Source organism: Haliotis rufescens, unplaced genomic scaffold (assembly GCF_023055435.1).
Source record: "Haliotis rufescens isolate VD_foot unplaced genomic scaffold, xgHalRufe1.0.p SCAF_13, whole genome shotgun sequence".
NCBI classification, from domain to species: Eukaryota; Metazoa; Mollusca; class Gastropoda; order Lepetellida; family Haliotidae; genus Haliotis; species Haliotis rufescens.
Genome location: NW_025963813.1, coordinates 32,300,614 through 32,372,702, shown reverse-complemented (window position 1 = coordinate 32,372,702; position 72,089 = coordinate 32,300,614). Strand labels below are relative to the sequence as shown.

The 72,089-nt window shown below is 38.3% G+C and overlaps 2 protein-coding genes across 6 annotated transcripts; both read left to right on the top strand.

The window, feature by feature from the left end:
* Nucleotides 1-8,970: 8,970 nt before the first annotated feature.
* Nucleotides 8,971-13,904, top strand: LOC125378727. Its single transcript, XM_048394676.1, has 4 exons — nt 8,971-9,036; nt 9,598-9,676; nt 11,930-12,018; nt 13,282-13,904. Exons 1-4 carry the CDS (start codon nt 8,971-8,973, stop codon nt 13,363-13,365), a joined length of 318 nt encoding a protein of 105 aa, XP_048250633.1. The 3' UTR covers nt 13,366-13,904.
* Nucleotides 13,905-21,387: 7,483 nt separating this feature from the next.
* On the top strand, nt 21,388-31,813 carry LOC124128891. Of its 5 annotated transcripts, XM_048394403.1 has the most exons (9): nt 21,388-21,502; nt 21,747-21,849; nt 24,503-24,531; nt 26,316-26,339; nt 26,800-26,823; nt 27,526-27,549; nt 28,330-28,353; nt 28,851-28,877; nt 31,179-31,813. In XM_048394403.1, exons 1-9 carry the CDS (start codon nt 21,403-21,405, stop codon nt 31,247-31,249), a joined length of 426 nt encoding a protein of 141 aa, XP_048250360.1. In that variant the 5' UTR covers nt 21,388-21,402; the 3' UTR covers nt 31,250-31,813. The 5 variants fall into 5 exon arrangements, with proteins under 5 accessions (XP_048250360.1, XP_048250361.1, XP_048250362.1 ...); XM_048394404.1 differs by lacking the exon at nt 26,800-26,823; XM_048394405.1 differs by lacking the exon at nt 27,526-27,549.
* Nucleotides 31,814-72,089: the final 40,276 nt, after the last annotated feature.

The window sequence follows — 72,089 nt, the reverse complement described above, 5'->3', positions numbered from 1 at the left end:
TTTGCTTCTTGTTTCATATTCCAGCGGCCTCTAAATAAGTCTTGACAAAACAAACCAGTGATTGATATTATGAGCAACGATCCACGACGTCGTGGTAGGATGACACGTGATCGCCCAGGTCACCGAGACGGACCATCCAATCCACTAAGTCGCCTCTTTCGACATGAATAGGTCATTGCGAGGCAATAGTGTTAGAGGGGAATTCATGTTCATTAATGTTTCTATAGTGAGTGAGTGAGTGAGTTGGGTTTAACGCCGCTTTTAACATCATTCCAGTTATATCGCGGCGTGTCAGCTTAATGTGGGAGGAAAGCCCGAAGTGATGCAGGTCTCAGACGTTTACCACTTTGGTGAAACCCACGAGCACGGGTGCGGTGCTGACAAACCTAGAAACATAATCGGGGCAAAACGGGATTCGAACCCACAATCATAGGTTTCTGGCGTGCCCAAGGGCCGCAACTCTGCACAGCGAATCACGGCGCCTTGAACGACTGGGCCACCCGTCCCCCTAATGTTGCTATAGGCAGGTCATTAGTGTATATTCGCTGTCACAGTCATAGGCCTGCAAAGAAACATTGATAGTTCATTTATTTTTTGTAAAACGTGGCGACGTAAAATTAACATGCCCAAACCGAAATTTTGGCATTCAGAAGATGTGGCACTTTAAGGGTTAATGAACGAGGGTTTTTAAGCGACAAGTGTATTAATATAAGTAATTATGGTTATCTTGGTGTTCTGTTTTCAAATAGTGAGTGAGTGAGTTTGATTTTACGCCGCTTTTAGCAATATTCCAGCAATATCACGGCGGGGGACACCAGAAATGGGCTTCACACATTGTACCCATGTCGGGAATCGAACCTGGGTCTTCGGCGTGACGAGCGAACGCTTTAACCACCAGGCTATCCGACCGCCCCTGTTTTCAAACAGATTGTGTTTGTCTAAATACACTGGTACCCACTAGATTATAGCCAGTGCGACTTTGTCATGACAAAGCTGCAGTTTAACTTTGTAAATATTCCAGTTAACATTTTACATAAATTGTTGGATATTAAGATAAAACTCCTTCTTCAGTATGGTGCGCGCGGAGAGGTTGGGTTGCAAAGCTCGTCAAACTGGTGAAACTTTTCATACTAATTTTGTCGTTGTAAATTTGGAGCCTCAGTAAACATGTATCTAGCACAGCAATATTGGCTGATTGTGGATAATATGGTTTACATGAGGAATATCATATGCGGCGTTTTAAATACTGGTGAAACGTATTAGAATGAATAGTGACAGATATCCCCGACAGTGTTATGTGTTAATGAAGAAGCTGTATAGATGTGTTGAATTACTTGGGCAACTCATGTTAAATATGTACTCGACATTTATGGATTTGGTTATGACCCGGGGCAAGCGCCCTTCCCTCAGTCTCTCCTACCCCCGTTCCCACACTCCTCCCCACCACACACACACACACACACACACACACACACACACACACACACACACACAAACACCCACCCACACAAACACACACACACACACACACACACACACACACACACACACACACACACACACACACACACACACACACACACACACACACACACACACACACACCCTGCGCGCACGCAGATGAAAACACAGGAGTCTCGTAAATTAAGGTACTGTCCATAGATGTTAAAGTATTATTGGAATTGGAATATTATGTTCCAGCTTTCAGAAATAGAGATTACAGGCGGTTATAAGTGAATAGCCTATACAGAATAATCGAGGCAGAAGAGCGGACGTTGTTTATTCACAACGTCTTTGTCAGCTATGTCACAAATTTTCTATTTACCTGCCCGTTTAAGGCATCATTAAGACAAAAGAATATTCCTGCTAAATTTCATATCAAGTGTTAATACCTAAATGATTCTCTTAAACAATAAAGATGACTGTATACTCAGAAATATAGCTAAATATGTGAAGGAAGCTCTATTGCTACACACACAAACTTAACATTATAACTAAGTATTGGTTTAATGTAATTTCTTCGAGAATGTGTTACTGTATTGATACATCTGAAATGCACATGGACCTATGGCCTGTCCTAAATTAATAAAACATAATTACTCTATGAATATCCACGTTGTAGGCAGGAGGTCTCAGTTATTTCAGACATTAACTGGGTGTTTTTTACATGGATCTAGTTTTTTCCCTGCTGATTTCCGCGTAGACATAAATCAATAAAGCATATCAGAGGGATTGAATCAATCTAATATCCCCTACATCAAATGTACAAACACGCTCAAGTCCTTATCAATAAATTAAACGCAAATGCCTTTTCAACACGTTTCATTATACAACCATTGTCCCGTGCGAGGTCAAATCTCCAGAGGACATGTTAGATTTTCAGCACTTATTTGAACTTATATAATGATTCTATTGTTTGTCGTACTTTTCAAACATTTGATTAAGATTTTGCTTTATCAATGTTTCGAGTGTTCCTTGTTTGCACAAACTGGGCAATTATAAATCCAACTTATCGCATTGTAAGTAAAAAGTGTACTGAACACGACAGCAACAATCCTTGGCGGTTGGATTGTGTTAAATACAGCATGTGAATACATGTTATGTTGAAATTCTTTTGGCCAGGCAACATTGGCTGATTACACGTTAAATTATGTACCCAAACATATTAAAAGAGACATTCCTTTGTTGGGTGTCACGGAACTGATAGTGACAAAGTATTTAGCACTTCGCGGATCACGGGAATTCGATTCTCTACAATATTTCAATATTATGTCTCCACGACCCGATGCATGAACATTTAAAACACACCTGTAAGTCATTCTAAAGTCTTCGAACGGACAGTTTGTTGTACACTTGTTCTTATTTTGACTATCCAGTCAATGATTTCAGGATTTATGGGGGTGGGAGTGGGAACGGGTGGATTCACACCACAAACTTGATATTTGAGAACATTTAATAGTCGACCTCGGCTTTCGAGGACACATGTCAACTGTGTGTCGGGTGTCTATCTTTGTGTCGGGTGTCCATCTGTGTGACGGAGGGCCTTCTGTGTGTCAGGTGTCTATCTGTGTGTCAGGTGTCTATCTGTGTGTCGGGTGTCTATCTGTGTGTCAGGTGTCTATCTGTGTGTCGGATGTCTATCTGTGTGTCAGGTGTCTATCTGTGTGTCGGATGTCTATCTGTGTGTCTGAGGGCCTTCTGTGTGTCAGGTGTCTATCTGTGTGTCAGGTGTCTATCTGTGTGTCGGATGTCTATCTGTGTGTCAGGTGTCTATCTGTGTGTCGGATGTCTATCTGTGTGTCTGAGGGCCTTCTGTGTGTCGGGTGTCTATCTGTGTGTCAGGTGTCTATCTGTTTGTCGGATGTCTATCTGTGTGTCAGGTGTCTATCTGTGTGTCGGATGTCTATCTGTGTGTCTGAGGGCCTTCTGTGTGTCGGGTGTCTATCTGTGTGTCGGGTGTCCATCTGTGTGTCGGGTGTCTATCTGTGTGCCGGAGGTCCATCTGTGTGTCAGGTGTCTATCTGTGTGTCGGGTGTCTATCTGTGTGTCGGGTGTCCATCTGTGTGTCAGATGTCTATCTGTGTGACGGGTGTCCATCTGTGTGTCGGGTGTCTATCTGTGTGTCAGATGTCTATCTGTGTGTCGGATGTCTATCTGTGTGTCAGGTGTCTATCTGTGTGTCGGATGTCTATCTGTGTGTCTGAGGGCCTTCTGTGTGTCGGGTGTCTATCTGTGTGTCAGGTGTCTATCTGTTTGTCGGATGTCTATCTGTGTGTCAGGTGTCTATCTGTGTGTCGGATGTCTATCTGTGTGTCTGAGGGCCTTCTGTGTGTCGGGTGTCTATCTGTGTGTCGGGTGTCCATCTGTGTGTCGGGTGTCTATCTGTGTGCCGGAGGTCCATCTGTGTGTCAGGTGTCTATCTGTGTGTCGGGTGTCTATCTGTGTGTCGGGTGTCCATCTGTGTGTCAGATGTCTATCTGTGTGACGGGTGTCCATCTGTGTGTCGGGTGTCTATCTGTGTGTCAGATGTCTATATGTGTGTCGGGTGTCTATCTGTGTGTCAGATGTCTATCTGTGTGTCGGGTGTCTAACTGTGTGTCGGAGGTCCATCTGTGTGTCAGATGTCTATCTGTGTGACGGGTGTCCATCTGTGTGTCGGGTGTCTATCTGTGTGTCAGATGTCTATATGTGTGTCGGGTGTCTATCTGTGTGTCAGATGTCTATATGTGTGTCGGGTGTCTATCTGTGTGTCGGAAGTCCATCTGTGTGTCAGGTGTCTATCTGTGTGTCAGGTGTCTATCTGTGTGTCGGGTGTCTATCTGTGTGTCAGATGTATATCAGTGTGTCAGGTGTCTATCTGTGTGTCGGGTGTCTATCTGTGTGTCAGATGTCTATCAGTGTGTCAGGTGTCTATCTGTGTGTCGGGTGTCTATCTGTGTGTCAGATGTCTATCAGTGTGTCAGGTGTCTATCAGTGTGTCAGATGTCTATCAGTGTGTCGGAGGTTCATCTGTGTGTCGGGTGTCCATCTGTGTGTCGGAGGTCCATCTGTGTGTCAGGCGTCTATCAGTGTGTCGGAGGTTCATCTGTGTGTTGGGTGTCTCTCTGTGTGTCGGGTGTCTATCTGTGTGTCGGGTGTCTATCTGTGTGTCGGAGGTCCATCTGTGTGTCGGGTCTCTATCTGTGGGTCAGGTGTCTGTGTGTCTGGTTTCTATCTGTGTGTCGGAGGTTCATCTGTGTGTCAAATGTCTATCTGTGTGTCGGGTGTCTATCTTTGTGTCGGGTGTCCAACTGTGTGTAGGATGTCTCTCCGTGTGTTAGGTGTCTATCTGTGTGTCGAGTCTCTATCTGTTGGTCAGGTGTCTATCTGTGTGTCAGGTGTCTGTGTGTCGGGTTTCTATCTGTGTGTCGGAGGTTCATCTGTGTGTCAGATGTCTATCTGTGTGTCGGGTGTCTATCTTTGTGTCGGGTGTCCAACTGTGTGTAGGATGTCTCTCCGTGTGTTAGGTGTCTATCTGTGTGTCCGGTGTCTATCTGTGGGTAGGAGGTTCATCTGTGTGCCAGGTGTCTATCTGTTTGTGTAGTGTCAATCTGTGTATCAGGTGTCTATCTGTGTGTCGGAGGTCTTTCCGTGTGACAGGTGTCTATCTGTGTGTCAGGTGTCTATCTGTGTGTCCGATGTTTGTGTGTCGGATGTCAATCTGTGTGTTGGGTGTCTATCTGTGTGTCGGGTGTCTATCTGTGTGTCGGGTGTCTATCTGTATGTCGGGTGTCTATCTGTGTGTCGGGTGTATATCTGTGTGTCGGGTGTCTATCTGTGTGTCAGGTGTCTATCTGTGTGTCGGGTGTCTATCTGTGTCTCAGGTGTCTATCTGTGTGTCAGGTGTCTATATGTGTGTCGGGTGTTTGTGTGTCAGAGGTCCATCTGTGTGTCGGGTGTCTATCTGTGTGTCGGGTGTCTATCTGTGTGTCAGGTGTCTATCTGTGTGTCGGGTGTCTATCTGTGTGTCGGAGGTCCGTCTGTGTGTCAGGTGTCTATCTGTGTGTCGGGTGTCTATCTGTGTGTCGAGTGTCAATCTGTGTATCAGGTGTCTATCTGTGTTGGGTGTCTATCCGTGTGTCGGGTGTTTGTATGTCGGGTGTCTATCTGTGCGTCAAGTGTCTATCTGTGTGTCGGGTGTCTATCTGTGTGTAGGATGTCTCTCTGTGTGTCAGGTGTCCATCTGTGTGTCGGGTGTCTATCTGTGTGTCGGGTGTCTATCTGTGTGTCGGGTGTCTATCTCTGTGTCAGGTGTCCATCTGTGTGTCGGAGGTCCATCTGTGTGTCGGGTGTCTATCTGTGTTTCGGGTGTTTGTTAGTCGGGTGTCTATCTGTGCGTCAAGTGTCTATATGTGTGTCGGGTGTCTATCTGTGTGTCGGGTGTCAATCTGTGTGTTGGAGGTCTTTCTGTGTGTCGGAGGTCCATCTGTGTGTCGGGTGTCTATCTGTGTTTCGGGTGTTTGTTAGTCGGGTGTCTATCTGTGCGTCAAGTGTCTATATGTGTGTCGGGTGTCTATCTGTGTGTCGGGTGTCAATCTGTGTGTTTGAGGTCTTTCTGTGTGTCGGAGGTCCATCTGTGTGTCAGGTTCCAATCTGTATGCCAGGTGTCTATCTGTGTGTCAGGCGTCTATCAGTGTGTCAGGTGTCTATCTGTCTCAGGTGTCTATATGTGTACCATGTGTCTATCTGTGTGTCAGGTGTCTATCTGTGTCAGGTGTCTATCTGTGTGTCGGGTGTTTGTATGTCGGGTGTCCAACTGTGTGAAGGATGTCTCTCCGTGTGTTAGGTGTCTATCTGTGTGTCCGGTGTCTATCTGTGGGTAGGAGGTTAATCTGTACGTAGGGTGTTTATCTGTGTGTCGGAGGTTCATCTGTGTGCCAGGTGTCTATCTGTTTGTGTAGTGTCAATCTGTGTATCAGGTGTCTATCTGTGTGTCGGAGGTCTTTCCGTGTGTCAGGTGTCTATCTGTGTGTCAGGTGTCTATCTGTGTGTCCGATGTTTGTGTGTCGGATGTCAATCTGTGTGTCAAGTGTCTATCTGTGTGTCGGGTGTCTATCTGTGTGTCGGGTGTCTATCTGTATGTCGGGTGTCTATCTGTGTGTCGGGTGTATATCTGTGTGTCGGGTGTCTATCTGTGTGTCAGGTGTCTATCTGTGTGTCGGGTGTCTATCTGTGTTTCAGGTGTCTATCTGTGTGTCAGGTGTCTATATGTGTGTCGGGTGTTTGTGTGTCAGAGGTCCATCTGTGTGTCGGGTGTCTATCTGTGTGTCGGGTGTCTATCTGTGTGTCAGGTGTCTATCTGTGTGTCGGAGGTCCATCTGTGTGTCAGATGTCTATCTGTGTGTCGGGTGTCTATCTGTGTGTCGGGTGTCTATCTGTGTGTCGAGTGTCAATCTGTGTATCAAGTGTCTATCTGTGTTGGGTGTCTATCTGTGTGTCGGGTGTTTGTATGTCGGGTGTCTATCTGTGCGGCAAGTGTCTATCTGTGTGTCGGGTGTCTATCTGTGTGTAGGATGTCTCTCTGTGTGTCAGGTGTCCATCTGTGTGTCGGGTGTCTATCTGTGTGTCGGGTGTCTATCTCTGTGTCAGGTGTCCATCTGTGTGTCGGAGGTCCATCTGTGTGTCGGGTGTCTATCTGTGTTTCGGGTGTTTGTTAGTCGGGTGTCTATCTGTGCGTCAAGTGTCTATATGTGTGTCGGGTGTCTATCTGTGTGTCGGGTGTCAATCTGTGTGTTGGAGGTCTTTCTGTGTGTCGGAGGTCCATCTGTGTGTCGGGTGTCTATCTGTGTTTCGGGTGTTTGTTAGTCGGGTGTCTATCTGTGCGTCAAGTGTCTATATGTGTGTCGGGTGTCAATCTGTGTGTTGGAGGTCTTTCTGTGTGTCGGAGGTCCATCTGTGTGTCGGGTGTCTATCTGTGTTTCGGGTGTTTGTTAGTCGGATGTCTATCTGTGCGTCAAGTGTCTATATGTGTGTCGGGTGTCAATCTGTGTGTTGGAGGTCTTTCTGTGTGTCGGAGGTCCATCTGTGTGTCGGGTGTCTATCTGTGTTTCGGGTGTTTGTTAGTCGGGTGTCTATCTGTGCGTCAAGTGTCTATATGTGTGTCGGGTGTCAATCTGTGTGTTGGAGGTCTTTCTGTGTGTCGGAGGTCCATCTGTGTGTCGGGTGTCTATCTGTGTTTCGGATGTTTGTTAGTCGGGTGTCTATCTGTGCGTCAAGTGTCTATATGTGTGTCGGGTGTCAATCTGTGTGTTGGAGGTCTTTCTGTGTGTCGGAGGTCCATCTGTGTGTCAGGTTCCAATCTGTGTGCCAGGTGTCTATCTTTGTGTCAGGCGTCTATCAGTGTGTCAGGTGTCTATCTGTGTCAGGTGTCTATATGTGTACGAGGTGTCCCTCTGTGTGTAAGATATCTATTTATGTGCCAGGTGTCTATCTGTGTGTCAGGTGTCCATCTGTATGTCAGGTGTCCGTATGTGTGCCAGGTGTCTATATGTGTACCATGTGTCTATCTGTGTGTCAGGTGTCTATCTGTGTCAGGTGTCTATCTGTGTGTCGGGTGTCTATCTGTGTCAGGTGTCTATATGTGTACGAGGTGTCCCTCTGTGTGTAAGATATCTATTTATGTGCCAGGTGTCTATCTGTGTGTCAGGTGTCCATCTGTATGTCAGGTGTCCGTATGTGTGCCAGGTGTCTGTCTGTGTCAGGTGTCCGTCTGTGTGCCAGGTATCCTTCTCTGTGTCAGGTGTCTATCTTTTTAGTCGGCTGTCGATCTGTGGGTACCATGTCTGTCTTTATGGTTATAGTGTCTTCCTGCATTGAATATCTGTTTGGCTCTAGTGTCTTTATTTATGGGTCTAATGTATATCTGTATGGGTCTAATGTCTGTATGTATGGGTCTAGCGTCTATCTGTATGTGTCTAGTGTCTAAAGCGATGGATCCAGTGTCTTTGAACGTTGGTCTCATGTCTAATTGCATGGTTCTAGTGCCTTTCTGTGTACATTCAAGCTTCGTGTGTCTCTGAAAGGGTCTTGTTTTTATATATATGGATCCAGTAAATGTCTCTTTTGGTTTTACATATCTGATTTAGTCGTAAATGTCCGTTTTAAGGAAGGGAAATACAGGGAGATACACGAGGCACGAGTAAGCGGCAACATTTTTTTAACATCAGCTCCAGTTAAAACTTGAAACAGTCTTTGTTTAGAAAAGAATATCCCACTCCAAAGGAAAAGGGGGGTTTGGTGGCTTTTCTACACTGTCATGGGCAACGAATCGTATGAATGTTATCATTGCCTTTAGAACCTTCAGCTATGTAGATCTCAAGTAGATCTCCAGCGAATGAAATTATTAATACTTAATAATTATATGTTTCTTAATTGATGTGATAGGTACGTACATCTCACCCCCTTCTGTAAAATGGAACGAACCAAGGCGTAATGTATAAATTAAGGCCCGAAGGCCTGTTTTCCACAGAGTTGAAGAGGACTAGTGACAAGACTAAGGTAATTCGACATTTTAATATTTTGACCGAGTATTGCAAATTGTTTTGTATTAACAAACTGGTCTGAAAAAAATGTAAGCCTTTAACTAGGTGAATATTAAACAAGCTTCTGGACTTGTCTAGGGACCTGACATTTGAAATTAATGAAAAACAGTCAAACAAGAATGTTATCTTATATATTATACACATTGAATATACGAATAACTTGAAGAAAGAATTATGAATATACGACCTTTGATGAAGATGTTCAACAATGTATTTTATTTCTCATATGTTTCTTTGAACAATGAATAATTATTCAATAAAACTTCTTCTAAGAAGATCACTGCAAAGTCTACCAGTGACACATGTACCATTATCACTCATTAATATTTGTATTCCAAACCGTCATGCCAAATGGTTCTCATCGTAACAAACTTTCATTAGACAAAGGATTATGCTGTGACGCGCACGCACAGATACACAGACACACAGACACACGCACAGGTACGCAGACACACAGACACACACACACTCATTCGTTCTCACCCACACCCACAATTGTAGTTTACATTCGTTACAGGTTGCCAACTCCTATCACAAAATGAGAACTATAATTCCCCTCTTGGTGCTGCTGGTCGCAGTGTTCCAGACATTCGGTGGTAAGTCCACTGACCTTGTAGAGAGAGAGAGAGAGAGAGAGAGAGAGAGAGAGGGAGGGAGAGAGAGAGGAGAGAGGGATAGAAAGAGAGGAGAGAGAGAGGAGAGAGAGGGGAGAGAGAGGAGAGAGAGAGAGGAGAGAGAGAGCGGAGAGAGAGAGAGAGGAGAGAGAAAGAGAGGAGAGAGAGAAAGAGAGGAGAGAGAGAGAGATAGAGAGAGGAGAGATAGATAGAAAAAGAGGAGTGAGAGAGAGAGAGGAGAGAGAGAGGAGAGAGGGATAGAAAGAGAGGAGAGAGAGAGGAGAGAGAGGGGAGAGAGAGAGGAGAAAGAGAGGAGAGAGAGAGAGGAGAGAGAGAGCGGAGAGAGAGAGAGAGAGAGGAGAGAGAAAGAGAGGAGAGAGAGAAAGAGAGGAGAGAGAGAGAGAGAGAGAGAGAGGCGTGACAAACACCTATGATCGCTCTCATCAGATGTCACAATGGTTGTGCGTTGGCGCTGCCCAGGTATATACTGAAAGAGGAAACATCTCTGTTTTTGACATGCACAATAACCATCTTTCGGTCTAAATGTTTGTTTATTTAATTGTTTGTTGAACGCCGCCCACAACAATATTCAAGCTATATGACGGCGGTCTGTAAATAACAGAGTCTGGACCAGACAATCCAGTGATTGATATCATGTGCATCGATCCACGCAATGCCTAATCGAAAGTTCGAGGTGGGCCCACATTCGAAACTAAACGCACTTGTTGTAGAGCATATGTACTACGTCAAAAAACTGTATTACAAACTACTATATTTTCTATTTAAAATGAGTGTTGTGACTTTTAATTGGATTAGAATATACAGATGCGTAGAAACTACAGCAAAACTCACTTGTACGAAGATCGCAAAACTAGGGCGTTGGGTCTTTAATATTAGAGTTATTCCTTTTATGGAACAAGTTCCCGGATTTCGATTCAAGTATAGACATACTTTTCAGGGTTATATCGCCACCGACATTTATGATTAGATTGATGTTTTATACTGGAAAACGTGGATTGAATCGTATTATCTTAAAGTACGTTTCTTGCGTTGTTGCTATTTTTGCAAAACTTTGTTTTGGAACGCGATTGATCAGTTAATGACTTCATAGACTTTGTGTTCCTATCGTGGAGGCAACCTTAACCTAAACAATTTATAAAGACATTTCTCATCAAGATAACAAAATGAGTACAATATATATTGCTACATATCCATACAAAACAATTACAAATGTGAGCTCACTAAATGACTTAGTCAACCCAATGAAGCCTAGCGATTTACAAATGTGGGCTCACCTTTGTCGATCACTATATATATCATGGGAGTGGACCCACATCTTAGAAAATGATTATCAATTAATGGAACTTCGCGATTTATAAATGTGGTCCTTTCTGTTGCAATCTCTATGATGGAAAAATGCCTGCCTACATTTAGAAATTGATTATCAGGACTATGCCAACCTAATGAAGCTTTTCTGTAGTCCTATACAAATGCCTGCCCACATTTTAGAAAATTGCTACCAGCACTAAACCAACCAAAGAAGATGTACATATTACACTCAACACATGACAACTATCGACTTTCTAAAATGTGGGCCCACCTGCAGTCATCTTTAGTAAGAAAACCAAGTGGGCCCATATTTTTTGAAAACTAATATTTATTAGTTATTAATTACGTTGGCAAGTACCGTTTTTAATTTTCTAAATAGTGTCTTCAAATATTAAATAAGAATACGGTTTACCTTTGGGATCAGATGGCCAAATAATAGTTGGACCAACGACAACGTTCAGCGTGACTAAGGCCAACAACGTAGATAGCTCCCGACTGAAATTAGAGTGACATCCCTTTCCCAATATGAACCACTGATAATGCGGTTTGGCCATAACATGAACCAAGTCAGCGAGGATGATCACCTGATCCAAATATTCGCCTCTTATGCACTGCACAGTTGCCTCTCACGGTAAGCATGGGTTGCTGAACGCCTATTCTACCCCGGACCTTCACGGGTCCCACTTGACGTAAAAGGATAGCCCAAAGTCAGCGAGCCTGACCACCCGATCCCGTCAGTCGCCTCTTACAACACGTATGATTTTCTGAAGACCTTTTCTAACCTGGATCTTCAGAGGTCCCGTCTGAATAATTCATAATTTGGGCCTATCGTGACCCGGAACTCTCATAGACGCGGGGCATTTAAGGTACCTGTATTTCTGACCTGTCATTACCTATTATACCTAGGAACAACGCCTGGTGGTCCGACAACCCCTCCACCGGATAGTAATCCAACAAGCCCACCGTCAGGAGGTGGTTTGACAAGCGCTCCAAAGGTAAGTATTGACGTATTTACTGACAGGATAATGGCATTAACCATAATCCTTGATACAAACAAGGAAGGACATTTTTTATATCCACAAAAAATATTTGAGACAAGTGGAATTAGTACCATGTGGATTCTCCATGTTCAAAGGATGTGCTTGAATTTTCTATCTCAGAAAAGAACCAAGTTCAATTATGTTAAAACATTTGATTTTGCAACTTTGTACACCACTAACCAACACGTTACTGTACCACTGGACAATGGTGGTTATGTCTCTGTTTATGAGGCTGACTGTACTCCGCTTGATGATGGTGGTCAGTTTTCTGTACTTGAGACTGGCCGTACGTAACTAGATTTTGGTGGTCAGTTTTCTGTACTTGAGACTGGCCGTACGAAACTAGATTGTGGTGGTCAGTTATCTGTACTTGAGACTGGCCGTACGTAACTAGATTGTGGTGGTCAGTTTTCTGTACTTGAGACTGGCCGTACGTAACTAGATTGTGGTGGTCAGTTTTCTGTACTTGAGACTGGCCGTACGTAACTAGATTGTGGTGGTCAGTTTTCTGTACTTGAGACTGGCCGTACGTAACTAGATTGTGGTGGTCAGTTTTCTGTACTTGAGACTGGCCGTACGTAACTAGATTGTGGTGGTCAGTTTTCTGTACTTGAGACTGGCCGTACGTAACTAGATTGTGGTGGTCAGTTTTCTGTACTTGAGACTGGCCGTACGTAACTAGATTGTGGTGGTCAGTTTTCTGTACTTGAGACTGGCCGTACGTAACTAGATTGTGGTGGTCAGTTTTCTGTTCATGAAACTGACCGTATACCACTAGATGAGGGTGGTCAGCTTTCTGTACTTAACTAGTTGATTATGGTTATGTCTCTGTTCATGAGACAGACCGTATACCTCTAGATTATGGTCATCGGTTTTCTGTACATGAAACTGACCCTACGTCATAGATGGTGGTGGTCAGTTCTCTGTTCATGAGACTGACCGTATACCACTAGATGGGAGTGGTCAGCTGTCTGTACATGATACTGACCGTACATCACTACGCTGCAGTGGTCAGATCTATGTACGTTGGGTTGGATGAATCCACAATAGGGTGGTGGTCAGCTGACACGTACATGAAGCTGACCTACAGGTTAACACTTAATATCACTACAAGCTAGAACTTAAAAATAATTAAAAGCTAGCGATGAAATATCACTTAGGCCAGCACTTAAACATCACTGTAAGCTAACACTTAAATACCATCATCATATGTTTCAGGGCACTGCCAGCGCTGTGACGTCATCGACCTTCGGGATAGTTTTCTCCGTTGTGGGCGTGGCCACCGTTAGACAAGTGCTCTAGACCGTCCTGCTGACCAACGTCAACTGTCCAAGGAGAATACTTATCACAGAATAATAAAGTATCGGACAAGAATGCATTTCATATCCACACTGAAAGTTCTAAATGACTTCACCAGCTTGTGTTTCTTCTTTACTCTGTCTGATCCCAACTCTTAGAAATTTAACTGTTCGAAAGTTTTTATTTCGTTGAAATATTGAATTTAGTTTTGGTAATATAGGTATTTTCCTTGTGACATAAACCCTGGCAAATTGACGTCAAACTGTCTCCTTTTTCTACCTATTGCCATACCTTCCTATTCTAAATTGTACATGATTAAGAATTCCAACGAAGCCATTGCTACTTGTCTCCCCACTAAGACAAACTACCACGTGTTTTGTACAGTGAGTTTATGAGTAGCCGTTCTGTGGCAATGACCTGGGTTCGCGTGATCACATGTTGTAATGTAGGGACTGACAGATTGTAGTTTATGATTCAACCGTTGTATCCGAAATGATTTTGCAATAAAACAGTTTCCGATCTGTAATATATTAAAAAAATGTGTTTGTTTGGTAATACCTGTGAGTCAGTTGGTTTTACACATTGTACCCATGTGGGGAATCGAATCCTGGTCTTAGAGCGAACGCTTTAACCACTAGGGTACCCCACCGCTTCTTCTACACAGTGATAGACGAAGAAGACCCACACCACACTGGGCTTTCCTTCCACGCCGAACCGAGACGCCATGATACAACTGAAATTCTGTCATATTTAACAGCGGCGTGAAACCAAAGTTACGCACTAATATAATATAGGAGGAGAAGACGATCTTTGACCAGCCTTGTGAAATACACGGCCATGAGAATGGTGCTTACAAACCACGGATCGAAGTTAGAGTGGATCCTGTCATGGTCAAGGGACACAACTCTGTGTAGCGAAGACCTCATATTTTGACATTCACTTAACCTAACTACAGTATAGAGTGTATGCGTGGTGTGAGAGTAGAATATATTTAGAAGCTGATCAGTAGCGAGTTTGTAGTCTTCAGAAAGTGAGTGAACTATGTTGTTTGGCGCTTTGGACAATATTATAGTTATATCACGGCGGGTCAGCATAATGTAGGAAGAAAGCTCAAAGCAATGCAGGTCTCGGGCGTGTACAACTTCAGTGAAACCCATGCTCATGGGTATGATGCTGGCAGTTTTTTTATTAACTAAAAGAAACAAAGACAATCGTTGATATAATTTCTTGATAGATGACACCTTAAAGGTTATCCCATAGCTACCCATAATATTCATGACTAAAAGTGACCCGTGAAGACCCGGGGTAGAATAGGTCTTCAGCAACCCATGCTTACCGTAAAAGGCGACTATGCTTGTCGTAAGAGGCGAATAACATGATCGGCTGGTCGACTTAGTTGATGCATGCCATCGTTTCCCAATTGCGTGGATCGATGCTCATGTTGTCGATCACTGGATTGTCTGCTCCAGACTCGATTATTTTTCAGACCGCCGTCATATAGCAGGAATATTGCTGAGTGTGGCGTTAAACAACAAACAAACAAACATGACTAAAAGTAATTATGAGTTGAATTAGATGTACAGCCAGTAGCGAGTGTGTTCACCTTGTGCATTGGTGGAGACCCGACGCCTTCACCTAGGTGAGCTCTGGTTCGATTCCCAATATGGGTACAATGTGTGAAGCCCATTTCTGGTGTCCCTCACCGTGTTATTGGGCCGCAGTGAGCAAGCGGTAAAAAACGCCAGGCTAGCAAGCGCCAGGTGCTGAGATCGTATCCCGCTGGTGACCGGGTTGTTATTCAGCCTTGGAACCATCAATGTTTACAGGTCTTTACAACGTTGTCCCTATTGTGCAATACATACGTGCACTCAAAAGAACCCACTCGTCCGGTGGTAGATGATCATATGTCGGAAACACGAATACGTACTTACACCCGTAACACAAGTGTCAAAACGTGTGGTGTCACCCTGAGCAAGTACCTAGTTTACATGTGCCTCTGCTCACACACCAGGGAATGGGTACCCGATATGTGAGGTGGATGGGAGTTGAGAGTGATAACTGGAATTCAAACGGATCCACTAGTCGTGGAACAAATAAAACCGCATTTGAGCAGATAATAGTACCTGGGTACCTGCTGTGTATAATAATGATAATAATAATAATAATAATAATAATAATAATAATAATAATAATAATAATAACAACAACAACAACAACAACAATAATAATAATAATAACAACAACAATAATAACAATAACAATAACAACAACAACAATAATAATAACAAAAACAATAATAACAATAACAATAACAATAACAATAATAATAACAACAACAACAATAACAACAATAACAATAACAACAACAACAACAATAATAATAATAATGATAATAATAATATTAATGGATATTGTCAAATGCGGCGTAAAACCATACTCACTCACTATAGAGGCCACTAAACGATAAAGAAAGGCCTGCGGAATGACCTATCACATCTGAGGAAGAGAAGTTGAAGTTCCTGCAACGTTGTTGGAGGAAGTAGAAGACGTCGCACACGTCGTCCCACTTCATCCCACTCTTACGGAAATAGTTTTAAAACATTTACTGCGTTAGTGACTGTTACTGTCCACTCTAAAGTACAGGTTAGTAGACTTTACTAATAGTTTTTTTTATAGGCAGCCTAGAGTCATGAACTAAAACATGTTAAGTAGTAATCAGATATACATTGCCAGCTTCCTGTATGAGAGAAATACCATTAGCTGCATATCAACAACACATGGATGAACACAAAAGAGTTTCAAACCTCGGTGGTATTCGAACCTGCAACCTCACGACTTGTCCTAGCTGTATGTGTGATGAAAGTGCCTCTGAATCTGATGCGCATATACATACATACAACCTATCTTTATTTGACATATAACCTGATGATATGCTTTTATTGAACATGTTTGAATTCTACAAATGTTTAAAGGTGTTTGAATTCTACAAATGTTTAAAGGTGTTTGAATTCTACAAATGTTTAAAGGTGTTTGAATTCTAAAAATGTTTAAAGGTGTTTGAATTCTAAAAAAGGTTTAAAGGTGTATATATTCTAGAATTGTTTAAAAGTGTATATATTCTAGAAATGCTTAAAGGTGTATATATTCTAGAAATGTTTAAAGGTGTATATATTCTAGAAATGTTTAAAAGTGTATACATTCTAGAAATGCTTAAATGTGTATATATTCTAGAAATGTTAAAAGGTGTATATATTCTAGAAATGGTTAAAGGTGTATATATTCTAGAAATGTGTAAAGGTATTTAAATTCGAAACATGTTTGGATTATGAGTTCAGACTATGAGGCGACAGCTCATTTCATGTGTTAAGGCCCTAAACGTGTTTAGATAGAACACACCAAACATGTCTTGAATGTGTTTACATTCTTAACACATTTTTACCCTGTAGTTTAAGTAGTGAATTATACTAATTTAGTAAGTGATATTTACTAATCTTCAGCATCTTCGTGCAATCTGCCAGGCAGGATAGTACATTCGCTGTTGTCTGCACCGGTGGAGACGTTGATGCCGTCCCCACTGGCCGTCTGTATAACACTAGTCATATGGGTACGGTACAGGAGACAATACGTCAGTTGTATGGGTACAGAATATATATATATATTACGTGGAGGATAAACAATATTATTAACAACAAATAATTGTTTAATTTGAAGTTTACACGATGTACGGCTTTTCCATTGGACGAGAGGTCGGTCACATGACCGTGAAATTGACGTTCATAAGTGTATGAACGACACAATTTGACGTTCATACGTTTTTCACGAGACCGTGTTCTTTAAATGACGTAAACACTGACGGACTACTTCCACATTCCTGGGGAAACCCCTGGGAATTCCCTAGCACGAAAACACACATAAGCGTTCTTTCTGATCATTTAGAACCTTTATTCTTGGTCTCAGCGTTTCAGTATACATTGAGAAATGTCAGAGAGCGTGACTGCATGATTGTTCACGAATATCCTCGCTGCGGCCTATCCTAATGAACAAACGATGAAATGCACATCTGAACTATCGTAGTATCGACTCGATCCGTACCATGGCTGACATTGACCGTCTCCAGCAATCTATGAAGTTACCTTAGTGTCTGTTTGACGCATCTTTATTCACCTTTCAATGATCGGCCAGTTGATCAATGATGACGTACACATGTAACCGCCACACGTTCATTAACAACTTCGGAAATCTCTCCCGTCACGTTTATCGTGTCGGCCATTTTGACGTCTTGTACTTGATGTTAATGTATTACGACGCGCTGTCAATGTGACTGACTTACTGAGGTAGTTCTTTACAGACCTTTCTCATCTAATGAGAATATGATGTGAACACATGTGCTGCTTAAGATGTTGCTGAAGAGCAAGTTGTGCATCCATACGCCCATGTCACCTCTCTTTTTGAGGAGCTATTTTACTCCGCGATATAGCTGGTTGTTGTATGGCTGTCAGTGTAAACATGAAGTCACGCGTATGTAAATGTGTTTAGATCTTGGCCTACATCCTTTGAGGTAAGAAATTGTGATGAAAAATGTATAAGAATTGACTTTCACTTTGTGTGAGTTCACTGGAGTATGAACCTTCATAGAGTGAGGGCAAAACTGTATGAACGTCGGAGCTTGCGACAAGAATTGCATACAAGAGAGAGATTATGAGTTGAATAAATAATACCAACAGAAGGATGATACTGTAACAACATGATGGACAGAGGTTGCAGAACACATGATGAGGAATCCCAAAAAAAAGGATTAGAAAAACATATATAGATGGGTTATTGCTCAATGAGTTTCTAATAGGTGAATGTGGACTGCTTTCTTTTAGTGAAGTCATGGAGGTTGTTGGAGAGGATTTGACGTTGTCCCAGTTGATGTTGTGATTGGGGCAGTTGCTGATATGGTCCGAGATGGCTGATTCACTCTCTGATTTGATGGTTGAAGTTTTGTGCTCTTTGATTCTGGTGAGGTTTAACGTCGCGTCCAAGATTATTGCACTTATATAGCACGTGCATGCATGTATGTGGCTGCTTGTACTAGTCCGGACTGATGCCGATTTATCGTGCTAGCTCACTGAGATACCATGCCGCAGTTTAACACGAATACCCCACTCAGACACAGTATACTGACTGCGAACGACCAGTCCTTGTTTTAGTCCCTTAATGCCGAGCGCCAGACAGGTCAACAAAAAGTACCATATTCTAACGTCTGGGTATGACGCGGCCGGAGATCGAACCCCGGACCTTCCGCTCTCCGGGCGGACGCTCTACAACTAGGCCACGGGAGCGGTCTCTTTGATTCTGGTGTTTGATGGGGCGGGATGTTTCACCTTCGTGTTCTGTTGGTAGAACACTAATGTTAAATGCGAAACCTGTAGTCAACTGCAAATGTATTTTTCGATCGTTTTGATGATCTTATAAAATTTCGTATTTGCAAGAACTTAATTTCGTACAGATGCAAATTTCATTCTTAGAAAAAAATTTCCACATAAACAAGAATACAAATGTTAGTTTACAATGAATCACCATTTCGACAGAAATGAAAGCTGCTTTGGTGCCAGTTACGGGACAGGGTCATATAAAAACTCAACGTTTACGCCATGAGATTCATCGGGGTTGACATCATATCATCGTCACAATAGTAATAAATTAGCTTACAGTAACTACTTTTACTCTTCTACACCACATAGTGTGTCGAGATCAGTTATATTTGTTCATTTATGTTTCTGCATTAAAAAAAACAATAATATGTATTGAGGCGAGCCCTACTAAAAAACAGCTGAAAATAGCGGTCCCTTATGCAACGTCTGAAAGGTCATTCTCATGTCTTTGGAGACGGAAAACACGCCTTAGAAGTACCATGACCCAGCAGCGTCTCAACATCATCATGCTCTTGCATATTCACAAAGGGATACGGACAATTCCAAGCCATCTAAACATGCAAACCAGGGACGCTGTACCTTCTTTGGTGGCTTTGTACAGAAACTGTCGGAACTAACCCATACTGCGACGAGTGATTGAGTGAGTGAGTATGGTTTTACGCCGCTTTTAGCAATATTCCAGCAATATTACGGCGGGGGACACCAGAAATGGGCTTCACACATTGTACCCATGTCGGGAATCGAACCCGGGTCTTCGGCGTGACGAGCGAACGCTTTAACCACTAGGCTACCCGACCGCCCCGTGATCATATGAACTTGGTTGGACTCTTCTTGAACACACAATTGAAACATGTTTCCTCACCACCATATAGTTTACTGGAAAGTTTTTGTATTTTGATGTCATCACCAAACTTCACATGCTGCCTAAGGTATGACAATTTACAGGTGCTGAACGCAGCTCACTATTCACAACTGTTTCACCTTTATAACTAGCTAGGGAGACATAAATCTTCTCAAACACACGTTGTCGTTTGTGTTTAACTTTGAATCTCTAAACTATTGTTGCAAAATGGCTGTCCATTCGTATTTAAAATCTACCTAAATTAGACGATTTGGACCATAAGACAATACAATAGCTGTTGTGTACCCCCCCCCAACACCCCCCCCCCCCCCCCCCCCCCCCCCCCCCCCCCACACACACCCTGGTAACAGTAAGCAAGAGATGTGCCCCCATCCGCGGTCACAAATATTTTTATTTTGCCTCCCACCCTCCCCCAGTCCTCGACACTTGTTGACAATTTTATTCATTTGACTTATTTGCTTGGGAATTTCCCGAAAAATCGTTTATCTGTATGGTTGACATGTAACCAAGAGACAAAAGAATGTCGGGGTAAAAGATCGATTGACCTAGATTTGTTGTCTTGTGGTAGTGACCCCTTGGAAAATGGACATACCGGGTTACAATTCATATATGTTGGTTGTAAGAGGTGTCTTGAATCATGTGCAATAGGTACAAGCTCGGCGACCTGGTTGGTAGCATTTCATCGTACCACGATTGATAGTTGCTCATGATATCAACCATTGGACTATTTACAAGCCACCCGAATAAACTAGAAATAAACACAAAAACATGACATGTTTTGAGATGGTGGATGTTCTGCAAATTGTACTTGGCCATTTTGTTTCCAGTTTAGACCACCTTCAAAACACAAGACCAATTTACCAAATATTGTACAAAAATATTACCATAATTGCTCTTCGGAAATTACATTGAACAAACCTGTGTGAGCTTTGCTCCTGCTACGTGGTAGCATCAAAACACACACAACCAACTCCTTCAAACGATGTTGTCTGGTACTTAAAGAAGAATTTAACTTCATGACAAATAACAATTTAAGACGAGCTTCCTCATTTCCACATATTTTGCAGAGTACGGTAGTCATGGAAAGTGCATACCTTGTACACAGACCTATTGAAACACGAAATCATCTACGTAATATAAGCAGACACAAAACGGAAACATTCTTCTTGATCAATCAAACATAATGCCGTGCATTGTTGGCCAGGCGGTCTAAAACCTGCGTCCAAGAATCGTGGGTTCGAATCCAAGATGCGCCTTGCCTACGAATTTCATGGGTTTCATCTATAACTGGAATAGTGTTCAAAGCGGCATGACACACAGTTCACTCTATATAAAAGTACCGGTGCCGTCACTTGCTTATACTCTTTGGGTTACACATCGTAAAGGAAGGTTCAAATTGATATTTTGATATAGGCTGAATGTATATTTAAATATTGATTTGTGAATCGATCATCAATCAAGTTTCATCTGTGGATAGATACTCATTGTTTTGTTATCATGTTTCCATGGGAGCGGTAAACATACCCGCTATCAAGCGTTACTGTGGACAATGACAGTCGGACGAACCGCACTCACGAAAAGGGGTGTTGAATACAAATATTCAGATTTGGAAGGAAGTTTGACGACTTGAAGAAGCGATATAATACTAACAATATCAAATACCAAAATAGACCGACAGGATGTGTTGGTACGTAGATGGCCTACACACTGACTCATACAAACTTTATACTTATTGACGAAAGTCCCCCATTTTAATAAATGAAACAGCCCAAGCACCATTTAAAGGACGGACCTCCCCCTCCAAGTGTTGAAAAGGGGAAGATCGGAGGACGATCACAGAGGAAATTTAGTTACACAGGTAGGTTGTTATTGAACATTAACATTAACATTATTGTTGGTTAAAACGAATTACTGTCAGCGTTAGGGAGAAACATTTAGTTTGCAAAGATAAATGGTTAAGGTATTGTAAATGGATTTATTTGCTTTAAAACATCAGACATAACCTTGAAGGTCTTTATGACAAATTGTGCGTTATATGATCTGGAAAATGTATTTACCATTAATGACGAGTTGAATCTAAATTCCGTGTTTCGTTTTTACAGGATTCTTCTTTCAATTAAGAACTGACAATGCGAGCCATGATTCCGCTGTTGGTGGTGTTAGTCGGTGTCTTGGTGTTGAGGACAGGTGCAGATTCATCTTCAGGTGAGGGCGCATTCGTGACCAACTCGTGTTATTCCGGGACAAGCCGAATAGCGACTCGTGCCTCTCTCGGGGCCATTTATGCGACCGGGTTCCGTCTTAGCGCAAACGGGCATACCTAAAACAATTGTCAATTCGTTGCGTAATGGTTCACATATATTTCCCCATATATTATATGTATTTCAGATGTAATTTAAAGCACATCGGGACGAGCGGAATTATACAGTATGATTGAACACATTTAACTGTGTCTTTGGTATATTTTTAGATGCAAGACATATATGTAAAAACAAAACTTATTTCTGAGGGATTCTTTGACGAAGAACTTGAAATCATACGCGCATTCTGATTAGTTTGTCGTATTTTCGCACATAACATTCATCGATAGGGGGATGAGTCTTCTTGCAGGTTACGGAAAGGGGCGAGTGGTAACGAATGTCGTGCCTCTCTCGGGGCCATTTATTTTTGCGACTGGGTTCCGTCTAAGCGCAAACGGGCATAGCTAAACAATTGTCAACTCGATGCGTAATGATTCACGTACATTTCCTCCATATATCACATATATTCCTGATGCTACTGAAAACACTTTGGGTATTACATTTAACTGTATGTAGGGTATATTTTTAAATGCATACATATGTTAAATCTAAAATTATTCATGGGGGATTATTTGACCGAAGTACTTGAAGTCATACGCGCATTCTGATTGGTTTATCGTATTTTCGCACATAACATTCATCGATGAGGGACGAGTCCTCTTGTAGGTTACGGAAAGGGGCGAGTGGTGACGAATGGTAAGGGCGGTGTGAAGTTCACCATTATCAGTATTCTGTCAACTGGTTGCCATTGTCCACCAAAATGAACTCCCTGCCTAGTTTACCAAATTAACATCACGACAATCATCTATGTAAGAGAAACTTTATTTTGAAGAATGGAATAGTATCTCGTGAGTGTTTAACCCCACTTTGAACATTATTTTAATTATGTCATGTCATAGTACCTTAACCACGTGATGTGTTCATGTTATCAACCACTGGTTTCCTGGGCCGAGACTCGATTATGTACTGACCGCTGTGGTGTAACAGGAATATTGTTAATTGTGGAGTAAACAACATAAGTAATTAAGCATAATTTTACATTAAAAATATAGAAATTTAGAAATCTAGCTCGCTATACAAAATGCGTACCTAAAGCGAGAGGGGGCACGGGTGGCCCAGTCGTCTAAGGCGCCGCGATTCGCTGTGCAGAGTTGCGTCCCTTGGACACGCCTGAAACCTATGATTGTGGGTTCGAATCACGGTTCGCCCCGATTATGTTTCTAGGTTTGTCAGCACCATACCCGTGCTCGTGAGTTTCACCGAAGTGGTAAACATCTGAGATCTGCATCACTTCGGGATTTCCTCCCACATTAAGCTGACAAGCCGTGATATAACTGGAATACTGTTAAAAACGGCGTTAAATCCAACTCACTCACCTAAAGCGAGATCGTGCTTTGCACCCTTGACTTCAAATGTCAAAACCCAGGTTGATGTAGGACAATTTCTACGATATTATAACATAGGTAGATGTTGGTGTTATTCATCAAATACTGTTTGGTTTAAGTGTGTGAGAATGGTTTAACGCCGCTTTTAGCAATATTCCATCAATATCACCAGAAATGGGCTTCACACAATTAACCCATGCGGGGATTTGAACCGGGTCTTCGGCGTAGCGCGCTTAAACCCTCACCACTTGACTACCCCACCGCTCCTCGGTTTAAGTCTTCACGAAGGCATCCATTGATAATCTAAACGAAGCTTGTTCCGTGAGACTCGTAAGTTTGACTGAAGAGTGAGTGAACAAAGTTTTACGTCGCTTGTAGAAATACCCAAGCAATACCACGGCGGGGGACACCAGAAATAAGTTTCACATTTTGTACCCATATCGGCCCTTTCGGCATTCGTGACCAACTCGTGTTATTCCGGGACAAGCTACGGAAAGGGGCGAGTGGTGACGAATAGCCCTTTCGGTTGACGAGTTGACGCTTTTACCATAAGGCTAAGCCACCGCACCTCTTTGACAATAGGGGAGGCAACTCACAGTTGTAACTGCATTCTAGCTGTGTTAACTTGTACTCATAGATATATACAAGAGAGGTGTTTAAACAGATCGTGACCGGACGTCGCACAAATTATGACGCCATTAAAATGATCGCAAAGTTATTATGACCTACGGACTTGCGACATCTCTCTGGGGTGAGTGAGTGAGTTGGGTTTAACACCGTTTTTAACAGTATTCCAGTCAAAGCATGGCGTGTCAGCTTAATGTCGGAAGAAAGCCCGAAGTGATGCAGGTCTCAGACGTTTACCACTTCGGTGAAACCCACGAGCACGGGTATGGTGCTGACAAACCTAGAAACATAGGTTTCTGGTGAGCCCAAGGGACGCAACTCTTCACAGCGAATCGCGGCGCCTTAGACGCCTGGGCCACCCGTGCCTCCACAACCCTCTGGAACTAAATGGGCGTTGGGCAGGCTTGCGCTACATCTCAACTGACTGATTGGGCAGAATTAATTGCCCTATTTCGTGGTTCACACTATTGACCATCTGTTTATTTGTTTGAGGATTGCAGTTTCCAGGAAAGCAGATTTTCATGATATGAATTTCTTCTGTTGCAGCGCCATCAGCAGCAGCAGCAGCAGCATCAGTAAGTATATAACAAGAGCATGTACAAACGGAAACATGCTGATATTGATATTCAGTGGGAGCTGTATCGCACATCTTAACAGGGTTCCAATAAAATAATAATATAATATAATTGAGCGGATATGTTTATTGATGTTTTTTTTCTTTTCGACAATGGCTTTAATTAAGAACAAACGTTTATAAGCACATCACAAAAAATATATGAAACTTTTCGTTATACTTTGTAAACATTCATTTAAGATGAGGCTCTAATTCGTACTTAGCCTTGAGAAAAACGCGCATTTGACGTTTGCCATAGATACATGGATGGGTTGGTTGGTTGGCTGGTAAGCCGCACTCAGCAATATTCCAGCTATATGACGGCGGTCTTTAAATAATCGAGTCTGGACCAGACAATCCAGCGATTGACATCATGAGCATCGATCCACGCAATTGGGTTCAATGACATGCATCAACCAAGTCAGCGAGCCTGACCACACGATCCCCTTAGTCGCCTTTTACGACAAGCATAGTCACCTTTTACGGCAAGCATGGGTTGCTGCCGACCTATTCTACCCTGGATCTTCACGGGTCACATGGATGGGAGTGTCCCTGGGAACACTAGAGCCATGCCGCCGTTGGTGCCGGCTGAAGAGTGTGGTCAAACTTTGTGTCTTATGCCGATAGTTTCACCGTGTCCGATCATTATAATTGCCCATGGAATGAACACAGATAATACATAAAACCTTGACCCCGTTTGGTGTCGAATGCGTCATCCCTTGTCGAAACAAGTGGAAAATGTCACAGCCAAAACAGTTTATAAATAGACAATCTCACCCGTTTTTCTTTTGATATGCAAATATCAGCGAGTGTTGAGGGTTTTTATTCATCATCCAATATCATTCTTAAATCGAAATACACCAAAAAAATATACAGTGATGTATAATAGCGATATCTACAATGTAGATATCGCGTGGGTGAGATCAAGCGATATCTACAATATCGCGTGGGTGAGATCAAGCGATATCTACAATATCGCGTGGATGAGATCAAGCGATATCTACAATATCGCGTGGATGAGATCAAGCGATATCGACGACTGTGGGAACCAGTTTTGGATGATAACATAACTATAGTGGACAAGGAAATGATTGCTTTGTCTAACCAGCACGTTATAGGAAATTATAGGGTAAACTGGAACACAACTTAGCATGAGCTATACATATAACCAAAGGCATAAACCATGTCCTACCCGTTTCCGCGATATAGGTACATGCCTCAGTACGTTCGTCATGGATGAATGGATGTTAGGGTTGCGGGAAAGACTATATCCCAAGTATCCTTTGTAAAAGTGAGTGAGTGAGTATGGGTTTACGCCGCTTTTAGCAATATTCCAGCAATATCACGGCGGGGGACACCACAAATGGGCTTTGTCGGGAATCGAACGCGGATCTTCGGCGTGACGAACGAACGCTTTAACCACTTGGCTACCCGACCGCCCCTCCTTTGTAAAAGACAACTGAAGAGAACGGTCATGATCTGTGACTTTGCTAATCACGTGTCTGCGCATCCTGATGGTGTGGACCGTTGCTCATGATATCAGTCACTTGTTTTGTCAAATGCAGACACGTTTATGTAGAAGCTGCCGTGATGTAGCTGGACCATTGCTGACTGCGGCGATAAATAACATGAATACCATCGGCTTCACACGTACTGGGTGTGTGAACTGTGACTTAAAATGTAGTTTTGCAGAAATATGTGTCATTTGTGAAAGCTAACCCTTATTGAAGCTTTTCTTTCCTTCAGGGACCTGCAAAACCGGGACCGACTGTGAGTGTATACATGTACCTATGTTTGCTTCCAGTTGGTTTGTTCAGATGCTGCTAAAAACGAAAACTATTTGTTAAAAAAATTCCTTGACTGGTCATGACATGAATGCAATATTTCGTTTAGGGAATGTTATACATAGAGGTAGAGGTTATCTACAATAACAACATCCCTGTGTAACTGATTGTCCTCTATGCTCGTCCTTCTATCTTCCCCTTTTCGACGCTTGGACGGGACGTACGTCCTTTATATATGGTGTTTGGCCTGTTTATTTAAAACAAATTGCAATAAGTTTTAAAGTTTGCATGAGTCACGGTCCAGAGCATCTACGTACCATCAGATCTTGCCGGTCTTTTCAGAAAGCTTGTATGCTTAGTATTATAGTGAAGCATAGTAAGTGGTGTTACACATATATGTGTCAGTTTTGAAAGCTGTCCTTGACTCAATCTTTTATTTCCTTCAGGGAGCTGCAGGACCGGGACCGTCTGTGAGTGTATACCGATGTTTGCTTCCAGTTGCTTTGTTTAGATGCTGCCTAAAACGAAAACTATATGTTAAATATAAACCTTGACTGGGCATGACATGAATGTAATTTTTCGTTTAGGGAAAGTTATACATAGAGGTTAACCATGACACATGAGTGAGTGAGTGAGTGAGTGAGTGAGTGAGTGAGTGAGTGAGTGAGTGAGTGAGTGATAAGAGATCTACAATAACAACAACTGATTGTCCTCTATGATTGTCATTTTATCTTCCCCTTTTTGACGCTTGAACGGGACGTATGCCATTTATACGTGGTACTTGGCCTGTTGAAAATGGCAATAAGTATTAAAGTTTGCATGAGTCACTTAGTCTGTCTTACAGACCCTGATACAAATAAATCAACTACAGCCCATGCAAGTCTATAGTATTTGGCAAGTCTAGATTACTGCACGAAAATGAAGAGAATCACTGGGCTCCCTTTTTATTATATTTTTATTAAGATAACTGAACAACTGGTTTTTTTGTACGATATGTTCATTTCAGAGACTATATGTTAGTCTATGAGTCACTGTCCAGAGCATTTACGTACCATCAGATCTTTTCAGAAAGCTTGTTTGCTTAGTATTATACTGAAGCATAGTAAGTGGTGTTGCAGATATATGTGTCAGTTTTGAAAGCTATCCCTAACGCAATCTTTTCTTTCCTTCAGGGACCTGCAGCACTGGGACCGTCTGTGAGTGTATACCGATGTTTGCTTCCAGTTGCTTTGTTTAGATGCTGCCTAAAACGAAAACTATTTGTTAAATATAAACCTTGACTGGGCATGACATGAATGTAATTTTTCGTTTAGAGAAAGTTATACAAAATAGTTAACCATGACACATTAGTGAGTGAGTGAGTGAGTGAGTGAGTGAGTGAGTGGGTGGGTGGGTGAGTGAGTGAGTGAGTGAGTGAGTGAGTGAGTGAGTGAGTGAGTGAGTGAGTGAGTGGGATTGAGTGGGATTGAGTGAGTGAGTGAGTATGGTTTTACTCCGTTTTAGCAATATCCCGGCAATATCACGGCGGGGGACACCAGAAATGGGCTTCACACATTGTACTCATGTCGGGAATCGAACCCGGGTCTTCGGCGGGACGAGAGAACACTTTACCCACTAAGCTACCCGACCGCCCCGACATATTAGTTGATGAATGAATGATAAGAGATCTTCAATAACAACATCCCTGTGTAACTGATTGTCCTCTATGCTCGTCCTTCCACCTTCCCCTTTTCGACGCTTGGACGGGACGTCCGTCCTTTATATATGTTTGGCCTGTTTTTGTTTTAAAAATAAATTGCAATAAGTATTAAAGTTTGCATGAGTCACGGTCCAGAGCATCTACGTACCATCAGATCTTGCCGGTCTTTTCAGAAAGCTTGTTTGCTTAGTATTATACTGAAGCATAGTAAGTGGTGTTGCAGATATATGTGTCAGTTTTGAAAGCTATCCCTTATTGAACCTTTTCTTTCCTTCAGGGACCTGCAGGACCGGGACCGTCTGTGAGTGTATACCGATGTTTGCTTCCAGTTGCTTTGTTTAGATGCTGCCTAAAAAGAAAACTATTTGTTAAATATAAACCTTGACTGGTCATGACATGAATGCAATATTTCGTTTAGGGAAAGTTATACATAATAGTTAATCATGACACATTAGTGAGTGAGTGAGTGAGTGAGTGAGTGATAAGAGATCTTCAATAACAACATCCCTGTGTAACTGATTGTCCTCTATGCTCGTCCTTCTATCTTCCCCTTTTCGACGCTTGGACGGGACGTACGTCCTTTATATATGGTGTTTGGCCTGTTTATTTAAAACAAATTGCAATAAGTTTTAAAGTTTGCATGAGTCACGGTCCAGAGCATCTACGTACCATCAGATCTTGCCGGTCTTTTCAGAAAGCTTGTATGCTTAGTATTATAGTGAAGCATAGTACGTGGTGTTACACATGTATGTGTCAATTTTGAAAGCTGTCCTTGACTCAATCTTTTATTTCCTTCAGGGAGCTCCAAAAGCAGCACCATACAACGTAAGTACATATTCAGAATGTTCCAAAGTCGCCCTCCATTTTGTGGAGATGGTGTAACATTTCATACTCTACTGACAAAACTTTCATGAACAGTATTTTGTACTATGATGAGTGAGTGAGTGAGTGAGTATGGTTTTACGCCGCCTTTAGCAATATTCCAGCAATATCACGGCGGGGGACACCAGAAATGGGCTTCACACATTGTACTGTACTATGATGAATGTGAGGATGGATTAATAGTGAGCAGGTGGATAGGTAGATGATGGATTGGTGGGGATGGGCAGATGGATGGCTAAAGGGTTGGAAGGATGGATGATGGATGGATTGCGTATTAATGGATGGGCGGGTAGAGGGATGAATAGATAGGGGGGATGGATGGATGGGAAGATGGATGGCTACGGGGTTGGAAGGATGGATGATGGTTGGATTGCGTATTAATGGATGGGCGGGTAGAGGGATGAATAGATAGGGGGGATGGATGGATGGGAAGATGGATGGCTACGGGGTTGGAAGGATGGATGATGGATGATTTTGTATTAATGGATGGGCGGGTAGAGGGATAAATGGATAGGGGTGGAGGGATGGATGGGCAGATGGATGTAAAGAAGCTGGATGAGAGGAAGGATGAGTGGATGGACGGATGGGTGATTGATTGACTGCTGGATGAATAGATGGATAGTGTAATAATGGATGGGCGGGTGGAGGGATGGATGAGATGATGGGGGTATGGATGACGGATGAGATTAATGGTGTATTGATGATTGACAGCATATAAATGGATGGGCGGGTGGGGGATGGATGGAATGATGGTGTATGGATGATGGATGGGATAAAGGATGAATGGATGGGTGATGAATGGACTGATGGATGAATAGATGGATAGTGTATTAATGCGTGAGCGGGTGAAAGTATGGCTAGGAGGATGGGTGTATGGATGATGGATTGATACCGTGGATCACCGGATAGAGGGATAGATGGGATGATTGATGTATAGATGATGGATGGGATGAAGGCTGAATGGATGGACGGATGGGTGTTGGATGGACTGATGGATGAACAGATTGATAGTGTATTATAATGGATCACCGGGTAGAGGGATAGATGGGAGGATGCGTGTATGGATGATGGATGGACGGATGGGTGATGGATGGATGTATAGATGATGGATGGACGGATGGGTGATGGATGGACTGATGGATGTATAGATGATGGATGGACGGATGGATGTATAGATGATGGATGGACGGATGGGTGATGGATGGACTGATGGATGTATAGATGATGGATGGACGGATTGGTGATGGATGTATAGATGATGGATGGACGGATGGATGTATATATGATGGATGGACGGATGGGTGATGGATGGACTGATGGATGTATAGATGATGGATGGACTGATGGATGAACAGTTGGATAGTGTATTAATGGATGGGCGGGTGGAGGGATGGGTGGGATGATGAGTGTATGGATGATGGATGAATGGATGGGCGGATGGAGGGATAAGTGGATGGGTGATGGATGGACTGATGGATGTATAGATGATGGATGACTGATGGGTGAATAGATGGATAGTGGATTAATGGATGGGCGGGTGGAGGGATGAGTGGATGGGTGTATGGATGGACTGATGGATGAATAGATGGATAGTGTATTAATGGATGGGCGGGTTTGAGGGGTGAGTGGATGGGTGTATGGACGGATGGGTGATGGATGGACTGATGGATGAACAGTTGGATAGTGTATTAATGGATGGGCGGGTGGAGGGATGAGTGGATGAGTGGATGGGTGTATGGATGATGGATGGGATTATGGGAGTATGGATGACGGATGGACCGATGGATGAATGGATGGGCGGAAGGAGGGATGAGTGGATTGGTGATGGATGGACTGATGGGTGAATAGATGGATAGTGGATTAATGGATGGGCGGGTGGAGGGATGGATAGGAGGATGGCTGATGGGTTGGATTATGGGAATATGGATGACGGATGGACTGATGGGTGAATGGATGGGCGGATGGAGGAATGAGTGGATGGGTGATGGATGGGAGGATGGGTGTATGGATGATGGATGGGAGGATGGGTTTACGGATGATCGATGGACTGATGGATGAATGGAAGTGCGGATGGACGGATGTGTGGATGAGTTCACAGGGGTAATAATGTCACCTGCTTTTGACATAGGTAGCGTGGTGTCTTCTTATAAATTAACACAAAATATAGACAATTAGAATTTGAAATAAAAACAAAGTGAAATTACTAGGAAAACAATAATGTATTAAATATATTAAACGTTTCAGGGCACTGCCAGCGCTGTGACGTCATCGACCTTCGGGATAGTGCTATCCGTTGTGGGCGTGGCCACCGTTAGACAAGTGCTGTAGACTGTCCTCCTGACCAACGTCATCTGTCCAAGGAGAATACTTATCACACAAAAGGGAACGTCAGAATTGTATAAATGTATTATTAAGTGACATTTCACCACCTAGAAGTTCTTATTTACACAGTTACTCTCAGGACGATAACGTGTCTTTGTTCATATCTTTAAAATATTCATGTTCTTTGAGGATTTAATTTTGGTAGTACTTCCCTAGTGACATAAACCCTGGCAAATTGACGTCACACTGTCTCCATTTTCTACCTATTTCCATACCTTCCTGTTCTAAATTGTACATGATTAAGAATTCCAACGAAGCCATTGCTACTTGTCTCCCCACTAAGACAAACTACCATGTGTTTTGATCAGTGAGTTTATAAGTAGCCGTTCTGTGGCAATGACTTGGGTTCGCGTGATCACATGTTGTAATGTAGGGATTGACAGATTGTAGTTTATGATGTTAGCGTAGCATCTGAAATGACTTTGCTAAAAAACACTGTTTCTGTTCTGAAATACACAAAAATAATTTTGCAATAAAACACTGTTTCCGATCTTTAATATATGTTGTTTGGTAATACGAGTGAGTGAGTGAGTGAGTGAGTGAGTGAGTGAGTGAGTGAGTGAGGCAATATCTCGGCGGGGGACACCAAAAATCGGTTTCACACATTGAACCCATGTGGGGAATCGAACCCGGGTCTTCGGCGGTGACGAGCGAACGCTTTAACAACTAGGCTACCCGACCGCTCCGAGTGAGTTAGTGAGTGTTTATCACAATACCGTGCTCGTGTGTTTCACCAAAGTGATACGACCTACATCACTTCGGGCTTTCCTCACACATCAAGCTGATACCCCGTGATATAACTGATAAATTATTCGAAGCCACATCAAACCAAACTCACTTATTTAATATAGTACGAAAGCAGGAGAGGGCGGGGGTCGTAGACCTTTGTGAAATACACGAGCGTGAGTACACGTATGGTGCTTCCAAACCACGGATGTAGTTAGGGCGGATCCTGTCATACTCAAGAAACACAACTCTGCATGGCGAAGACCTCACATTTCAATCGACATTCACTGACTACAGAGAGTATACGCGGTGCGATTAAGCATGAGATACGTGTGAATATGTTCATATAACCAGTCTGTGGTGTGTGGGAAGCACAACGCCATACAACCTCAGAGTGAGTGAGTTAGGTTTAACGCCGCTTTTAACAATATTCCATTTACATCACGGCGTGTCAGCTTAATGTGGGAGGAAATCCCGAAGTGATGCAGGCCCGGCCCCAGACGTTTACCACTTCTGTGAAACCCACAAGCACGAGTATGGTGCTGACAAACCTAGACCCATGATCGGAGCGAACCGGGATTCGAACCCACAATTATAGGTTTCTGGCGTGCCCAAGGGACGCAACTCTGCACAGCGAATCGCGGCGCCTTAGACGACTTGGTCACCCGTGCCCCTGACAACCTCAAACGTGTACACCAAGATCATGGATATAGTGATGACAATGTATAAACTAAAAGGAACAAACAAACAACATAGTTAGAATATGTCTTGATAGATGAGACTGTAGGAATTACATATAAATATGATTTGAACGAAATATACCATTGGGAGCGTACACGTTGACTCATTAGTAACGGTAAACTGTTTTGAAAGTCTACCCGCGGGATGCCGGGTAGGAATTTGTCCCAAGCAACACATACTGGTCATACGAGTCGAATGAACGTAGGGGGTGGTCTGGCTGGGTGACTTGGTGGATTGCGTGTCATCGTACCCTGACGGCGGGGGACTTTGTTCATGATATCAATCACTAGAGTGTCTGTTCCAGACACGATTACTTACAGGCTGCTGTCCTATTGCTGGAATGTCTGTTATTTTTAATGGCCTATCAGCACTTTAGTTACCTAATTTTGCATTACATTCCTCCATCATCCTCTAGACTCTAAGTTCCTTTCAGTATTCGACAGAACAGTCTTCATATCTATGGATACCGGTGATTTAGTGCTGTAAGACGCTGTAATTAGCTTAGCAGAGTTGCATCCTTTCCCAATGCCAGGAACTGCTGAAAACGGGGTTAGCCTTTTGAATTCGTCCCTTTATGAAGCGTTGTATTTTTAAAGTTCTGCTTCAGTGTCAAAGATATCGGTATGGATGGGGTGGGAACGGACGACTCAGTGGCCTTCTTTTCGACAGAGCTGTAACTACATTGGAACATACAAATAACCCTGTTACTTCTTTATTAATGATAAACTTTTTTAATAAACATTTAAGATAGGGTCTCCTTCAGTTTGATATAATTTAAATAACAAGGACATACATAGATATCAGTTTATGTATTTATTATCTGAACATTATAACAAATTGGTCCATTGTTGTATGTCATAGTTGTCAATTCGACAAATGTTAAATTTAGATGTAGTACATGTGTAGTGAAAATATTTTATAAATACCTGTACTAACTGAGTTTAATAAAACACACTAGAAACAAAGGTTATTATTTAAAAGATGTTTTTTTTAAGAGTGCCTCAAAATGAACGTGGCACGATAAAGTGGTCCGTTTCATTCGAAGGTTCTTGTGACATTAAAAAACAAACAGAAGCAGTCAAAAGATTGAACTGTCGTGGTTGGTCTCCATCAAATGGAGACAACAATGTCTGAAGGTGACGCGCAACAATCCATGAAGAGCGCTCCTGTCATATACACGTGCGTTGTGTCATGCGATGGGATCCACAGACAAGTTCACAGTCAGTTGCGAGTGTGTCCACTTAGTGACACTAAACGTTGAATAGAGGCATGGGGAGTGCCATTCTATATCTGAAGAAGGATCAACGGACGTTCCTGCAACGTTGTAGGAGGAACTGGAAGACGTCGCAAACGTCGTTCCGTTTCATCCCAGACGTGTCTGATTGGTGACACATCTGATGCAGGCCAGGGTAACATTAACATTGCTCTGAGACTGATACTGATGCACAACCCTTGCAACATTCTGTTGTGGAATCTCAGCATTCCAATTCCACATAGTAGCAATCTTTTGAGTCACCACCTCTGGCACGAAAGCCTTCAAGAACAGTGACATAACGCTCACCTCGACGCATGTAGACACGTGATATTAGTGAAGAGGACCCTTTTCCCCAGATGTGCTGTCACCGCAAGCGTTTTCTGCCGTCTGACGTCGACGTTGACCTTTCTGTCGTCAGGGTTGGACGTCTGGCTGGGTGCCTGGCATGGAAGTCGTACATTTGTAGATGGCGTAGGCGTCGTCGATCTGATCTCAGAGACACGCCCCTGTTACCAAGGACGTTGTGGGCTGCTTTGTGGAGCCTGTGGTTTAAATCTGTATGTCATGGCGGGGTTGTTCTGATACGGGTGTTCGCGGTCAGTGCCATATGTTGTTCATGTGTGAGATACTTATAGAATACTAAACGAGCTGCCGTGTAGTACCAATTTTATGAAACGAGTGAATAGTTCTGGTATCAGATACCAGAACTATTTTACGAGTTTCATAAAATTGGTACTACACGGGAGCGAGTTTAGTATTTTATTTATTACTCGTCATTTGTACCTACGTAAAAATCAGCTGATTGACTCCGTACGTCGCATCCCGAGTTCAAATCAGGTCATGCGTATGAATACAAAGTCATGTAAATAGTCATCGTCAAGTGCATCTATAATATCACAATTTTAGCAATTCCAATGGAGAAAACACCCGAACGCTCTTTTTTTCCACAATAAATCTACTTTAATGAACTTCCTGCGAAACTTCGAAACTGCGGTAATGTTTCGAAAACAATAACAAAACAAGTTTATTCGTTGACAAGGCCAAGGTCACAACGTCACATGACCGCAGGCAGAGGGATTCCCCCGATGACAGTCTGTTTTCAAACTTTCTATCACTGGCGATTCATGTCTGATTACATGTCACTGCTATGGTTTAGAAAATTTACATTTATCACAGAATTGGTGATTGCACGGCAAAGATAGAGCTGAGTGTGCGAGACTGGCTATCTGTCACATTGAAAGTTTGGGATGGAGCAGAGACGGTCGACGGTTGGCAAGTCGGAACACAGAGCAGTGATTGTGAAGTGCAAGAATCACTAGGCCTGTCAATCAATGTACTGATGTGTTTGTGCTGCTCTTCAGAAATTTGTGAATAGTTATTGACACTCTGCACATTTCTATGGCCACTGATTTGCATTATCTGAGTAGGTGGAACATTTTTCTCAGAAAGAGTTTGGACCAGATACTTTCGGGCGGAATGATTCGTCAACCGTTTGGTAGATTCAAGTTTTGCATTCGCTGCCATGCGTTTCATTATGGACCCAAGCTTGTTGATGCCAACAGGTTGTCGCTTAAACCAAGGATGTGTCGGAGCGGGAGCAGTTTTAGAATTTGTTGCCAAGTAGAAAGGCGCGTCATGGCCACTGAAACCAGTTGGTCTAAGGTTAGCATAGCGCTTATACGCAAGGACGGGGCAGCGATTGTCACCTGTCGCCCAAGCTTTCGGCGTGACAGTCCGAACATCCCGGATATTTACACCAGTGCGTGTTTTGGTTTGCCGCTCAGCAAACTGCAGGTATTCCATTCCATTTCCATCTTGATTCAACATCACGTCTCCCCAGTGCATATTTCTATGGGGAGTAACGCTACGCAGTCCAAAATGTGTCGTGTTGTGCCACCAAAGTGTATTCAAAATGGACTCGGGAGTTTCGAGACCTAATTCCCCGGATTTCCATAATGTGTCAATGTCGTTCTGACTTAATGACTGCGCACGCATAGGTAAGTTTCCGAGACCTTCTTGTTTTAGAATTTTTTGTTTGGTTTTCAGTACCTCCCTGACGTGTGTAAACTCTAAATCGTGCATAATTGATTTCCCGTAAAATTTTGTTTTGAGGTGCCTGTCTATACTGGCAATCATCCCCGTCAAACTTGTGGGCTCATAATCGGACCCGTCTCCCTTTTTGACGTTCATAAAGAATTTGCATAAAAGTTTACAAAGTTCATGGGCAGGAATGGCTTCTAGTTGTCTGAAGTCATTCTGCTCGTGCATGAATCTAGTGATGATTTTCATGTCATACGCGGTCTTCCTGGAAGCGTTGACATTCTGATTTGTTGCAATGAAATTCGCAATTTCGGAATCGTCACAGTAGGTTGGCGGAACAGGTATTTCATCCCCCTTTAGAGGCACGGGCACAATATCAAAAAAGTCATCTTTGAATAGATCATTAAGATCGAACAAACTGTTGTCATTATCAACAATGGTGGGTGGGGGTAACATGGCCGAAACTGTCTCCGGAATTCGTTGCGTTCGATAGCGAGGTACCTGTTTCATGGAACCATCATCCAGTTTAACGTTGAACATGCTGTATGTCCCTAATGGTTGAACAACCGATAGCACCTCTCTCTTCAGCTGACCATCAATTTTGACACAATCGTTTACTTTTATAGCTTCGGTTGCCATTGTGATAGGATTATTCACTTGACGATAGATTCATCGTCTGCTATATGTTCTTTAATTTTCATGTCGTTTATTATTTCTAAGTAATGAATATTTTCTCATCCATATATTTAGAACATATTATTTTTTCGATTTCATGATAATTCATCTGAAGAAAAAGTATTTGTAGTCACGCCCTGGTGAGAATCGGTACATTTTGACAGTAGCCATTTTGTTTGGTCATGTGATGTATCATGTGGCCGGCCAAAAATAGTTCCGTGTGCACGTGATGTTATTAAACAATGTGTAATACCGCTGTATGTTTATTAAACGGGTGATCTCTTCACGGATGAGTAATAACGGATTTAAGCATATAGGTACTTGGCTTTTTATAGAGTGAGCGAGTGAGTAAGTGTGTGAGTGAGTGAGTGAGTGAGTGAGTGAGTGAGTGATGAGTGAGTGAGTGAGTGAGTTGGGTTTAGCGCCGCTGTTAACAGTATTCCAGTTATGTCGCGGCGTCCTTTTACAGAAAACATTGAATCAATTTCTCCGGAATATTTGTTAGTCTTGGAAAGAACACACAATAGTAGCAAAAACCAACCAGTGTAGTTGGCTGTATTACGTGGAGCTTTACTATAATAATAATAATAATAATAAGATTTACAAATGAAGAATCACAATAACATTTGTATATTTTTATTGCTACTGTACATTGGCAGTAGCAATGCAATAGAGTTCAAAATCGAATTTTACAGTGAGCAAAAAAAGCAGACAGACAAAACTTCAATCCTTTACATTTCAATGTATTTTCCTGACCTATTATGTTTATGGGAAGAATGAGACCTAAAAAATGAAACACTGCTCACTATGTGTTTCATGTGTTCCAGAGTCCACTATATATGCATTAACTGTTTGGACGCTGTACAGAAACAGGGGCGGTCGGGTAGCCTACTGGTTAAAGCGTTCGCTCGTCACACCGAAGACCTGGGTTCGATTCCCGACATGGGTACAATACGAGAAGCCAGTGCCTGGTGTCCCCCGCCGTGATATTGCTGGAATATTGCTAAAAGCGGCGTAAAACCATACTCACTCACTCACTGTATGGAAACCATTCATAGTATTTCGGTACAGTACTTATCCGTAGCTGCACGAAATTATGATTTACAGCCCCGGAACACTTTCTACAAGACTGTATGACAAGAGGGATGACTTCAACTTTCCAACAGTCAACTTTCCCTTTATGTCCAGCAATATTAATATTTCTGCAGCTCCAGAGTTTGGTGCCTACATTTGAGGTACAATCGAGCATGCTCTTTCTACCAAGATTTCAAAGAGCGTCATGCGAGTCTTGCTCAGAAGTTGTTGAATCAAGGTTACAACATTCAAGGCCTCGGTAAAGCTTCCAAAAAGTTTTAGGGTATATGCATGTAGAGGACATTTCCAACTGTGATGCATCAGTGAAAAACATGATGCATGATACACTTCCCTATTTTGACTTGTACCATATGTTCCCGTACTTTTTCGGATGAACAACTGACTTGCCTTTACATGTGTTTGTGATGGGTGATACCGGTTGGGAAGGATACGCTCCCCTTTCCGCGAACACCTGATATCGTGACTGTTTGATAGTGATTCATTAACGTATGCTAATATGTATTTGGATTCGTTCAGTGAACTCTGCTTTTAGTAGAGACGTTGGATGATTATAGACAGATTTTGTCACAGTGGTTTTGGTTTGGTTTGTTGTTTAACGCCGCACTCAGCAATATTACGGCTATATGACGGCTGTCTATACATAATTGAGTCTGGACCAGACAATCCAGAGATTGACATCATGAGCATCGATCCACGCAATTGGGATACGATCACATGCATCAATCAAGTCACCCGACCCCGTTAGTCGCCTCTTCTGACAAGCACAGTCGCCTTTTGCGGCAAGCATGGGTTGCTGCAGACCTATTCTACCCCGGAACTTCACGGGTCGAGTCACAATGTGCGGTGTGACGTCATAACCTTGCCATGTTCGCTCCCTCTTCTTTAGGGGTGCGCATGCTGGCTTACGAAGTGGCTGTGATACACACGTTCTATGCCTGTCATATATACGTATGCCAGTAAAACATATTGTTGTGAACAAAAGAATGTACAAGCACACAAAACACCATTAATTAACTGTTTTTCCTGAATTGAAATCGACAACCGATTAAAAAAATGGAGTGAATCCACGCAGCTTCTCTCTAACTCCAAATGAAAGTAAAAGAGTTCGCGTTTAATTGTGATAGTGATTCATAGAGTTGGAATCATACAATCGACAATCGATTTCTTATGAATATGGAAATGTTTTTTTATGTAAACTTACTCTAATAGTACTGTGCGGGAAAACTACACGTTAACCCTAGTGGTACATTACAGCATCTGTGACATTTGTTAGCAATTGTGTTACTTTCATTGAGGGGGCACGGGTGGCCCAGTCGTCTAGGGCGCCGCGATTCGCTGTGCAGAGTCGCGTCCCTTGGGCACGCCAAAAAACCATGATTTTGGGCCCGAATCCCGGTTGGCCCCGATTATGTTTCTAGGTTTGTCAGCTCCATACCCGTGCTCGTGGGTTTCACCGAAGTGGTAAACGTCTGAGACCTGCATCACTTCGGGCTTTCCTCCCACATTAAGCTGACACGCTATAGAACTGGAATAATGTTAAAAGCGGCGTTAAACCCAACTCACTCACTCACTTTCATCGAATACAACACCAAGCAGAGTACTACTTTACCGTACAACACATCAGTAAGCGTAGATTTACTGGACAGGTATAAAACGAATTAACATTTATGATTAAGGTGCAATGTAGGGGTTTTACAGACCGCTTACTGCGGCAAAGGAGACAATACGTTAGTCATATTAGTGTGGTACATGTATATAATGTATAATAAGTATGGGTACTGTACAGGAGACAATACGTTAGTCATATTAGTGCGGTACATGTATATAATGTATAATAAGTATGGGTACTGTACAGGAGACAATACGTTAGCCATATTCGTGCGGTACATGTATATAATGTATAATAAGTATGGGTACTGTACAGGAGACAATACGTTAGTCATATTAGTGCGGTACATGTATATAATGTATAATAAGTATGGGTACTGTACAGGAGACAATACGTTAGTCATATTAGTGCGGTACATGTATATAATGTATAATAAGTATGGGTACTGTACAGGAGACAATACGTTAGTCATATTAGTGCGGTACATGTATATAATGTATAATAAGTATGGGTACTGTACAGGAGACAATACGTTAGTCATATTAGTGCGGTACATGTATATAATGCATAATAAGTATGGGTACTGTACAGGAGACAATACGTTAGTCATATTAGTGCGGTACATGTATATAATGTATAATAAGTATGGACACTGTACAGGGAAACAATACATTAGTCATATTGGTGCGGTACATGTATATAATGTATTATAAGTATGGGTACTGTACAGGAGACAATACGTTAGTCGTATTAGTGCGATACATGTATATAATGTATAATAAGCATGGGCACTGTACAGGAGACAATACGTTAGTCATATTAGTGCGGTACATGTATATAATGTATTATAAGTATGGGTACTGTACAGGAGACAATACATTAGTCATATTAGTGCAGTACATGTATATAATGTGTAATAAGTATGGGCACTGTACAGGAGACAATACGTTAGTCATATTAGTGCGGTTCATGTATATAATGTATTATAAGTATGGGTACTGTACAGGAACACAATACATTAGTCATATTGGTGCGGTACATGTATATAATGTATAATAAGTATGGACACTGTACAGGGAAACAATACATTAGTCATATTGGTGCGGTACATGTATATAATGTATTATAAGTATAGGTACTGTACAGGAACACAATACATTAGTCATATTGGTGCGGTACATGTATATAATGTATAAGTATGGACACTGTACAGGGAAACAATACATTAGTCATATTGGTGCGGTACATGTATATAATGTATAATAAGTATGGACACTGTACAGGGAAACAATACATTAGTCATATTGGTGCGGTACATGTATATAATGTATTATAAGTATGGGTACTGTACAGGAGACAATACGTTAGTCATATTAGTGCGGTACATGTATATAATGTATAATAAGTATGGGCACTGTACAGGAGACAATACGTTAGTCATATTAGTGCGATACATGTATATAATGTATAATAAGTATGGGCGCTGTACAGGAGACAATACGTTAGACATATTAGTGCGGTACATGTATATAATGTATAATAAGTATGGACACTGTACAGGGAAACAATACATTAGTCATATTGGTGCGGTACATGTATATAATGTATTATAAGTATGGGTACTGTACAGGAGACAATACGTTAGTCATATTAGTGCGATACATGTATATAATGTATAATAAGTATGGGCACTGTACAGGAGACAATACGTTAGTCATATTAGTGCGGTACATGTATATAATGTATTATAAGTATGGGTACTGTACAGGAGACAATACATTAGTCATATTAGTGCAGTACATGTATATAATGTGTAATAAGTATGGGCACTGTACAGGAGACAATACGTTAGTCATATTAGTGCGGTTCATGTATATAATGTATTATAAGTATGGGTACTGTACAGGAACACAATACATTAGTCATATTGGTGCGGTACATGTATATAATGTATAATAAGTATGGACACTGTACAGGGAAACAATACATTAGTCATATTGGTGCGGTACATGTATATAATGTATTATAAGTATAGGTACTGTACAGGAACACAATACATTAGTCATATTGGTGCGGTACATGTATATAATGTATAAGTATGGACACTGTACAGGGAAACAATACATTAGTCATATTGGTGCGGTACATGTATATAATGTATAATAAGTATGGACACTGTACAGGGAAACAATACATTAGTCATATTGGTGCGGTACATGTATATAATGTATTATAAGTATGGATACTGTACAGGAGACAATACGTTAGTCATATTAGTGCGATACATGTATATAATGTATAATAAGTATGGGCACTGTACAGGAGACAATACGTTAGTCATATTCGTGCGGTACATGTATATAATGTATTATAAGTATGGGTACTGTACAGGAGACAATACATTAGTCATATTAGTGCGATACATGTATATAATGTATAATAAGTATGGGCACTGTACAGGAGACAATACGTTAGTCATATTGGTGCGGTACATGTATATAATGTATTATAAGTATGGGTACTGTACAGGAACACAATACATTAGTCATATTGGTGCGGTACATGTATATAATGTATAATAAGTATGGACACTGTACAGGGAAACAATACATTAGTCATATTGGTGCGGTACATGTATATAATGTATAATAAGTATGGACACTGTACAGGGAAACAATACATTAGTCATATTGGTGCGGTACATGTATATAATGTATTATAAGTATGGATACTGTACAGGAGACAATACGTTAGTCATATTAGTGCGATACATGTATATAATGTATAATAAGTATGGGCACTGTACAGGAGACAATACGTTAGTCATATTCGTGCGGTACATGTATATAAGGTATTATAAGTATGGGTACTGTACAGGAGACAATACATTAGTCATATTAGTGCGATACATGTATATAATGTATAATAAGTATGGGCACTGTACAGGAGACAATACGTTAGTCATATTGGTGCGGTACATGTATATAATGTATTATAAGTATGGGTACTGTACAGGAACACAATACATTAGTCATATTGGTGCGGTACATGTATATAATGTATAATAAGTATGGACACTGTACAGGGAAACAATACATTAGTCATATTGGTGCGGTACATGTATATAATGTATTATAAGTATGGGTACTGTACAGGAACACAATACATTAGTCATATTGGTGCGGTACATGTATATAATGTATAAGTATGGACACTGTACAGGGAAACAATACATTACTCACATTGGTGCGGTACAAGTATATAATGTATTATAAGTATGGGTACTGTACAGGAACACAATACATAAGTCATATTGGTGCGGTACATGTATATAATGTATAATAAGTATGGACACTGTACAGGGAAACAATACATTAGTCATATTGGTGCGGTACAAGTATATAATGTATAATAAGTATGGACACTGTACAGGGAAACAATATATTAGTCATATTGGTGCGGTACATGTATATAATGTATCATAAGTATGGGTACTGTACAGGAACACAATACATTAGTCATATTGGTGCGGTACATGTATATAATGTATAATAAGTATGGACACTGTACAGGGAAACAATACATTAGTCATATTGGTGCGGTACATGTATATAATGTATAATAACTATGGACACTGTACAGGGAAACAATACATTAGTCATATTGGTGCGGTACATGTATATAATGTATAATAAGTATGGACACTGTACAGGGAAACAATACATTAGTCATATTGGTACGATACATGTATATAATGTATAATAAGTATGGACACTGTACAGGGAAACAATACATTAGTCATATTGGTGCGGTACAGGTATATAATGTCTAATAAGTATGGACACTGTACAGGGAAACAATGCATTAGTCATGTTGGTGCGGTACAAGTATATAATGTATTATAAGTATCGGTACTGTAGAGGAGACAATACATTAGTCATATTGGTGGGGTACATGTATATAACGTATTATAAGCATGGACACTACAGGAGACAATATATTAGTCATATTGGTGCGGTACATGTATATAATGTATTATAATTATGGGTACTGTACAGGAAACATTACATTAGTCATATTGGTGCGGTACATGTATATAATGTATCATAAGTATGGGTACTGTACAGGAAACAATACATTAGTCACATTGGTGCGGTACATGTATATAATGTATTATAAGTATGGGTACTGTACAGGAACACAATACATTAGTCATATTGGTGCGGTACATGTATATAATGTATAATAAGTATGGACACTGTACAGGGAAACAATACATTACTCATATTGGTGCGGTACATGTATATAATGTATAATAAGTATGGGTACTGTACAGGAACACAATACATTAGTCATATTGGTGCGGTACATGTATATAATGTATAATAAGTATGGACACTGTACAGGGAAACAATACATTAGTCATATTGGTGCGGTACATGTATATAATGTATTATAAGTATGGGTACTGTACAGGAAACAATACGTTAGTCATATTGGTGCGGTAAAAGTATAAAATGTATAATAAGTATGGGTACTGTACAGGAAACAATACATGAGTCATATTGGTGCGGTACAAGTTTATAATGTATAATAAGTATGGGTACTGTACAGGAAACAATACATTAGTCATATTGGTGCGGTACATGTATATAATGTATTATAAGTATGGGTACTGTACAGGAAACAATGCATTAGTCATATTGGTGCGGTACATGTATATAATGTATAATAAGTATGGGTACTGTACAGGAAACAATACATTAGTCATATTGGTGCGGTACATGTATATAATGTATTATAAGTATAGGTACTGTACAGGAAACAATACATTAGTCATATTGGTGCGGTACAAGTATATAATGTATTATAAGTATGGGTACTGTACAGGAAACATTACATTAGTCATATTGGTGCGGTACATGTATATAATGTATCATAAGTATGGACACTGTACAGGGAAACAATACATTAGTCATATTGGTGCGGTACATGTATATAATGTATTATAAGTATGGGTACTGTACAGGAACACAATACATTAGTCATATTGGTGCGGTACATGTATATAATATATAATAAGTATGGACACTGTACAGGGAAACAATACATTAGTCATATTGGTGCGGTACATGTATATAATGTATAATAAGTATGGACACTGTACAGGGAAACAATACGTTAGTCATATTGGTGCGGTACATGTATATAATGTATTATAAGTATGGGTACTGTACAGGAGACAATACATTAGTCATATTAGTGCGATACATGTATATAATGTATAATAAGTATGGGCACTGTACAGGAGACAATACGTTAGTCATATTCGTGCGGTACATGTATATAATGTATTATAAGTATGGGTACTGTACAGGAACACAATACATTAGTCATATTGGTGCGGTACATGTATATAATGTATAAGTATGGACACTGTACAGGGAAACAATACATTACTCATATTGGTGCGGTACAAGTATATAATGTATTATAAGTATGGGTACTGTACAGGAACACAATACATAAGTCATATTGGTGCGGTACATGTATATAATGTATAATAAGTATGGACAGTGTACAGGGAAACAATACATTAGTCATATTGGTGCGGTACAAGTATATAATGTAAAATAAGTATGGACACTGTACAGGGAAACAATATATTAGTCATATTGGTGCGGTACATGTATATAATGTATAATAAGTATGGGTACTGTACAGGAACACAATACATTAGTCATATTGGTGCGGTACATGTATATAATGTATAATAAGTATGGACACTGTACAGGGAAACAATACATTAGTCATATTGGTGCGGTACATGTATATAATGTATAATAACTATGGACACTGTACAGGGAAACAATACATTAGTCATATTGGTGCGGTACATGTATATAATGTATAATAAGTATGGACACTGTACAGGGAAACAATACATTAGTCATATTGGTACGATACATGTATATAATGTATAATAAGTATGGACACTGTACAGGGAAACAATACATTAGTCATATTGGTGCGGTACAGGTATATAATGTATAATAAGTATGGACACTGTACAGGGAAACAATGCATTAGTCATGTTGGTGCGGTACAAGTATATAATGTATTATAAGTATCGGTACTGTAGAGAAGACAATACATTAGTCATATTGGTGGGGTACATGTTTATAATGTATAATAAGTATGGGCACTGTACAGGAGACAATACGTTAGTCATATTGGTGCGGTACATGTATATAATGTATTATAAGTATGGGTACTGTACAGGAACACAATACATTAGTCATATTGGTGTGGTACATGTATATAATGTATAATAAGTATGGACACTGTACAGGGAAACAATACATTAGTCATATTGGTGCGGTACATGTATATAATGTATAATAAGTATGGACACTGTACAGGGAAACAATACATTAGTCATATTGGTGCGGTACATGTATATAATGTATTATAAGTATGGATACTGTACAGGAGACAATACGTTAGTCATATTAGTGCGATACATGTATATAATGTATAATAAGTATGGGCACTGTACAGGAGACAATACGTTAGTCATATTCGTGCGGTACATGTATATAATGTATTATAAGTATGGGTACTGTACAGGAGACAATACATTAGTCATATTAGTGCGATACATGTATATAATGTATAATAAGTATGGGCACTGTACAGGAGACAATACGTTAGTCATATTGGTGCGGTACATGTATATAATGTATTATAAGTATGGGTACTGTACAGGAACACAATACATTAGTCATATTGGTGCGGTACATGTATATAATGTATAATAAGTATGGACACTGTACAGGGAAACAATACATTAGTCATATTGGTGCGGTACATGTATATAATGTATTATAAGTATGGGTACTGTAAAGGGACACAATACATTAGTCATATTGGTGCGGTACATGTATATAATGTATAAGTATGGACACTGTACAGGGAAACAATACATTACTCATATTGGTGCGGTACAAGTATATAATGTATTATAAGTATGGGTACTGTACAGGAACACAATACATTAGTCATATTGGTGCGGTACATGTATATAATGTATAATAAGTATGGACACTGTACAGGGAAACAATACATTAGTCATATTGGTGCGGTACAAGTATATAATGTATAATAAGTATGGACACTGTACAGGGAAACAATATATTAGTCATATTGGTGCGGTACATGTATATAATGTATCATAAGTATGGGTACTGTACAGGAACACAATACATTAGTCATATTGGTGCGGTACATGTATATAATGTATAATAAGTATGGACACTGTACAGGGAAACAATACATTAGTCATATTGGTGCGGTACATGTATATAATGTATAATAACTATGGACACTGTACAGGGAAACAATACATTAGTCATATTGGTGCGGTACATGTATATAATGTATAATAAGTATGGACACTGTACAGGGAAACAATACATTAGTCATATTGGTACGATACATGTATATAATGTATAATAAGTATGGACACTGTACAGGGAAACAATACATTAGTCATATTGGTGCGGTACAGGTATATAATGTCTAATAAGTATGGACACTGTACAGGGAAACAATGCATTAGTCATGTTGGTGCGGTACAAGTATATAATGTATTATAAGTATCGGTACTGTAGAGGAGACAATACATTAGTCATATTGGTGGGGTACATGTATATAATGTATTATAAGCATGGACACTACAGGAGACAATATATTAGTCATATTGGTGCGGTACATGTATATAATGTATTACAATTATGGGTACTGTACAGGAAACATTACATTAGTCATATTGGTGCGGTACATGTATATAATGTATCATAAGTATGGGTACTGTACAGGAAACAATACATTAGTCACATTGGTGCGGTACATGTATATAATGTATTATAAGTATGGGTACTGTACAGGAACACAATACATTAGTCATATTGGTGCGGTACATGTATATAATGTATAATAAGTATGGACACTGTACAGGGAAACAATACATTACTCATATTGGTGCGGTACATGTATATAATGTATAATAAGTATGGGTACTGTACAGGAACACAATACATTAGTCATATTGGTGCGGTACATGTATATAATGTATAATAAGTATGGACACTGTACAGGGAAACAATACATTAGTCATATTGGTGCGGTACATGTATATAATGTATTATAAGTATGGGTACTGTACAGGAAACAATACGTTAGTCATATTGGTGCGGTACAAGTATAAAATGTATAATAAGTATGGGTACTGTACAGGAAACAATACATGAGTCATATTGGTGCGGTACAAGTTTATAATGTATAATAAGTATGGGTACTGTACAGGAAACAATACATTAGTCATATTGGTGCGGTACATGTATATAATGTATTATAAGTATGGGTACTGTACAGGAAACAATGCATTAGTCATATTGGTGCGGTACATGTATATAATGTATAATAAGTATGGGTACTGTACAGGAAACAATACATTAGTCATATTGGTGCGGTACATGTATATAATGTATTATAAGTATAGGTACTGTACAGGAAACAATACATTAGTCATATTGGTGCGGTACAAGTATATAATGTATTATAAGTATGGGTACTGTACAGGAAACATTACATTAGTCATATTGGTGCGGTACATGTATATAATGTATAATAAGTATGGGTACTGTTCAGGAACACAATACATTAGTCATATTGGTGCGGTACAAGTATATAATGTATTATAAGTATAGGTACTGTACAGGAAACAATACATTAGTCATATTGGTGCGGTACATGTATATAATGTATCATAAGTATGGACACTGTACAGGGAAACAATACATTAGTCATATTGGTGCGGTACATGTATATAATGTATTATAAGTATGGGTACTGTACAGGAACACAATACATTAGTCATATTGGTGCGGTACATGTATATAATATATAATAAGTATGGACACTGTACAGGGAAACAATACATTAGTCATATTGGTGCGGTACATGTATATAATGTATAATAAGTATGGACACTGTACAGGGAAACAATAGATTAGTCATATTGGTGCGGTACATGTATATAATGTATTATAAGTATGGGTACTGTACAGGAGACAATACATTAGTCATATTAGTGCGATACATGTATATAATGTATAATAAGTATTGGCACTGTACAGGAGACAATACGTTAGTCATATTCGTGCGGTACATGTATATAATGTATTATAAGTATGGGTACTGTACAGGAACACAATACATTAGTCATATTGGTGCGGTACATGTATATAATGTATAAGTATGGACACTGTACAGGGAAACAATACATTACTCATATTGGTGCGGTACAAGTATATAATGTATTATAAGTATGGGTACTGTACAGGAACACAATACATAAGTCATATTGGTGCGGTACATGTATATAATGTATAATAAGTATGGACACTGTACAGGGAAACAATACATTAGTCATATTGGTGCGGTACAAGTATATAATGTAAAATAAGTATGGACACTGTACAGGGAAACAATATATTAGTCATATTGGTGCGGTACATGTATATAATGTATAATAAGTATGGGTACTGTACAGGAACACAATACATTAGTCATATTGGTGCGGTACATGTATATAATGTATAATAAGTATGGACACTGTACAGGGAAACAATACATTAGTCATATTGGTGCGGTACATGTATATAATGTATAATAACTATGGACACTGTACAGGGAAACAATACATTAGTCATATTGGTGCGGTACATGTATATAATGTATAATAAGTATGGACACTGTACAGGGAAACAATACATTAGTCATATTGGTACGATACATGTATATAATGTATAATAAGTATGGACACTGTACAGGGAAACAATACGTTAGTCATATTGGTGCGGTACAGGTATATAATGTATAATAAGTATGGACACTGTACAGGGAAACAATGCATTAGTCATGTTGGTGCGGTACAAGTATATAATGTATTATAAGTATCGGTACTGTAGAGAAGACAATACATTAGTCATATTGGTGGGGTACATGTATATAATGTATTATAAGCATGGACACTACAGGAGACAATATATTAGTCATATTGGTGCGGTACATGTATATAATGTATTATAATTATGGGTACTGTACAGGAAACAATACATTAGTCATATTGGTGCGGTACATGTATATAATGTATCATAAGTATGGGTACTGTACAGGAAACAATACATTAGTCACATTGGTGCGGTACATGTATATAATGTATTATAAGTATGGGTACTGTACAGGAACACAATACATTAGTCATATTGGTGCGGTACATGTATATAATGTATAACAAGTATGGACACTGTACAGGGAAACAATACATTACTCATATTGGTGCGGTACATGTATATAATGTATAATAAGTATGGGTACTGTACAGGAACACAATACATTAGTCATATTGGTGCGGTACATGTATATAATGTATTATAAGTATGGGTACTGTACAGGAAACAATACGTTAGTCATATTGGTGCGGTACAAGTATATAATGTATAATAAGTATGGGTACTGTACAGGAAAGAAAACATGAGTCATATTGGTGCGGTAGAAGTTTATAATGTATAATAAGTATGGGTACTGTACAGGAAACAATACATTAGTCATATTGGTGCGGTACATGTATATAATGTATTATAAGTATGGGTACTGTACAGGAAACAATGCATTAGTCATATTGGTGCGGTACATGTATATAATGTATAATAAGTATGGGTACTGTACAGGAAACAATACATTAGTCATATTGGTGCGGTACATGTATATAATGTATTATAAGTATAGGTACTGTACAGGAAACAATACATTAGTCATATTGGTGCGGTACAAGTATATAATGTATTATAAGTATGGGTACTGTACAGGAAACATTACATTAGTCATATTGGTGCGGTACATGTATATAATGTATAATAAGTATGGGTACTGTTCAGGAACACAATACATTAGTCATATTGGTGCGGTACATGTATATAATGTATAATAAGTATGGACACTGTACAGGGAAACAATACATTACTCATATTGGTGCGGTACATGTATATAATGTATAATAAGTATGGGTACTGTACAGGAACACAATACATTAGTCATATTGGTGCGGTACATGTATATAATGTATTATAAGTATGGGTACTGTACAGGAAACAATACGTTAGTCATATTGGTGCGGTACAAGTATATAATGTATAATAAGTATGGGTACTGTACAGGAAACAATACATGAGTCATATTGGTGCGGTACAAGTTTATAATGTATTATAAGTATGGGTACTGTACAGGAAACAATACATTAGTCATATTGGTGCGGTACATGTATATAATGTATTATAAGTATGGGTACTGTACAGGAAACAATGCATTAGTCATATTGGTGCGGTACATGTATATAATGTATAATAAGTATGGGTACTGTTCAGGAAACAATACATTAGTCATATTGGTGCGGTACATGTATATAATGTATTATAAGTATAGGTACTGTACAGGAAACAATACGTTAGTCATATTGGTGCGGTACAAGTATATAATGTATTATAAGTATGGGTACTGTACAGGAAACATTACATTAGTCATATTGGTGCGGTACATGTATATAATGTATAATAAGTATGGGTACTGTTCAGGAACACAATACATTAGTCATATTGGTGCGGTACAAGTATATAATGTATTATAAGGATAGGTACTGTACAGGAAACAATACATTAGTCATATTGGTGCGGTACATGTATATAATGTATCATAAGTATGGACACTGTACAGGGAAACAATACATTAGTCATATTGGTGCGGTACATGTATATAATGTATTATAAGTATGGGTACTGTACAGGAACACAATACATTAGTCATATTGGTGCGGTACATGTATATAATATATAATAAGTATGGACACTGTACAGGGAAACAATACATTAGTCATATTGGTGCGGTACATGTATATAATGTATAATAAGTATGGACACTGTACAGGGAAACAATACATTAGTCATATTGGTGCGGTACATGTATATAATGTATTATAAGTATGGGTACTGTACAGGAACACAATACATTAGTCATATTGGTGCGGTACATGTATATAATATATAATAAGTATGGCCACTGTACAGGGAAACAATACATTAGTCATATTGGTGCGGTACATGTATATAATGTATTATAAGTATGGGCACTGTACAGGGAAACAATACATTAGTCATATTGGTGCGGTACATGTATATAATGTATTATAAGTATGGACACTGTACAGGGAAACAATACATTACTCATATTGGTGCGGTACATGTATATAATGTATAATAAGTATGGGTACTGTACAGGAACACAATACATTAGTCATATTGGTGCGGTACATGTATATAATGTATTATAAGTATGGGTACTGTACAGGAAACAATACGTTAGTCATATTGGTGCGGTACAAGTATATAATGTATAATAAGTATGGGTACTGTACAGGAAACAATACATGAGTCATATTGGTGCGGTACAAGTTTATAATGTATAATAAGTATGGGTACTGTACAGGAAACAATACATTAGTCATATTGGTGCGGTACATGTATATAATGTATTATAAGTATGGGTACTGTACAGGAAACAATGCATTAGTCATATTGGTGCGGTACATGTATATAATGTATAATAAGTATGGGTACTGTACAGGAAACAATACATTAGTCATATTGGTGCGGTACATGTATATAATGTATTATAAGTATAGGTACTGTACAGGAAACAATACATTAGTCATATTGGTGCGGTACAAGTATATAATGTATTATAAGTATGGGTACTGTACAGGAAACATTACATTAATCATATTTGTGCGGTACATGTATATAATGTATAATAAGTATGGGTACTGTTCAGGAACACAATACATTAGTCATATTGGTGTGGTACAAGTATATAATGTATTATAAGTATAGGTACTGTACAGGAAACAATACATTAGTCATATTGGTGCGGTACATGTATATAATGTATCATAAGTATGGACACTGTACAGGGAAACAATACATTAGTCATATTGGTGCGGTACATGTATATAATGTATTATAAGTATGGGTACTGTACAGGAACACAATACATTAGTCATATTGGTGCGGTACATGTATATAATATATAATAAGTATGGACACTGTACAGGGAAACAATACATTAGTCATATTGGTGCGGTACATGTATATAATGTATAATAAGTATGGACACTGTACAGGGAAACAATACATTAGTCATATTGGTGCGGTACATGTATATAATGTATTATAAGTATGGGTACTGTACAGGAACACAATACATTAGTCATATTGGTGCAGTACATGTATATAATATATAATAAGTATGGCCACTGTACAGGGAAACAATACATTAGTCATATTGGTGCGGTACATGTATATAATGTATTATAAGTATGGGCACTGTACAGGGAAACAATACATTAGTCATATTGGTGCGGTACATGTATATAATGTATCATAAGTATGGACACTGTACAGGGAAACAATACATTAGTCATATTGGTGCGGTACATGTATATAATGTATTATAAGTATGGGTACTGTACAGGAACACAATACATTAGTCATATTGGTGCGGTACATGTATATAATATATAATAAGTATGGACACTGTACAGGGAAACAATACATTAGTCATATTGGTGCGGTACATGTATATAATGTATAATAAGTATGGACACTGTACAGGGAAACAATACATTAGTCATATTGGTGCGGTACAAGTATATAATGTATTATAAGTATGGGTACTGTACAGGAACACAATACATTAGTCATATTGGTGCGGTACATGTATATAATATATAATAAGTATGGCCACTGTACAGGGAAACAATACATTAGTCATATTGGTGCGGTACATGTATATAATGTATAATAACTATGGACACTGTACAGGGAAACAATACATTAGTCATATTGGTGCGGTACATGTATATAATCTATAATAAGTATGGACACTGTACAGGGAAACAATACATTAGTCATATTGGTGCGGTACATGTATATAATGTATAATAAGTATGGACACTGTACAGGGAAACAATACATTAGTCATATTGGTGCGGTACATGTATATAATGTATTATAAGTATGGGTACTGTACAGGAACACAATACATTAGTCATATTGGTGCAGTACATGTATATAATATATAATAAGTATGGCCACTGTACAGGGAAACAATACATTAGTCATATTGGTGCGGTACATGTATATAATGTATTATAAGTATGGGCACTGTACAGGGAAACAATACATTAGTCATATTGGTGCGGTACATGTATATAATGTATCATAAGTATGGACACTGTACAGGGAAACAATACATTAGTCATATTGGTGCGGTACATGTATATAATGTATTATAAGTATGGGTACTGTACAGGAACACAATACATTAGTCATATTGGTGCGGTACATGTATATAATATATAATAAGTATGGACACTGTACAGGGAAACAATACATTAGTCATATTGGTGCGGTACATGTATATAATGTATAATAAGTATGGACACTGTACAGGGAAACAATACATTAGTCATATTGGTGCGGTACATGTATATAATGTATTATAAGTATGGGTACTGTACAGGAACACAATACATTAGTCATATTGGTGCGGTACATGTATATAATATATAATAAGTATGGCCACTGTACAGGGAAACAATACATTAGTCATATTGGTGCGGTACATGTATATAATGTATTATAAGTATGGGTACTGTAAAGGAAACAATACATTAGTCATATTGGTGCGTAAATGTATATAATGTATCATAAGTATGGGTACTGTACAGGAAACAATACATTAGTCATATTGGTGCGGTACATGTATATAATGTATTATAAGTATGGGTACTGTACAGGAAACAATACATTAGTCACATTGGTGCTGTACATGTATATAATGTATAATAAGTATGGACACTGTACAGAGAAACAATACATTAGTTATATTGGTGTGGAACATGTATATAATGTATTATAAGTATGGGTACTGTACAGGAAACAATACATTAGTCATATTAGTGCGGTACATGTATATAATGTATTATAAGTATGGGTACTGTACAGGAGACATTACATTAGTCATACTGGTGCGGTACATGTATATAATGTATTATAAGTATGGGCACTGTACAGGAGACAATACATTAGTCATATTTGTGCGGTACATGTATATAATGTATAATAAGTATGGGTACTGTACAGGAACACAAAACATTAGTCATATTGGTGCGGTACATGTATATAATGTATTATAAGTATGGGTACTGTACATGAGACAATACATTAGTCATATTGGTGCGGTACATGTATATAATGTATAATAAGTATGGGTACTGTACAGGGCAACAATACATTAGTCATATTGGTGCGGTACATGTATATAATGTATCATAAGTATGGGTACTGTAGAGGAAACAATACATTAGTCATATTGGTGCGGTACATGTATATAATGTATAATAAGTATGGGTACTGTACAGGAACACAATACATTAGTCATATTGGTGCGGTACATGTATATAATGTATAATAAGTATGGACACTGTACAGGGAAACAATACATTAGTCATATTGGTACGGTACATGTATACAATGTATAATAAGTATGGACACTGTACAGGGAAACAATACACTAGTCATATTGGTGCGGTACAGGTATATAATGTATTATAAGTATCGGTACTGTAGAGGAGACAATACATTAGTCATATTGGTGGGGTACATGTATATAATGTATTTTAAGCATGGACACTACAGGAGACAATACATTAGTCATATTGGTGCGGTACATGTATATAATGTATTATAAGTATGGGTACTGTACAGGAAACATTACATTAGTCATATTGGTGCGGTACATGTATATAATGTATCATAAGTATGGGTACTGTACAGGAAACAATACATTAGTCATATTGGTGCGGTACAAGTATATAATGTATTATAAGTATGGGTACTGTACAGGAATAAATACATTAGTCATATTGGTGCAGTACATGTATACAATGTATAATAAGTATGGGTACTGTACAGGAACACAATACATTAGTCATATTGGTGCGGTACATGTATATAATATATAATAAGTATGGACACTGTACAGGGAAACAATACATTAGTCATATTGGTGCGGTACATGTATATAATGTATAATAAGTATGGACACTGTACAGGGAAACAATACATTAGTCATATTGGTGCGGTACATGTATATAATGTATTATAAGTATGGGTACTGTACAGGAACACAATACATTAGTCATATTGGTGCGGTACATGTATATAATATATAATAAGTATGGCCACTGTACAGGGAAACAATACATTAGTCATATTGGTGCGGTACATGTATATAATGTATTATAAGTATGGGTACTGTAAAGGAAACAATACATTAGTCATATTGGTGCGTAAATGTATATAATGTATCATAAGTATGGGTACTGTACAGGAAACAATACATTAGTCATATTGGTGCGGTACATGTATATAATGTATTATAAGTATGGGTACTGTACAGGAAACAATACATTAGTCACATTGGTGCTGTACATGTATATAATGTATAATAAGTATGGACACTGTACAGAGAAACAATACATTAGTTATATTGGTGTGGAACATGTATATAATGTATTATAAGTATGGGTACTGTACAGGAAACAATACATTAGTCATATTAGTGCGGTACATGTATATAATGTATTATAAGTATGGGTACTGTACAGGAGACATTACATTAGTCATACTGGTGCGGTACATGTATATAATGTATTATAAGTATGGGCACTGTACAGGAGACAATACATTAGTCATATTTGTGCGGTACATGTATATAATGTATAATAAGTATGGGTACTGTACAGGAACACAAAACATTAGTCATATTGGTGCGGTACATGTATATAATGTATTATAAGTATGGGTACTGTACATGAGACAATACATTAGTCATATTGGTGCGGTACATGTATATAATGTATAATAAGTATGGGTACTGTACAGGGCAACAATACATTAGTCATATTGGTGCGGTACATGTATATAATGTATCATAAGTATGGGTACTGTAGAGGAAACAATACATTAGTCATATTGGTGCGGTACATGTATATAATGTATAATAAGTATGGGTACTGTACAGGAACACAATACATTAGTCATATTGGTGCGGTACATGTATATAATGTATAATAAGTATGGACACTGTACAGGGAAACAATACATTAGTCATATTGGTACGGTACATGTATACAATGTATAAGAAGTATGGACACTGTACAGGGAAACAATACACTAGTCATATTGGTGCGGTACAGGTATATAATGTATTATAAGTATCGGTACTGTAGAGGAGACAATACATTAGTCATATTGGTGGGGTACATGTATATAATGTATTTTAAGCATGGACACTACAGGAGACAATACATTAGTCATATTGGTGCGGTACATGTATATAATGTATTATAAGTATGGGTACTGTACAGGAAACATTACATTAGTCATATTGGTGCGGTACATGTATATAATGTATCATAAGTATGGGTACTGTACAGGAAACAATACATTAGTCATATTGGTGCGGTACAAGTATATAATGTATTATAAGTATGGGTACTGTACAGGAATAAATACATTAGTCATATTGGTGCAGTACATGTATACAATGTATAATAAGTATGGGTACTGTACAGGAACACAATACATTAGTCATATTGGTGCGGTACATGTATATAATGTATAATAAGTATGGACACTATACAGGGAAACAATACATTAGTCATATTGGTGCGGCACATGTACATAATGTATTATAAGTATGGGTACTGTACAGGAAACAATACATTAGTCATATTGGTGCGGTACAAGTATATAATGTATCATAAGTATGGGTACTGTACAGGAAACAATACATTAGTCATATTGGTGCGGTACATGTATATAATGTATAATAAGCATGGAAACTGTACAGGAGACAATACATTAGTCATATTGGTGCGGTACATGTATATAATGTATTATAAGTATGGGTACTGTACAGAGAAACAATACATTAGTTATATTGGTGTGGAACATGTATATAATGTATTATAAGTATGGGTACTGTACAGGAAACAATACATTAGTCATATTAGTGCGGTACATGTATATAATGTATTATAAGTATGGGTACTGTACAGGAGACATTACATTAGTCATACTGGTGCGGTACATGTATATAATGTATTATAAGTATGGGCACTGTACAGGAGACAATACATTAGTCATATTTGTGCGGTACATGTATATAATGTATAATAAGTATGGGTACTGTACAGGAACACAAAACATTAGTCATATTGGTGCGGTACATGTATATAATGTATTATAAGTATGGGTACTGTACATGAGACAATACATTAGTCATATTGGTGCGGTACATGTATATAATGTATAATAAGTATGGGTACTGTACAGGGCAACAATACATTAGTCATATTGGTGCGGTACATGTATATAATGTATCATAAGTATGGGTACTGTAGAGGAAACAATACATTAGTCATATTGGTGCGGTACATGTATATAATGTATAATAAGTATGGGTACTGTACAGGAACACAATACATTAGTCATATTGGTGCGGTACATGTATATAATGTATAATAAGTATGGACACTGTACAGGGAAACAATACATTAGTCATATTGGTACGGTACATGTATACAATGTATAAGAAGTATGGACACTGTACAGGGAAACAATACACTAGTCATATTGGTGCGGTACAGGTATATAATGTATTATAAGTATCGGTACTGTAGAGGAGACAATACATTAGTCATATTGGTGGGGTACATGTATATAATGTATTTTAAGCATGGACACTACAGGAGACAATACATTAGTCATATTGGTGCGGTACATGTATATAATGTATTATAAGTATGGGTACTGTACAGGAAACATTACATTAGTCATATTGGTGCGGTACATGTATATAATGTATCATAAGTATGGGTACTGTACAGGAAACAATACATTAGTCATATTGGTGCGGTACAAGTATATAATGTATTATAAGTATGGGTACTGTACAGGAATAAATACATTAGTCATATTGGTGCAGTACATGTATACAATGTATAATAAGTATGGGTACTGTACAGGAACACAATACATTAGTCATATTGGTGCGGTACATGTATATAATGTATAATAAGTATGGACACTATACAGGGAAACAATACATTAGTCATATTGGTGCGGCACATGTACATAATGTATTATAAGTATGGGTACTGTACAGGAAACAATACATTAGTCATATTGGTGCGGTACAAGTATATAATGTATCATAAGTATGGGTACTGTACAGGAAACAATACATTAGTCATATTGGTGCGGTACATGTATATAATGTATAATAAGCATGGAAACTGTACAGGAGACAATACATTAGTCATATTGGTGCGGTACATGTATATAATGTATTATAAGTATGGGTACTGTACAGGAACACAGTACATTAGTCATATTGGTGCGGTACATGTATATAATGTATTATAAGTATGGGTACTGTACAGGAGACATTACATTAGTCATACTGGTGCGGTACATGTATATAATGTATAATAAGTATGGGCACTGTACAGGAGACAATACGTTAGTCATATTGGTGCGGTACATGTATATAATGTATCATAAGTATGGGTACTGTACAGGAAACAATACATTAGTCATATTGGTGCGGTACATGTATATAATGTATTATAAGTATGGGTACTGTACAGGAAACAATACATTAGTCACATTGGTGCTGTACATGTATATAATGTATAATAAGTATGGACACTGTACAGAGAAACAATACATTAGTTATATTGGTGTGGAACATGAATATAATGTATTATAAGTATGGGTACTGTACAGGAAACAATACATTAGTCATATTAGTGCGGTACATGTATATAATGTATTATAAGTATGGGTACTGTACAGGAGACATTACATTAGTCATACTGGTGCGGTACATGTATATAATGTATTATAGGTATGGGCACTGTACAGGAGACAATACATTAGTCATATTTGTGCGGTACATGTATATAATGTATAATAAGTATGGGTACTGTACAGGAACACAAAACATTAGTCATATTGGTGCGGTACATGTATATAATGTATTATAAGTATGGGTACTGTACATGAGACAATACATTAGTCATATTGGTGCGGTACATGTATATAATGTATTATAAGTATGGACACTGTACAGGGCAACAATACATTAGTCATATTGGTGCGGTACATGTATATAATGTATCATAAGTATGGGTACTGTACAGGAAACAATACATTAGTCATATTGGTGCGGTACATGTATATAATGTATAATAAGTATGGGTACTGTACAGGAACACAATACATTAGTCATATTGGTGCGGTACATGTATATAATGTATAATAAGTATGGACACTGTACAGGGAAACAATACATTAGTCATATTGGTACGGTACATGTATACAATGTATAATAAGTATGGACACTGTACAGGGAAACAATACATTAGTCATATTGGTGCGGTACAGGTATATAATGTATTATAAGTATCGGTACTGTAGAGGAGACAATACATTAGTCATATTGGTGGGGTACATGTATATAATGTATTTTAAGCATGGACACTACAGGAGACAATACATTAGTCATATTGGTGCGGTACATGTATATAATGTATTATAAGTATGGGTACTGTACAGGAAACATTACATTAGTCATATTGGTGCGGTACATGTATATAATGTATCATAAGTATGGGTACTGTACAGGAAACAATACATTAGTCATATTGGTGCGGTACAAGTATATAATGTATTATAAGTATGGGTACTGTACAGGAATAAATACATTAGTCATATTGGTGCAGTACATGTATACAATGTATAATAAGTATGGGTACTGTACAGGAACACAATACATTAGTCATATTGGTGCGGTACATGTATATAATGTATAATAAGTATGGACACTATACAGGGAAACAATACATTAGTCATATTGGTGCGGCACATGTACATAATGTATTATAAGTATGGGTACTGTACAGGAAACAATACATTAGTCATATTGGTGCGGTACAAGTATATAATGTATCATAAGTATGGGTACTGTACAGGAAACAAAACATTAGTCATATTGGTGCGGTACATGTATATAATGTATAATAAGCATGGAAACTGTACAGGAGACAATACATTAGTCATATTGGTGCGGTACATGTATATAATGTATTATAAGTATGGGTACTGTACAGGAACACAGTACATTAGTCATATTGGTGCGGTACATGTATATAATGTATTATAAGTATGGGTACTGTACAGGAGACATTACATTAGTCATACTGGTGCGGTACATGTATATAATGTATAATAAGAATGGGCACTGTACAGGAGACAATACGTTAGTCATATTGGTGCGGTACATGTATATAATGTATAATAAGTATGGGTACTGTACAGGAACACAATACATTAGTCATATTGGTGCAGTACATGTATATAATGTATTATAAGTATGGGTACTGTACATGAGACAATACATTAGTCATATTGGTGTGGTACATCTATATAATGTTTAATAAGTATGGACACTGTACAGGGAAACAATACATTAGTCATATTTGTGCGGTACATGTATATAATGTATCATAAGTATGGGTACTGTACAGGAAAAAATACATTAGTCACATTGGTGCGGTACATGTATATAATGTATCATAAGTATGGGTACTGTACAGGAACACAATACATTAGTCATATTGGTGCGGTACATGTACATAATGTATAATAAGTATGGACACTGTACAGGGAATCAATACATTAGTCATATTGGTACGGTACATGTATATAATGTATAATAAGTATGGACACTATACAGGGAAACAATGCATTAGTCATGTTGGTGCGGTACAAGTATATAATGTATAATAAGTATGGGTACTGTACATGAGACAATACATTAGTCATATTGGTGCGGTACATGTATATAATGTATTATAAGTATGGGTACTGTACAGGAACACAATACATTAGTCATATTGGTGCGGTACATGTATATAATGTATAATAAGTATGGACACTATACAGGGAAACAATACATTAGTCATATTGGTGCGGTACATGTATATAATGTATAATAAGTATGGGTACTGTACAGGAAACAATACATTAGTCATATTGGTGCGGTACATGTATATAATGTATCATAAGTATGGGTACTGTACAGGAAACAATACATTAGTCATATTGGTGCGGTACATGTATATAATGTATTATAAGCATGGACACTGTACAGGAGACAATACATTAGTCATATTGGTGCGGTACATGTATATAATGTATTATAAGTATGGGTACTGTACAGGAACACAGTACATTAGTCATATTGGTGCGGTACATGTATATAATGTATTATAAGTATGGGTACTGTACAGAAGACATTACATTAGTCATACTGGTGCGGTACATGTATATAATGTATAATAAGTATGGGCACTGTACAGGAGACAATACATTAGTCATATTGGTGCGGTACATGTATATAATGTATAATAAGTATGGGTACTGTACAGGAACACAATACATTAGTCATATTGGTACGGTACATGTATATAATGTATAAGAAGTATGGACACTGTACAGGGAAACAATGCATTAGTCATATTGGTGCGGTACAAGTATATAATGTATAATAAGTATGGGTACTGTACATGAGACAATACATTAGTCATATTGGTGCGGTACATGTATATAATGTATTATAAGTATGGGTACTGTACAGGAACACAATACATTAGTCATATTGGTGCGATACATGTATGTAATGTATAATAAGTATGGACACTATACAGGGAAACAATACATTAGTCATATTGGTGCGGTACATGTATATAATGTATAATAAGTATGGGTACTGTACAGGAAACAATACATTAGTCATATTGGTGCGGTACATGTATATAATGTATCATAAGTATGGGTACTGTACAGGAAACAATACATTAGTCATATTGGTGCGGTACATGTATATAATGTATTATAAGCATGGACACTGTACAGGAGACAATACATTAGTCATATTGGTGCGGTACATGTATATAATGTATTATAAGTATGGGTACTGTACAGGAACACAGTACATTAGTCATATTGGTGCGGTACATGTATATAATGTATTATAAGTATGGGTACTGTACAGGAGACATTACATTAGTCATACTGGTGCGGTACATGTATATAATGTATAATAAGTATGGGCACTGTACAGGAGACAATACATTAGTCATATTGGTGCGGTACATGTATATAATGTATAATAAGTATGGGTACTGTACAGGAACACAATACATTAGTCATATTGGTGCAGTACATGTATATAATGTATTATAAGTATGGGTACTGTACATGAGACAATACATTAGTCATATTGGTGTGGTACATGTATATAATGTATAATAAGTATGGACACTGTACAGGGAAACAATACATTAGTCATATTGGTGCGGTACATGTATATAATGTATCATAATTATCGGTACTGTACAGGAAACAATACATTAGTCATATTGGTGCAGTACATGTATATAATGTATCATAAGTATGGGTACTGTACAGGAACACAATACATTAGTCATATTGGTGCGGTACATGTACATAATGTATAATAACTATGGACACTGTACAGGGAAAAAATACATTAGTCATATTGGTACGGTACATGTATATAATGTATAAGAAGTATGGACACTGTACAGGGTAACAATGCATTAGTCACATTGGTGCGGTAGAAGTATATAATGTATTATAAGTATCGGTACTGTAGAGGAGACAATACATTAGTCATATTGGTGGGGTACATGTATATAATGTATTGTAAGGATGGACACTGTACAGGAGACAATACATTAGTCATATTGGTGTGGTACATGTATATAATGTATTATAAGTATGGGTACTGTACAGGAACACAATACATTAGTCATATTGGTGCGGTACATGTATATAATGTATAATAACTATGGACACTGTACAGGGAAACAATACATTAGTCATATTGGTGCGGTACATGTATATAATGTATAATAAGTATGGACAGTGTACAGGGAAACAATAAATTAGTCACATTGGTGCGGTACATGTATATAATGTATTATAAGTATGGGTGCTGTACAGGAACACAATACATTAGTCATATTGGTGCGGTACATGTATATAATGTATAATAAGTATGGACACTGTACAGGGAAACAATACATTAGTCATATTGGTGCGGTTCATGTATATAATGTATAATAAGTATGGGTACTGTACAGGAACACAATACATTAGTCATATTGGTGCGGTACATGTATATAATGTATAATAAGTATGGACACTGTACAGGGAAACAATACATTAGTCATATTGGTGCGGTACATGTATACAATGTATTATAAGTATGGGTACTGTACAGAAAACAATACATTAGTCATATTGGTGCGGTACATGTATAAAATGTATCATAAGTATGGGTACTGTACAGGAAACAATACATTAGTCACATTGGTGCGGTACATGTATATAATGTATAATAAGTATGGACACTGTACAGGGAAATAATACATTAGTCATATTGGTGCGGTACATGTATATAATGTATAATAAGTATGGACACTGTACAGGGAAACAATACATTAGTCATATTGGTGCGGTACATGTATATAATGTATAATAAGTATGGGTACTGTACAGGAACACAATACATTAGTCATATTGGTGCAGTACATGTATATAATGTATTATAAGTATGGGTACTGTACATGAGACAATACATTAGTCATATTGGTGTGGTACATGTATATAATGTTTAATAAGTATGGACACTGTACAGGGAAACAATACATTAGTCATATTTGTGCGGTACATGTATATAATGTATCATAAGTATGGGTACTGTACAGGAAAAAATACATTAGTCACATTGGTGCGGTACATGTATATAATGTATCATAAGTATGGGTACTGTACAGGAACACAATACATTAGTCATATTGGTGCGGTACATGTACATAATGTATAATAAGTATGGACACTGTACAGGGAATCAATACATTAGTCATATTGGTACGGTACATGTATATAATGTATAATAAGTATGGACACTGTACAGGGAAACAATGCATTAGTCATATTGGTGCGGTACAAGTATATAATGTATAATAAGTATGGGTACTGTACATGAGACAATACATTAGTCATATTGGTGCGGTACATGTATATAATGTATTATAAGTATGGGTACTGTACAGGAACACAATACATTAGTCATATTGGTGCGGTACATGTATATAATGTATTATAAGCATGGACACTGTACAGGAGACAATACATTAGTCATATTGGTGCGGTACATGTATATAATGTATTATAAGTATGGGTACTGTACAGGAACACAGTACATTAGTCATATTGGTGCGGTACATGTATATAATGTATTATAAGCATGGACACTGTACAGGAGACAATACATTAGTCATATTGGTGCGGTACATGTATATAATGTATTATAAGTATGGGTACTGTACAGGAACACAGTACATTAGTCATATTGGTGCGGTACATGTATATAATGTATTATAAGTATGGGTACTGTACAGGAGACATTACATTAGTCATACTGGTGCGGTACATGTATATAATGTATAATAAGTATGGGCACTGTACAGGAGACAATACATTAGTCATATTGGTGCGGTACATGTATATAATGTATAATAAGTATGGGTACTGTACAGGAACACAATACATTAGTCATATTGGTGCGGTACATGTATATAATGTATTATAAGTATGGGTACTGTACATGAGACAATACATTAGTCATATTGGTGTGGTACATGTATATAATGTATAATAAGTATGGACACTGTACAGGGAAACAATACATTAGTCATATTGGTGCGGTACATGTATATAATGTATCATAAGTATCGGTACTGTACAGGAAACAATACATTAGTCATATTGGTGCAGTACATGTATATAATGTATCATAAGTATGGGTACTGTACAGGAACACAATACATTAGTCATATTGGTGCGGTACATGTACATAATGTATAATAAGTATGGACACTGTACAGGGAAACAATACATTAGTCATATTGGTACGGTACATGTATATAATGTATAAGAAGTATGGACACTGTACAGGGTAACAATACATTAGTCACATTGGTGCGGTAGAAGTATATAATGTATTATAAGTATCGGTACTGTAGAGGAGACAATACATTAGTCATATTGGTGGGGTACATGTATATAATGTATTGTAAGCATGGACACTGTACAGGAGACAATACATTAGTCATATTGGTGTGGTACATGTATATAATGTATTATAAGTATGGGTACTGTACAGGAACACAATACATTAGTCATATTGGTGCGGTACATGTATATAATGTATAATAACTATGGACACTGTACAGGGAAACAATACATTAGTCATATTGGTGCGGTACATGTATATAATGTATAATAAGTATGGACAGTGTACAGGGAAACAATAAATTAGTCACATTGGTGCGGTACATGTATATAATGTATTATAAGTATGGGTACTGTACAGGAACACAATACATTAGTCATATTGGTGCGGTACATGTATATAATGTATAATAAGTATGGACACTGTACAGGGAAACAATACATTAGTCATATTGGTGCGGTTCATGTATATAATGTATAATAAGTATGGGTACTGTACAGGAACACAATACATTAGTCATATTGGTGCGGTACATGTATATAATGTATAATAAGTATGGACACTGTACAGGGAAACAATACATTAGTCATATTGGTGCGGTACATGTATACAATGTATTATAAGTATGGGTACTGTACAGGAAACAATACATTAGTCACATTGGTGCGGTACATGTATATAATGTATAATAAGTATGGACACTGTACAGGGAAACAATACATTAGTCATATTGGTGCGGTACATGTATATAATGTATAATAAGTATGGACACTGTACAGGGAAACAATACATTAGTCATATTGGTGCGGTACATGTATATAATGTATAATAAGTATGGGTACTGTACAGGAACACAATACATTAGTCATATTGGTGCAGTACATGTATATAATGTATTATAAGTATGGGTACTGTACATGAGACAATACATTAGTCATATTGGTGTGGTACATGTATATAATGTTTAATAAGTATGGACACTGTACAGGGAAACAATACATTAGTCATATTTGTGCGGTACATGTATATAATGTATCATAAGTATGGGTACTGTACAGGAAAAAATACATTAGTCACATTGGTGCGGTACATGTATATAATGTATCATAAGTATGGGTACTGTACAGGAACACAATACATTAGTCATATTGGTGCGGTACATGTACATAATGTATAATAAGTATGGACACTGTACAGGGAATCAATACATTAGTCATATTGGTACGGTACATGTATATAATGTATAATAAGTATGGACACTGTACAGGGAAACAATGCATTAGTCATATTGGTGCGGTACAAGTATATAATGTATAATAAGTATGGGTACTGTACATGAGACAATACATTAGTCATATTGGTGCGGTAGATGTATATAATGTATTATAAGTATGGGTACTGTACAGGAACACAATACATTAGTCATATTGGTGCGGTACATGTATATAATGTATTATAAGCATGGACACTGTACAGGAGACAATACATTAGTCATATTGGTGCGGTACATGTATATAATGTATTATAAGTATGGGTACTGTACAGGAACACAGTACATTAGTCATATTGGTGCGGTACATGTATATAATGTATTATAAGTATGGGTACTGTACAGGAGACATTACATTAGTCATACTGGTGCGGTACATGTATATAATGTATAATAAGTATGGGCACTGTACAGGAGACAATACATTAGTCATATTGGTGCGGTACATGTATATAATGTATAATAAGTATGGGTACTGTACAGGAACACAATACATTAGTCATATTGGTGCAGTACATGTATATAATGTATTATAAGTATGGGTACTGTACATGAGACAATACATTAGTCATATTGGTGTGGTACATGTATATAATGTATTATAAGTATGGACACTGTACAGGGAAACAATACATTAGTCATATTGGTGCGGTACATGTATATAATGTATCATAAGTATCGGTACTGTACAGGAAACAATACATTAGTCATATTGGTGCAGTACATGTATATAATGTATCATAAGTATGGGTACTGTACAGGAACACAATACATTAGTCATATTGGTGCGGTACATGTACATAATGTATAATAAGTATGGACACTGTACAGGGAAACAATACATTAGTCATATTGGTACGGTACATGTATATAATGTATAAGAAGTATGGACACTGTACAGGGAAACAATGCATTAGTCACATTGGTGCGGTAGAAGTATATAATGTATTATAAGTATCGGTACTGTAGAGGAGACAATACATTAGTCATATTGTCGGGGTACATGTATATAATGTATTATAAGCATGGACACTGTACAGGAGACAATACATTAGTCATATTGGTGTGGTACATGTATATAATGTATTATAAGTATGGGTACTGTACAGGAACACAATACATTAGTCATATTGGTGCGGTACATGTATATAATGTATAATAACTATGGACACTGTACAGGGAAACAATACATTAGTCATATTGGTGCGGTACATGTATATAATGTATAATAAGTATGGACACTGTACAGGGAAACAATATATTAGTCATATTGGTGCGGTACATGTATATAATGTATCATAAGTATGGGTACTGTACAGGAACACAATACATTAGTCATATTGGTGCGGTACATGTATATAATGTATAATAAGTATGGACACTGTACAGGGAAACAATACATTAGTCATATTGGTGCGGCACATGTATATAATGTATAATAAGTATAGACACTGTACAGGGAAACAATACATTAGTCATATTGGTGCGGTACATGTATATAATGTATAATAAGTATGGACACTGTACAGGGAAACAATACATTAGTCATATTGGTGCGGTACATGTATATAATGTATGATAAGTATGGACAGTGTACAGGGAAACAATACATTAGTCACATTGGTGCGGTACATGTATATAATGTATTATAAGTATGGGTACTGTACAGGAACACAATACATTAGTCATATTGGTGCGGTACATGTATATAATGTATAATAAGTATGGACACTGTACAGGGAAACAATACATTAGTCATATTGGTGCGGTACATGTATATAATGTATAATAAGTATGGGTACTGTACAGGAACACAATACATTAGTCATATTGGTGCAGTACATGTATATAATGTATTATAAGTATGGGTACTGTACATGAGACAATACATTAGTCATATTGGTGTGGTACATGTATATAATGTTTAATAAGTATGGACACTGTACAGGGAAACAATACATTAGTCATATTTGTGCGGTACATGTATATAATGTATCATAAGTATGGGTACTGTACAGGAAAAAATACATTAGTCACATTGGTGCGGTACATGTATATAATGTATCATAAGTATGGGTACTGTACAGGAACACAATACATTAGTCATATTGGTGCGGTACATGTACATAATGTATAATAAGTATGGACACTGTACAGGGAATCAATACATTAGTCATATTGGTACGGTACATGTATATAATGTATAATAAGTATGGACACTGTACAGGGAAACAATGCATTAGTCATATTGGTGCGGTACAAGTATATAATGTATAATAAGTATGGGTACTGTACATGAGACAATACATTAGTCATATTGGTGCGGTACATGTATATAATGTATTATAAGTATGGGTACTGTACAGGAACACAATACATTAGTCATATTTGTGCGGTACATGTATATAATGTATAATAAGTATGGACACTATACAGGGAAACAATACATTAGTCATATTGGTGCGGTACATGTATATAATGTATAATAAGTATGGGTACTGTACAGGAAACAATACATTAGTCATATTGGTGCGGTACATGTATATAATGTATCATAAGTATGGGTACTGTACAGGAAACAATACATTAGTCATATTGGTGCGGTACATGTATATAATGTATTATAAGCATGGACACTGTACAGGAGACAATACATTAGTCATATTGGTGCGGTACATGTATATAATGTATTATAAGTATGGGTACTGTACAGGAACACAGTACATTAGTCATATTGGTGCGGTACATGTATATAATGTATTATAAGTATGGGTACTGTACAGGAGACATTACATTAGTCATACTGGTGTGGTACATGTATATAATGTATAATAAGTATGGGCACTGTACAGGAGACAATACATTAGTCATATTGGTGCGGTACATGTATATAATGTATTATAAGTATGGGTACTGTACAGGAACACAATACATTAGTCATATTGGTGTGGTACATGTATATAATGTATTATAAGTATGGGTACTGTACATGAGACAATACATTAGTTATATTGGTGTGGTACATGTATATAATGTATAATAAGTATGGACACTGTACAGGGAAACAATACATTAGTCATATTGGTGCGGTACATGTATATAATGTATCATAAGTATCGGTACTGTACAGGAAACAATACATTAGTCATATTGGTGCAGTACATGTATATAATGTATCATAAGTATGGGTACTGTACAGGAACACAATACATTAGTCATATTGGTGCGGTACATGTACATAATGTATAATAAGTATGGACACTGTACAGGGAAACAATACATTAGTCATATTGGTACGGTACATGTATATAATGTATAAGAAGTATGGACACTGTACAGGGAAACAATGCATTAGTCACATTGGTGCGGTAGAAGTATATAATGTATTATAAGTATCGGTACTGTAGAGGAGACAATACATTAGTCATATTGGTGGGGTACATGTATATAATGTATTGTAAGCATGGACACTGTACAGGAGACAATACATTAGTCATATTGGTGTGGTACATGTATATAATGTATTATAAGTATGGGTACTGTACAGGAACACAATACATTAGTCATATTGGTGCGGTACTTGTATATAATGTATAATAACTATGGACACTGTACAGGGAAACAATACATTAGTCATATTGGTGCGGTACATGTATATAATGTATAATAAGTATGGACACTGTACAGGGAAACAATATATTAGTCATATTGGTGCGGTACATGTATATAATGTATCATAAGTATGGGTACTGTACAGGAACACAATACATTAGTCATATTGGTGCGGTACATGTATATAATGTATGATAAGTATGGACAGTGTACAGGGAAACAATACATTAGTCACATTGGTGCGGTACATGTATATAATGTATTATAAGTATGGGTACTGTACAGGAACACAATACATTAGTCATATTGGTGCGGTACATGTATATAATGTATAATAAGTATGGACACTGTACAGGGAAACAATACATTAGTCATATTGGTGCGGTTCATGTATATAATGTATAATAAGTATGGGTACTGTACAGGAACACAATACATTAGTCATATTGGTGCGGTACATGTATATAATGTATAATAAGTATGGACACTGTACAGGGAAACAATACATTAGTCATATTGGTGCGGTACATGTATACAATGTATTATAAGTATGGGTACTGTACAGGAAACAAAACATTAGTCATATTGGTGCGGTACATGTATAAAATGTATCATAAGTATGGGTACTGTACAGGAAACAATACATTAGTCACATTGGTGCGGTACATGTATATAATGTATAATAAGTATGGACACTGTACAGGGAAACAATACATTAGTCATATTGGTGCGGTACATGTATATAATGTATAATAAGTATGGACACTGTACAGGGAAACAATACATTAGTCATATTGGTGCGGTACATGTATATAATGTATAATAAGTATGGGTACTGTACAGGAAACAATACATTAGTCATATTGGTGCGGTACATGTATATAATGTATAATAAGTATGGACACTGTACAGGAGACAATACATTAGTGATATTGGTGTGGTACATGTATATAATGTATTATAAGTATGGGTACTGTACAGGAAACTATACATTAGTCATATTGGTGCGGTACATGTATACAATGTATAATAAGTATGGGTACTGTACAGGAACACAATACATTAGTCATATTAAGGCGGTACATGTATATAATGTATCATAAGTATGGGTACTGTACAGGAAACAATATATTAGTCCTATTGGTGCGGTACATGTATATAATGTATTATAAGTATGGGTACTGTACAGGAGACATTACATTAGTCATACTGGTGAGGTACATGTATATAATGTATTATAAGTATGGGCACTGTACAGGACACAATACATTAGTCATATTGGTGTGGTACATGTATATAATGTATAATAAGTATGGGTACTGTACAGGAACACAA

Excerpts from the sequence above, each read along its gene's own strand:
- LOC125378727 (XM_048394676.1), top strand. The coding sequence starts at position 8,971 with ATGTATAAATTAAGGCCCGAAGGCCTGTTTTCCACAGAGTTGAAGAGG. Across the intron at positions 9,037-9,597 it reads GGACTAGTGACAAGACTAAG|GTTGCCAACTCCTATCACAA; the intron begins GTAATTCGACAT and ends CATTCGTTACAG. Across the intron at positions 9,677-11,929 it reads AGTGTTCCAGACATTCGGTG|GAACAACGCCTGGTGGTCCG; the intron begins GTAAGTCCACTG and ends TATTATACCTAG.
- LOC124128891 (XM_048394403.1), top strand. The coding sequence starts at position 21,403 with ATGAAACAGCCCAAGCACCATTTAAAGGACGGACCTCCCCCTCCAAGT. Across the intron at positions 21,850-24,502 it reads AGGTGCAGATTCATCTTCAG|CGCCATCAGCAGCAGCAGCA; the intron begins GTGAGGGCGCAT and ends CTTCTGTTGCAG. Across the intron at positions 26,824-27,525 it reads CTGCAGGACCGGGACCGTCT|GGACCTGCAGCACTGGGACC; the intron begins GTGAGTGTATAC and ends TCTTTCCTTCAG.